Source organism: Dermacentor albipictus, chromosome 7, assembly GCF_038994185.2.
Source record: "Dermacentor albipictus isolate Rhodes 1998 colony chromosome 7, USDA_Dalb.pri_finalv2, whole genome shotgun sequence".
In the NCBI taxonomy this organism is placed as follows: domain Eukaryota; kingdom Metazoa; phylum Arthropoda; class Arachnida; order Ixodida; family Ixodidae; genus Dermacentor; species Dermacentor albipictus.
In genome coordinates, this window is record NC_091827.1 from 94,084,096 (window position 1) to 94,156,184 (window position 72,089).

General features: G+C 47.2%; 1 protein-coding gene, 1 non-coding gene and 1 pseudogene across 2 annotated transcripts; 1 reads left to right on the top strand and 2 right to left on the bottom strand.

Moving 5' to 3' along the window:
- Positions 1–2,664: 2,664 nt before the first annotated feature.
- On the bottom strand, positions 2,665–47,697 carry LOC139047542 (BTB/POZ domain-containing protein 6-like). Its single transcript, XM_070521368.1, has 4 exons — positions 47,432–47,697; positions 11,899–11,948; positions 4,386–4,609; positions 2,665–3,641 (listed from the first exon to the last, which is right to left on the bottom strand). Exons 1-4 carry the CDS (start codon positions 47,436–47,438, stop codon positions 3,050–3,052), a joined length of 873 nt encoding a protein of 290 aa, XP_070377469.1. The 5' UTR covers positions 47,439–47,697; the 3' UTR covers positions 2,665–3,049.
- A 19,021-nt stretch (positions 47,698–66,718) lies between these two features.
- TRNAS-CGA (transfer RNA serine (anticodon CGA)) lies at positions 66,719–66,791 on the top strand. The gene has a single exon. It is a non-coding gene; the product is annotated as a tRNA-Ser (tRNA).
- Positions 66,792–69,798: 3,007 nt separating this feature from the next.
- LOC135904698 (uncharacterized) lies at positions 69,799–70,515 on the bottom strand (annotated as a pseudogene).
- Between the last annotated feature and the right edge of the window lie 1,574 nt (positions 70,516–72,089).

Genomic DNA, 72,089 nt, shown 5'->3' on the forward strand with positions numbered 1-72,089 from the left:
TATTTATTGCGTAGGGTACGCAATAAATGTTTTTTTTTACAACCTTAACCACAATGTGGCAGCTAAGGTTCACCGAATACGAAACTTTACATCCTTGGCTTGCGTTCTGCGGCGCCAAAAGCCCGATTTTGAGTTGTGTGGCCGCGCAGAAAGAAGTGTAGCCCGAGTGCAAATTGAGTGACGATAGCGGTTGGCGTTGGGTATTTGTGGCCAAGAGGTTTCGTGAAAGCAAGCGCGCCGTTTGTCGATGTGCCGCACTATCATTCAGGTAACCGGACGTGGTGCACGTGCGAAATAGATTTAGGATGTCACATGCACGGCGTTCGCCCATTAATCGACGCAGATGTGCCAATAGCGCGCCAAATGGAGCGCTAAAATATACAACGAAACTGATGAGCTACACGCTGAGCAGACTGTACGACCTCATTCATTCAGCGCGGCTTGCCTTCCTGACTGCCCCATGAAATGAGCGCCAGTTCAAATCATCTTTAGCTGGTCCGCATGTACGCAAACGCGTAACAATTTTATAATAGAAAACATTCGTAAGACATTGTATAGCACAAGACGGTTTTGATTTTCTTGTGGCCTAGTTGCATTAGGCTACAAAACACACCTACACTCTAACGACGACAACGGTGAAACGGTTTACTTCGGCTTGGATTGCAGGGCTAAGCGCTGGCCAACATATGCTGTGTGTGTCTGTGTGGTTGCCACTGAACACGCACATCCTGCTACATCTGGCAACTTCATTTAAAATTAGTTTTTGGGCCAGGTTGGTGCAGCTCGATGGTTTGGCGCAAGATGGCGCAACACTTCCATATCTGTGTACCTGATTAAATCAGACTGGCTAGGCTACGACGATGGAACGGTTTAATTAGGCTTGGATTGCAGGGCTACGCGCTATATAGCCAACACCTGCTGTGTACTGTGATGGTACTATGTCATCGCGTTGCAAAGTGTATGCCAATAAATTATCATCATTAGCATCGTATCGTGCCACTTGCCTTGCGATGTGAGATGCGTGCCCTGTATCTGTACGTGCGCCCTTTCGATTCAGTTGTACATGATTACACCGGGTGGCACGCCATGTAGCAGTGGCATAGGTAGCGGTACACGGCAGAGAAGTCTTCAGCAAGAAAAAGAATATTATGGAGACGCATAAATAGTGCTGCAATGAAAAAACACGTATGGCATACCTGATCAATTCAAGCAGTCCAGGTGACCGTCAGCATTCCGTTTCAAGGAATGCTGTTAAGGAAATACTATTAAACCATCATTAACATCACATCGCGCCAATTGACACGCGGTGTGACATGGGCACCGCGTAGCGTCGATACGTGCAAACTTTGCATTGTTGCATTGCAGTTCCGTTATACTCCACCATATGTCCCAACATGTAGCAGTTGCATGCCGCACGCAGCTGGACCTGGTTAATGAAAGCAGGCTATGTGACTATTTCACACCGCCTCGTTTCGAAGGGGATGCCAGTAAATCGTCATTATCATCATCAACAACAGCTGCAGCGTCCCGTGCCACGGGATGTGACATGTGCTCCACGTAGCCTGGATACCTGTGTTTACTCTTAGGTGCACGGCATGGCGCCTCCTCACATGGCACGAACCGATGCTGAAGCGAAAAAGCTGAAAAAAGCGCGTACACGTTGGGCGTTCGCACTATGATGGTTCTTTAAGGCGTTATCACCTTATTTAGTCGGCGTAATATATAACTGTTCGAGTTGGAATGGTGTTTTGAAGCACGACAGAAGGCACGAAAACGTAGAAGAACGCCGTGCTGTGTGCTTACTTCATGTTTCACAAATACTACAACACAAGATATTAAATTAGTGACAGCTGTACACTCGATGTAGCCGAAGACGTTGATAAAGTAAGAGGACAGTGATACATCAGAAAGCATCGCATTGCAGCATGCCTCGTAATTCGGAGCGCACTTCAGCAGGAGTCTTTCTGGCGGCCTCCAATTAAGACAATATACAGGCAGCTCCACAATATAAGCGTCACGCGTTGGCCCAAAAAACAATTCCACCACCACTAATGTCAAGTTTTCAGGACACTTTCTCTCATACTCCGCCGGCAAAGCTGCGCACCTTATGTAGCATAAATGTTTCATGTCCAGCTCTTGTGTCTCCCACGAACTGTCACATATGTGCATCCTCCAGAAATTTTATGTTATGCACCTGTGCGACTTGCAACGTGGATTTTATAGTAAGAGAAGAGAGAGAGAAAAATAGAAAACCGGAAAGGCAGGGAGGCTAACCAGACGCACGTCCGGTTTGCTACCCTGCACTGGGGCAAGGGGAATGGGGACGAAGAGAGACAGAGCACAGTTTCGCGCACATTTGAGGCTCGCACCAAGTCTACACACAGTTGCCAATACCTGTCGACTTGAGGAATTTCAGCAACGCTCTCGTGGCTTTCTGTGCCATCGACGCGTACGGCCATGGTCCAAGGATCTTCATTTCCGAATAGTAAGAACAGCAATAGTAAGACATTGTAATAATAAGAAAACACTGCGTGTACGTGTTCCCGGCCTCTGCTTCCTGTAGACAGAAGTGTCCGGTATCCAAGCCTGCAAAACTTCTCGAGTAGTACTCGACGCCACCTCGGAAGCTACCGATTTACGCGCTGCAGCACTGTTGCAGAGGAAGCAATGTAACAGCAATTTTATTTGCACAGAAAGGTTTCATCTAGCACACTGGAACACGATTATAGGTGATATTTGGTAATATGTGTTCTTTAAATGCTATCGAACTTGAATATGTCGAAAACTATTGCACCCTGAAGCGCAACTATTAAACTTGGCCTCCTTGCTTGGGAAGGCGACTTTATCTCTTGCTAATAAGAGCACCAACAATTGCCGTTTTTATACTGGCAGACGACTCCCCACCTATGGGAAGGTGATGAGCTTGTAGCTAAGTGTAACGCGTAATTCTGTCTGTTTCCTCAAAATAACAAGTCCGAAGATGCGCTCGCTGCCCCCAGAAAATAGGTGGCTTCCAGAAGCAGTTCGCGTTTTGTCACTGAAGCTTCGGTCACAAATTGAAGCGATCGATGATGATGTCACAGAAGCCTGCGGGCAGCGGGCCCCATCCGCGACTCACGATGCCTCGCAGCAGGGCGACGATCTGAGCGTCGTCCAGGACGCCCCAGGAACCCGGGCCATTGAGAAACTGCTCCATCGTCATGGTCAAGAATCGTATCTTGGGAAAGAAGGAACGCACAAGCGTCTTAAGTTCTAGCGGTCTGTCCGTCTGCAGGCTCCGCAAACACTGCTCCTGGGCCCAGCCGAAAACGGCACAGGCAACGCTGTGTTCGGGAACCTTCCTGATTTTATCCACGATGTACCGGACGGTTTCCTCGAGAGCCACGTTGAATGCTTTGGAGGCGAGTACGGCCGGAGCTTTGTCTGAATTCAAAATCGCTGCCACGGCGCCATCCATGTCGGGATAGTTGTTCCGCATGTAGTAATCTATGAACGAGCACAGACGTTCGGCACTGAGGTTCTTCGTAATGTAGGCAGTGCATGCTTCCTCGAGCTGCTCCACAAGGTATTTCTTTGCGGCGAACCTGGTGCGTAAAGCGTCATCGATGCTCGCCATCTTCATCTTACCAGAGTAGAGAAACCTGAATGGTAAGAAAATAACCAGCGTGAGAGCGATCAACCCACTTGTAGTGTTAAAGCAAATGTCTCTTTGCAAACTATTCCGCGTTCGCTGTCGCAGATTTCTGCCTCGCCGAGCAGTGCTCGGAGGACGGTCCCCGTATAAGCCGCTTCAAAAAGAAAGAAATTAATGTAGAAGGAAAGAAACGAATAAATAGAATGGAAGAAAGAAAAATGAGTGGCATTCTGAGGTGGAAAGAAGGACAACGTTTTCAGATGTTTAGGGATCTCTTGGGTATGGGCGACAAGAGAGGTGTTGGGGTGGTGCGAAGCTGGGCGTCACGTCACGTGATGTGAGCCTGGCCTCGCAGTTCATTAGCCCAGAAAGCAGTTGGAGCGCTTTTTCACCACCTGAAGGCAATAAACTTGAGTGCCCGACTACAGACATCCTACACCTAACTTAGTGCATGTGAAAGTGCGGTATAGACTCATGTTTTCTCTCCCTCTTTCACTCCCCATTCCCCTCCTCACGTGTAGGGTAGCAAACTGGACTTAGCCTGGTTAACGTCCCTGCCTTTACGTCTTCCCTTTTGTCTCTTAAAGTCGCTGCTCTGACTGCTGATGTCGGGGTGCGCAGGCACGCAATTATGTTTTGTATTTTGCGCACTATAGGTAAAGAAATGCAATTGTCCATGCAACATATTTACTGCATGTGTGGTTCACAAGAGGGGAGAAACCTGCAACTGCTTTACTGCAAGAACGCTTACCTGAGCAAGAGCTCAAAACCGTCGGGGTGTATGTCGGTGATGGTTACTTGGCTTTTCTCTGCAATGTCTCCATAGAACATAGCGCGGAACACTTCGTTTCGCATGGCCAGGAACTGCTTGTGCACACGGAACCGCTTCACGATGACCTGATTCTGATCCCCGGATTTCACCACGAATTCGAAGTCAGCCAGCTCCCCGCTGTCCAGAAATGATTCGACGTTTACCTGGGTGCAAGAAGAAGTTGCGTAGAAAAGACACTTTAACGCTTATGTTCTTGTGATTTTCGGTTCGGCTTTTGATCACGCGCGCTGTTAGAGCTCCGTGGAAGTGTAAGCTAGCCGTCAAACCACTGCAGCCCTCATCGAGTCCACATTTCACACATCTCCCCTGTAAGCTAAGTAGGGGACGTATGAGCGAGGATCCTGCCACTAGCTAGGAGAGAGAACTCAATCTTGCGACGTATACGGTCCTGGCATGATGGCTCCTGCCCCACCACAGGTAAATGTCTAGCCTCTGTATTTTTGTAACAGAGAACGGTCTAAGAGAAATTCTGCAAGGCTGACAAAAAAAAAAGCTAATACACGCACAGGGCTGCACACTACTCGAAATACGCGCTGCTGCCTGTACGAAGGCTTTCGAGATACCAGTCCAGGGCGAGTGGAAGAACGAATATTTTGTTGCACCTTTGAGAAGTTCGGACACACTGCGAATACTTACATTTGCAAGTAAGCCACCGCAGCAGCGCTGGTCATTAAACTGAATACAATCCCGCAAAGCCGTGTGTGATAAATTATGAATAATGATATGCCGTCTCTCAGCTAACTAATGAGTAAGCTAACTAATGATGTACTCTTACGTATGCATTGAAAGATTGCAGAAAGTGGCGTCCACATCAGCATATCTGCCTGAATCACAAGGCGCCTTTACACAGTCATTTATTACCTACAGAATGAGGCTGTCATTGTCGCATAGCGTATTCACTCATGTAACCAGCATATCCAAAAGTGGATGTAGCTTACAGAGCTTCCACCACTGCCATAAATTGAGCTTCAACTTTTGTGGTTTGTGCGGCAAACAAATGAGTCTAACAGGCATAGCTTAAACTTCGCTACGTGAAAAAGAAGTACGATTGCAAGCAGCTACCTGTGAAATCGAGACATACGTGCGAGCCAGAGGGCTGCAACGCGCGTCAGAGAAATCGGAGATTATACCGAGTCTGGAAAGGCAAAGGGAATCGTAACGTCCCGACGGACCCTGCCCTTAAATTGGAAATCAGACTTGGCAAGGATGCAATACCTGAGAAGACCACAATCCGGGTACTAGGCATGTGGCTACAATCAAATCAACACTGCCGACATGGGCTTAAAACCTCATCAAGACTGCAACGCAACAAGGATAACGGGTAGCCACGAAAAGGACGGGAATGAAGGAATCAGACACCCTTCGCCTAATCAGAAGTCTGGTGGTTAGCCGCTTCATTTACAGCTTGCCGTATTACCAGCTAACGGAAACAGAGAGGGATGCGATCAATTCGCGCTTAAGGAAAGCCTACAAGATCGCCCTACAAATTCCGCAGTGCGCCCCAACTAAAAACGCATGTCTGTAGGGCTTCATAATACATTCGAAGAACTGGCAGAAGCTCAACAGATAACTCAAAGAAACAGACTCGCACAAACGACCGCGGGTAGGAAACTCCTTGGCGGACTCGGGTATCACGAGCTCCTTGAAAAACACAACCAAACGAAGCCTATCCTCACAATAATCAGAAACCGCATCAAAGTGGCGCCAATACCCAGAAATATGAACCCAACTCTACATGCAGGCAGAAGAGAAGCCAGAGCTGCATACATTGAAAAAACGCACGGCGACAAACCAAACTCCCGCTTCGTGGACGCGGCAAGATACCCAGGCAGGCAGAAAAGAACGGTAGCTGCTGTCACTGACTACAGGGGCAGAGAAATCATTAGCGCCTCCACTCACACCACTATCGTGAAAGCAGAAGAAATCGCAATAGCCCTTGCTATCAAAGCGACGGAACCAAACCAACAACAAATAACCATCCTATCAGACTCTCAAGCGGCATGCAGAAGCTACCTCAGGGGACGAGTATGCACCGCAGCCTATAGGATTATACAAGATATAAAACCCCGAGCTAGATTTCACCTTTTATGGGTACCCGGTCATGAGGAAATCAGGGGAAACGAAGAGGCTGACAGAGTAGCTCGTGCGCATGCTACGCACCACGGGTCTCACAGGACGCCTCTGACGACCCGATCCCGACTGACCAGAACTACTCTGGAATTTTAAACTATCACAGAGGAAATAGAATGAAGCTACCACTCCCAGATAAGAATCTCAGTAAGGAAGAACAGGTTATATGGAGAAAGCTGCAAACCTATACATATACCAACCTGCACATTCTCCATCAAATTCATCCCGAAAGACATACGGACATATGCCCATGGTGCGGAGCCACGCCATCCTTAGACCACATCTCATGGGCATGCACGGAATATCCACAAAAGACAAACACAGAAATTACGGAGCATACACAATAGGAGGCGGCGCTGTCCAGTTCAAAGGAAGAGGTCCAAAGGGCCATCATCCGACAAGCAAGACGGCGCGCGGAAGCCAGTGGGGCCCTTGTCTAGGGGCTCCACCCATTGAGCGTTTTATTCTTCAATAAAGTTGTTCTTCTTCTTCTTCGCAAATGGATAGGCTGCGTTTTATACCATTGCATTTATTGGAGGGCTTCCAACGGGCAGCTATTGCTTAAAACACTGGATATGAGCCTGCATGATAAGAAGCTGAGGTTCCTACAAGCATCGATCTTAAAGAGACCTAAATGTTCTACGAAGTCGCTAGAAGCTGCAGGAAATTCCAAATGAAATTTACGTGCCGAAGACACGAGTTTTAATCGCACTTTCTGTTTCTTCCGCTCCCCCATTCCACTGCCCTCGTGTAGAGTAACAAACTGGACAAAGTATGCGTAACCTCCCTGCCTTTCCTCATTTCCCTTTCTCTCAACGTAGGTACACAAGAACACCCCTCCTCGTACTTTCGAGGCATGAGCCCTGTGCCTGCGGAGAGCTTGAATCAGCCGTGAATGCAAGGCTAAGCCGGATGAACCGAAAAAAAAATATTGACAAATTGTGCAACACTTCAGATAGATACACTGGGTGACGCCTTCACGACGTTGCCGACAGCCTCAAGCCATCTGCCAGTATCGCTAAGCATGGTTTCGTGATTTGGAAGTTTGCGCATCAAGCTCTCTTCATGTTCCTTTTCTTTGTATTGTCCGTTTCCCGTCCTGCGCAATAAGCATCGGTCCTTAATAACGACAAGAAGAGGCAGTACTATTTGCCTTAGACGACCAGAAGGCATGTGAAAAGCGAACGCATGCCTCTGCTTAGCATCATGTGCACGAGAAAATTTGGTACTACAGGCATTGTCGCTTTGAATAGCGAGGTGATGTCTCCGACGTAGTGAAAGCCTATGGTTTTCTGGAAAGGGGAGACCACCCCAAAGACAACATTTGAAGCATCCCTGAATAAGGATGTTTATTCTGTCTCTCTCAAGCTGTCGGCAACTAACGACTATACTTATAGGCGTAGTCGCTACCACAACGCAAAACCTCTACAAGGTCAGCACTACAAAAAAAGAACGAGCCATTCCCTCAGGAACATACTTTGATGTTACAGTGGCCGACTGCACCTATAAGCTTTCGACAGAACGTGTCGGTGAGCTAATACAAAAAGACAACACTTTCAGCAGCGTTAAAATAAAGTAGCTTGATAGAACAGCTGCATGACCTGAAAATTGCAGATCGCGGCATGGTGTGCGTACAGTGTGAGAGTTTTCATCCTGTAAAATGTCTACCACAAGGTTACTGTGTGTGAATCCGAGAGCTGCCCAACTGGGTGTGTGGAATCTTGCTCAGCCTCGGCACACAGGCACTGTAGCGATGAAGGTCGATTCGAGAATTTTCCTTCACTGGCCTAATCTTCTCAACGACATGAAGGAGATTACTCAAAACTATTCACCACGTTGTGCCCCCACAAATGCGTCATGAAAGACAGCGCAGTCGTGGCAGACTACACCCAGAGGCTTCCCCGCAACCACTGAAGTCTACCTGTTCCAATTAGTTATCGACTCATTCGCCAAATGAATCGAATGGCGACAGAAGCAAGGTATTCTATATTGTCACGTGCTACAGAAGGTCCTTATAACAAGTACTACACGACCAAAGAGAAAGCACTTGCTGAGATGGTCTAATCAAAAACAACAACTCCTTTCCTTGCCTGAATGCTCGCTCGCACTCGCCGCGCCTGGTAACCTGGTGGCATTTTCCTTCATGAAAAAAAATAATAGGCGGGCATCGTCCTGATTCTTGTGCAAAAGGACGTAGGTGAGGAGAAAAGGGGCAACGAACAGAAAGTATGCACGGGGAGGGGGGGGGGGGCAGCGTTCAAGCGTTCAAGCGTTCGGTCAAATCGTTGGTCTGCGGATGATATGCAGTGGACTTGCGATAGCTTGTGTAGCTTAGCTTGAATACGTCGTAAAACAGTTGGGCCGTGAAAGCTCTGCCTCTGTCAGTGATCGCGCACGACCGGGCGCCATGCCGAAGAACGATCAGATCTACAAAAAACAGGGCAACGTCGGCAGCTGTAGCGCGTCGTAGAGTCCTTGTCTTGGCGTATCACGTTGAGTATGCGGCTGCTACGATCCACTTGTTCCCGGTGGATGACAATGGAAAGGGCCCGAGTAAGTCCATTCCTATTTGATGGAATGCTGTTCTTGGTGGCGCGATCGGTTGCAGCAGCCCCGCGCACTTCAGTGGCAGGGATTGTGGCAAGACCATACTACAGCGAGGCGCTCTTTCTCCGAGGTGGAGTGTAGTTTATCTCTGCGCGTGAAAGAGTGCGTCTGGCGTAAGCTATCACGCGCTGTGTACCCTCTTGGTGTTGGGCCAGGATGGCGCCAAGACCCACGTTGCTGGCGTCGGTATGGACTTCAGTATCAGCGTCCTCGTCAAAGTGAGCAAGAACTTGTGGTGTCTGCAAACGCTCCCGTAGCTCTGTGAAATTAAGAAGAACCCTTTTCATAAGCCTCCAGGTTTCTGCCCCATACGTGAGTACTGGTAAGACACGGCTGTTATACACTTTTCTCTTGAGAGATAATGGCAACCTGCTGTTCATGACATGAGAATGCCTGCCAAACGCGTCAATATGAACCTGCCGAACCAATACCTGCTACGTCAATATGAACTATTTATTTCGAAGTACTTTCACGTGTTCTTGGGCCGTCTTTGCGCAAATAGTTTTCCAAACTATCTTAGTTATGTCTTGTGCTTCTCTATAATACAACCTAATCATCTTTATGTGTTGTAAATTTAATGCAGCCAAATATAAGAAGTCTAATTTCACAACAATGCATGAAGACACAAGAACCTATTGCAGAAAATTCAAGGTAGCTGTCGCACTCTTCAACACCAATATCTACACTCTAGTTGACCGAGTCTTAAAATCAAGACTTCCGCATCAGCTTCCCCGTCGCCATGAAACATTTATCAACATCGTTTGAACCCCACATTCCCCAATAGCTACCTATGCCGCCTTATACTGACCACCAAAGCATACTGTCAACACTGGTGCTTTGAAAACATGGAATACGTTTTGTTGAAAATTCCAAGTTATAGCGACGAGAGAACTAGTTATTTCACTAGAACAAATCGTGCTTCCCAAGAAGAACTAGATCACGGAAGCATACCATACACTGTTTGGCTCCTTCAAACTAATCTCAGGCTTTAAATATATGCATTGTTTATATTCCTTCAAATTCCAGCCCGTTTACATCAACGACATCGCCTTTGTCTCACCTGCACATACTATAATCATATACTTACTAGCCTTTTGTTTATTGCTTTCGCGCCCTTATTTTCCTAGTGTCTTACAGTCACCGATACCCATCCCTATGCAGAGTAGCATGCATCCTCTACACATAGACCGGCTTAATTCTCTGCAATTAAATGAAAAACTTTCTCTAGCTCTCTTCAAGGTGGCTTCGCACCACGCTTCCTTAGATTTTATGGCTGGCTTGGCATGTCTCCGCTCTCGCTCCTTCGTACTCCACAAGTGTGGTTTACAAATCAAACGAAACTTGGCTTGTTAGCATACCTGCCCAACATGTGGTATAAAGGTTATATACAGAGATAAGGTGAATCAGAAAGGCTAACCAACGTTTCGATAGGAGCACCTATCTTCGTCAAAGGCGGCCTCGCCATCCTCGGCAGGTTAGTTTTAACGGTTTAGTGGAGTGACGTGACGTGCCGTCGTTGTTGGTAGCTGTAGAGGATAAAAGAAAACAAGTGCTGTTCTTTGACGCCACCAGTGGTGGTTTCTAAGACGAGGGAACAAGAGCGGTAGGGTCGGAAAGCGGCAGAAAAAAAGATAGAGAAAAACATAGGGGGTAGGGTTTTGGGGGGAGTGTTGGGGGAGCCTACGACACCTCTGAAAGCTCCTTAACCTCTCTCTTCCCCAACATCGCAACCCCCTATGTCCTTGTTTTTCTTCCGCGTTCCCACTCTCCCGCTCTTGCCACCTCGTCTTAGAAACCACACCTAGCGACGTCAAACGACAACGCTAATTTTATTTCGGTTTCTCTCTTTACAGCCAGCCGCCCTCGACAGCGACCGCACGTGACGACACTCCACTAAGCCGTTAAAACTAACCTGCCGACGATGACGAGGCCGCCTTTGACGAAGGTAGGTCCCCCTGTCGAAACGTTGGCCAGCGTTACTAAGGCATCTTGTCCCTGTTTATGATCTTTGTACAAAGAATGCTATTCCATCTGTCAGCCCCCATTTCGATTTTGGACTCTCCAACATGTCAACATTCTAATTCGTAAAGCTCTTACAGACACGAGTGTGGCTGTAGAGGGTGGAGCTATCACACGCAATTTTTCCATAGCTTTAGACTGAGCACTCGTCTTCATTGGGATTTACATGCTCAATTTATTAACCATAATTTGGTTTTACACGTCGCGAACAAGAAGCAGCAAATCTGGAACATCGCGAACTGACAACCAACAGGTTTTTTTTTAGGTCACAGTGGGGATGTTTTCAGCGAACTGATGATACCGATGTTGCGTGCTTCAAGAACTGTATAGAATAAACCCACTCGAAGCGATTGCCTCTCTCTGCGGTGGGTGGCGTATGGCCTTGCCACAAGATGGCCACGCAAGCACATGAGCATTTCTTTTTATAGAAGCGCTTTTTTCAACCTTGTGCCGCTCCAGCTCTAGACATCTTGAATGCTACTCACGAAAATGTTGTTTTTCGTAAAGCTTGGCGCAACACACGTAAAATCTAATAACCAGCAAAAATTTGTTAACTATACGAGAAATACCCGAGAGTTGGCAGGCATATTTCAGTATTCCTACGACATCTGCATGAAAACATCCGCAGCCACATAAATTCCAAGAGGCAGTACGCGGATACGCAAGAGTAACTCACAGGACACAGCTTGGGCACGTCTGCTGTTCTTGCTTCTTGTGGTACTCCGTCTGAAAAACCATAGAGTTTTGTACAATAATTACTAGATGGAACTCTGGCACTAGTGTCTACGGGAGCTGCAATTTGGGCGGTTCTGCCAGCATAGGAATTATGGGAAGTACATGGTTTTGCCTAAACTTCGTCCTTCTGGCTTCTAATGGCTCTGCGACTTTGTAGCTTCATCATTTGCAACAAAGTGCTCTGTAGCATACAATTAAACAAACGTTATTAAAATTGTTTGACGGCAATATTCAAACACAGAAGCTCTAGCAGAGCAGCCCAATATTGAAGCCATCACGCCACTGACGCTTTATTTTCTGTATTGCTTGTTTTGTACTACTACATCGAACAACAGATAGCAGCTGGGAAAACAAGATAAAATAGTACGTTTTTAACACCAAGTATCAGCCTTACTGGGCTGACTATTTTAGAATTCTTTGAGCACGTCTTGCTCTTGGCCTCCGCTGTAGGCATAGGGCCCTGTACATTGGAGCAGGGAGAACCATATCGCATACATCTTTCTGCAATTTTTTACGCTTCACTGAAAACAAGCATTGATTGGAAAAATCTAACGGATAAGAACCGTACACTTGAGATAACGTTTTCAAGAAAACCACAAACAGGACCGAACATTTTCTCTGTACAAACTACATAGTAGCCAGGTAACGCGCTCCTTAGCCTCACTTCGCACACCATATGCAAGAAAGGATCACTTAAATTACAGAAAAGGAACAACCGGTTAATGACCTGTCGTATAAAGAGCTGCGTCATTCCGAAACCTCCGTCTTTAGCTCGTCTGAACAAATTCGTGCCACTGCATCGTTCCCATTTCGAAGCCCACTCAAATACTGTGAAGACTCGGTGCAGATTCTCTATATTTACCCTTGAGCAATACAATACCTGCATTACATACTAGAGTTTTGCGACAAAAATTAGATTGCAAACTGTAGCTCTTGCAAACATTGACAGATGCGGGGGACATCTGTCAATCTGCGGGGGGCATCTGCGGGGGGCATCTGCGGGGGGCATCTGCCCCCCTTTCCACCTGTTCCTTTTTATCTGTGTTTCTCTTGTTTGATTTTGCCAATACTCATCGTTATTTTTGTAATATTTCAGCGGGACGCCTAGTTATTTACCGGATGGCGTCAGCCAGTCAACGTTGGCAAAAGTGACCAGGGCCGAAGGTTACTGTTCGTGCCAGAAACCAATTCACTTTCCCCAGTTTACCCGGCTTCCAGTTACCTTACGGAAACCGTTCTTTATTGCGATAGCTACAGCTACACTTTTTTGATCTGTACAAGAAGCTGCGACGTCATCGACATAAGCCAGAATTTTAACTTCCGATGCTTGTAATCTGAAGCTGTGAATGCTGCTGTTTTTATGATCACCAGGCACATTGTTTCTATATGCAGGGCAGTAGAGCAGTTAGATATATCGCACGAGGGAGGAGGGGGGGGGGGGGCTCACATTGCAGCTCGCCCTCCTCATAGAAATTATCGAGGGATAAATTACATGAATAAAAACTGCAATGTCATTGCCAAAGGTGCAGTAAACGAATTCTTGAACGCTACGCACTGTGAAGACTAGTAAAATATGTATTCTTTCATAAAAGGATATACTCGTATGTCTCAAAAATTGTGGCCGAAATATTTGCTGTCACTGCTTCTATGTTTTTGTCTATTTAATAAGTAAACGAAATATAACATGAACTTTAGAACTACGCCAGTTCGAAACCAGCAAAGGAGCGCATGCCGTTGATATGAAAAATGCAAAGGCCATGAAATTAGCAAGTTGAGGATAAATCTCATAATGAAACTTCGTCATTCAAGAACCTAGTTTACATTTTTGTACACATGCAACGGCCAGGAAAAAATCTCAATGACGCTGCCTTTTGTTCCGATGTATTGCGCAGGATAAGCTGTCACCGGTCGTGTATTGTGAATAATTGCACCGAAATTATAGTCGCAACAGAAACACATATAGAAAGCAGGAGTCCTGCAAAATATACGCGGTCGAGTCAAATGAAAGTGAGCCAACCCGAATATATGACAAACGGGGTACTTTGTTTAAAACAAGTCTCCATGAGCATTTAGACATTTGTCCCATTGACTAACGAGTCGCGTGATTCCCGCCTGATAAATGTTCTTGGGTTGCGGCTTCAAAAAGTGTGTAAATGACTCTTTCACGTTATTGTCCGTCACGAATATGGTTCCCATGAGCTGTTTCTTCAATTTCCCCAAAACGTGCAAGTCGCAAGGCGACAGATCTCGGCTGTATGGCGGATGTTGCAGCGTTTCGCACTTGAACTTTGCCAGTTTTATGTTAACCAGATGAAGGACGTGTGACGGGCATTGTGGTGGAGCAAGATGATCCCATTCGTCAATTTTCCGCGTTGTTTGTTCTTGAATGCGACACGCAGCCGATCCGGCGTTTCACAACATTGGAAACGGTTCATAGTCTCTCCAGGGTTAGCAAATTCGATCAGTCATGGCCCCTAACGATCGAAAAAAAGTCAAGCAAAATGTTCCCGGCGGAAATGACGGCCTTTACTTTCTTTGGGGGTAGTGAATTCGAATCGTTCCACTGTAAGCTTTGCCGTTGTGTTTCAGGCTCGTAGTAGAGGCCCCATGATTCATCCCCGGTCGAAATTACAGACTAGAAGTCGTCACCCTCATTGCGATACCGGATCAGGTGAGTCAAGGCAGCGCTGAACTTCTCAGTCTTTTGGAGGTGGTTCAGAATCTCGGGCATCCATCGCACACACAAAAGCCGATAACCAAGATGTTCATGAATTATGGTGTGAACCGAACTGTGACTGATGTTCGCATCCTCTGCCAGTTCATGGATGCTTATCCTCAGTTCTTCTCTAATCAGCTCATCAACCTTTGCAATTGTGTTCGGGGTGATTACACGGTGGCATTTGGCCCAGTCTGGGATCGTCTTTGCAACTTTCACGTACTTTGAACCATTTGCTCCAACGCTTGACAGCGGCCAATGAAATGCAATGTTCAACGTGCACAACAGCCATATGGAGACTAATTTCTTTTTGGGAAACACCTCCAGCAGTCAAAAACCACCCAACATCACGCTGTTCGACTTTTGGAGTGTGCATCACGTCACGCAACCATTTTGAACCCTGTGCATGGGAGCATTAAATAACATTTATCCTCACACCTGCGTGTCACTTTTGTAAATGAGAGATGCCTGTGTGCTACGAGCATGTGTCGCAGATAATGAACCGGACCATTATTGCGCGGGGTTGGTTCGCTCCCTTTCAGTTGACGCCCTCGTGTAATAGAAAAGCGAAGATACAATGGAATATACAAATGCGAATATGCAGCTTGATAAAGAGCAAAAAAGTGTCAATGGAAACAAAGTTCACTGCACGTATACACAAATACTCGCAACAAGATATTTAAATATACTGTACTGAAGGCACTCGGCAGTAGGCATGGTGCTAGTGAATGAGAAGAAGACGACGAGGAGTGCTTGTTACTCCGTTTCGATACAGTACCGACCTGTTAAAGCCTACCGCTGCAACCTAGAACTAGTGCTGCTAGGCGAACACCCCCGTTGCATTTGGTGGAGGTGCTGGGTTTCTCTTCAATATCCTGGAACTCCGCAGTCGGACGCTACCACCAGCTGTTGCAATGGATGAACCGGGGCCGTCCTAGGCTGCTGCTCTCATGCCCCCGGCCATCGTCTGCTCTGGCGTTATGCGCCAGCGCGACCCGGCTATATTTAGTGGCACAGACGACCACGACGTGGAAGACGTGCTCGCCGAATATGACCGTGTAAGCGCCTATAGTAAGTGTGACGACCGCGCCAAGCTCACAAATGTCATATTTTACTTAAATGACGTTTACGTCGAACATTTCGAGGCCTCATTCTGAACCTGCGAACGAAATTGAACTGTCCGCAGACGGCGTCACCGTACGCAGGACCGGAGCCACCGTTTCTATTATTAGACAGTTTTAGTTTAGCGTACGCAACTATAGCGTACGCTATACGCTATAAAATAGCGTACGCTAAGCGGCGCACGTCTTCCACAATTTTAATTGGCCGACGATATCTTCGAATCTCTGAGGCCATATTCCGTCGTTGCGGCTATTTCGCGCATGTAGCGATAGGTGGCGCTGACATCTCAAACGTTTCTTTCGTTAGGCTTCGGCTCATTCGAAACGAGAAGCGATCTCGAAGACACCATGAAGTTATCCATAATACTCTGTCGTCGAAGCGGCCTGAGACTAAGCGAAAGCCATTTACACAGTCATTTGCTACGAACGAAGTGCATTTTACAAAAGCAACGCCAACTTCAATTCGAAGCGGGCAGCCGGGATCGCCGCCATGTTTCCCGCAAACTCCGCAAACCCCGCAAAAACGCTAACGCTAACTCGTTTGCGTTGCGTACGCCCGCTATACCCGCTATTTCGTTTAGCGTTCAGCGCATGCGCAGTGACGACCCGCTATTTTTTAGCGTACACAATGGAATAGCGTACGCTATACTAAAACTGTCTATTAGTGCGCAGCTCTGCCGCAATTTGAACAAAGTGACCATTCCCATTACCTCTCTTTCTCTGCGTATGGAAACCTCCCATCGCACTCAGCCTTCAACGTCGTGCACAGCACGGGTTGTCATTCAAAGCGTTACGCATGTTATCGAATTTGTCGTCCTACGTCGTTCCTCGCACGACGTTATTCTTGGATGGAATTTCCTGTCTGTCAATCGAGCTTTTATCGACTGCGCTCGTTGCGAACTTACGTAATCAGTGCCGTGTTTTGACCCTGACAACCATTATTCTCCTAAAGTTTTTACCGCCTCTGACATCCATATCGCACCTTTCTCCGCCGCTCTGGTTCCTGTGTTATGTAGCTCTGCTGCGACCTTATCTGTTCTGTTTACGCCGTCGGCCACTTGCGCGCCGCAGGAACTTTCTGCTTCCGTTTGCTGTCGTCACGTTTTGCGAAGGTTCTGCTGCCCTTTACGTGTGCAATCCGTCCGCCTGCCCATCATCCCTACTGCGCGGCGAACGCCTGAGTACCGCTGAAGCTTTCGATAGCGTTCTCCCGGCCACCATGTTTGGTGATAAGGCATCACTTCCGATTTGTGCCGTAACTCCTCCCGCCGCGACCGATGCCCCTGTAGACGTCTTCGCTCGTTCCGTCGACGCACTCACACCTGCGCAGCACACCGAAATCATCAAGCTCCTCCAGCGTTTTCGTGCCTCATTTCGTGCCTAAGAATACCTGGCTCCGGACAGGCCGCCATTGGAATATGAACCCGACAACGTTTAACGCTAGAACGTTATCTAGTCAGGCGAGTCTAGCAGTGCTATTGAAGGAATTAGAGGGTAGTAAATGGGATATAATAGGGCTCAGTGAAGTTAGGAGGCCAAAAGAAGCATATACAGTGCTAAAAAGCGGCCACGTCCTGTGCTACCGGGGCTTAGCGGAGAGACGAGAACTAGGAGTTGGATTCCTGATTAATAAGAATATAGCTGGTAACATACAGGAATTCTATAGCATTAACGAGAGGGTGGCAGGCCTTGTGAAACTTAATAAGAGGCACAAAATGAAGGTTGTACAGGTCTACGCCCCTACATCCAGTCATGATGACCAAGAAGTCGAAAGCTTCTATGAAGACGCGGAATCGGCGATGGGTAGAGTGAAAACAAAATACACAGTACTGATGGGCGACTTCAATGCCAAGGTAGGCAAGAAGCAGGCTGGAGACAAAGCAGTGGGGGAATATGGCATAGGCACTAGGAATAGCAGGAGAGAGTTATTAGTAGAGTTTGCGGAACAGAATAATATGCGGATAATGAATACCTTCTTCCGCAAGCGGGATAGCCGAAAGTGGACGTGGAGGAGCCCGAACGGCGAAACTACAAATGAAATAGACTTCATACTCTGCGCTAACCCTGACATCATACAAGATGCGGACGTGCTCAGCAAGGTGCGCTGCAGTGATCATAGGATGGTAAGAAACCGAATTAGCCTAGACCTGGGGAGGGAACGGAAGAAACTGGTACATAAGAAGGCGATCAATGAGTTAGCGGTAAGAGGGAAAATGAGGAATTCCAGATCGAGCTAAAGAACATGTACTCGGCTTTAACTCAGGAAGAGGACCTTAGTGTTGAAGCAATGAACGACAATCTTGTGCGCATCATTAAGGAGTGTGCAATGGAAGTCGGTGGTAACTCCGTTAGACAGGCTACCAGTAAGCTATCGCAGGAGACGAAAGATCTGATCAAGAAACTCCAATATACGAAAGGCTCTAACCCTACAACTAGAATAGAACTGTCAGAAATTTCGAAGTTTATGAACAAGCGTAAGACAGCTGACATAAGGAAGCATAATATGGATAGAATTGAAGATGCTATCAGGAACGGAGGAAGCCTAAAAGCAGTGAAGAAGAAACTAGGAATTAGCAAGAATCAGATGTATGCGTTAAGAGACAAAGCCGGCAATATCATCACTAATATGGATGAAATAGTTCAAGTGGCTGATGAGTTCTATATAGATTTATGCAGGACCAGTGGCACCCACGACGATAATGGAAGAGAGAATAGTCTAGAGGAACTCGAAATCCTACAGGTAACGCCGGAAGAAGTAAAGAAAGCCTTGGGAGCTATGCAAAGGGGGAAGGCAGCTGGGGAGGATCAGGTAACAGCAGATTTGCTGAAGGATGGTGGGCAGATTGTTCTAGAGAAACTGACCACCCTGTATATGCAATGCCTCATGACCTCGAGCGTACCGGAATCTTGGAAGAACGCTAACACAATCCTAATCCATAAGAAAGGGGACGCTAAAGACTTGAAAAATTATAGACCGATCAGCTTACTGTCCGTTGCCTACAAACTATTTACTAAGGTAATCGCAAATAGAATCCGAAACACCTTAGATTTCTGTCAAGCAAAAGACCAGGCAGGATTCAGAAAAGGCTACTCAACAATAGACCATATTCACACTATCAATCAGGTGATAGAGAAATGCGCGGAATATAACCAACCCTTATATATAGATTTCATTGATTACGAGAAAATGTTTGATTTTGTCGAAACCTCAGCAGTGATGGAGGCATTACGGAATAAAGGGGTAGACTAGCAGTATGTAAAAATACTGAAAGACATCTATAGCGGCTCCAGAGCCACAGTAGTCCTCCATAGAGAAAGCAACAAAATCCCAATAAAGAAAGGCGTTAGGCGGGGAGATACGATCTCTCCAATGCTATTCACAGCGTGTTTACAGGAGGTATTCAGAGACCTGGATTGGGAAGAATTGGAGATAAAAGTTATTGGAGAATACCTTAGTAACTTGCGATTCGCTGATGATATTGCCTTGCGTAGTAACTCAGGGGACCAATTGCAATGCATGCTCACTGACCTGGAGAGGCAAAGCAGAAGGGTGGGTCTAAAAATAAACTGCGGAAAACTAATGTTTAACAGTCTCGGAAGAGAACAGCAGTTTACGATACGTAGCGAGGCACTGGAAGTAGTAAGGGAATCCATCTACTTAGGGCAGGTAGTGACGGCGGATCCGGATCATGAGACGGAAATAATCAGAAGAATAAGAATGGGCTGGGGTGCGTTTGGCAGGCATTGTCAGATCATGAACAGCAAGTTGCCATTATCCCTCAAGAGAAAAGTGTATAATAGCTGTGTCTTACCAGTACTCACCTACGGGGCAGAAACCTGGAGGCTTACGAAAAGCGTTCTACTTAAATTGAGGACGACGCAACGAGATATGGAAAGAAGAAGGGTGGGTGTAAAGTTAAGGGATAAGAAAAGAGCAGATTGGGTGAGGGAACAAACGCGAGTTAATGACATTTTAGTTGAAATCAAGAAAAAGAAATGGGCACGGGCAGGACATGTAATGAGGAGGAAAGATAACCGATGGTCATTAAGGGTTACGGACTGGATTCCAAGGGAAGGGAAGCGTAGCAGGGGGCGGCAGACAGTTAGGTTGGCGGATGAGATTAAGAAGTTTGCAGGGACGACATAGCCACAATTAGTACATGACCGGGGTAGTTGGTGAAGTATGGGAGAGGCCTTTGCCCTGCAGTAGCGGTAACCAGGCTTAAGATGATGATGATGAACCATCATTGGGCCGGGCGTCCGCAGTCGTTCACCGTATCGACACCGGCCAACTAACACCAATGCGCCAGCGTCCGTATCGTGTATCGGCCGCTGAACGCCGTGTCATCGATCAGCACGTTGACGACATGCTGGAGCGTCGCAGCATCCAGCCCTCTAACAGTCCCTGGGCATCTCCGGTTGTCGTTGCGAAAAAAAAAAAAAAGATGGCTCCATTCGGTTCTGCGTCGACTATCGCCGCCTTAACCGAATAACGCGCAAAGATGTCGATCCTCTGCCGCGCATCGGCGATGCCTTGGACAGTCTGCAGGGGCGGAATTCTTTTGCTCGCTGGATCTATGCTCCGGGTACTGGCAAGTGCCAATGGCAGAGGCCGATCGCCAAAAGACAGCCTTTGTAACCCCTGACGGGCTATATTTTTATTTATTTTTATTTATTTAGTACATACTGCAGACCCTTTTCAGGGTCCAAGCAGGACAGGCATATATTCTTAAAACTCAAAAAATACAGAACACAATGAAAAGAAATATACATAAAAAATAAGGAGACAAATATTGCAAACTATTAAGATGTCATAATATGGTTCCAATCGGATATTGTCCGCGGAAAAAAGGAATATTTAAAACAGTCAGTTTTCGCAAAATACGGTGTCAATGAGTGAATGTGATGATGTCGGGTATAACGTGTGGTTAGAGGGGATATGTACTGTGAAGGATCCAAAGCAAACTTATGGTTAAGTAAAGAATAAAGAAATTCAAGGCGATATTTTCCTCTTCGCGTTTCAAGTGTTTCAATATTGTTAGCCGCCATGAGGTCAGTGGGGGAGTCGGTGATTTTAAATTTGGAATAGATAAACCTAACAGCTTTTCTTTGAACCCTTTCTAATTTATCTATGTTAAGTTTAGTGAATGGGTCCCAAACAACCGAAGCATACTCGAGCTTTGGCCTGATGTAAGTGTTATACGTTAGAAGTTTTATGTGAGAAGGTGAATTTCTTAGTTTATGCCTCAGAAAACACAGCTTTTTAAATGCAGAGGAGCATATGTTATCTATATGTGAGTTCCAGGAAAGACGGCTTGTGATTGTTACACCTAGATATTTGTAGCTATTAACCTGCTTTAGTGTTGATGATCCGAGTGTATACACGTGGTTAATTGGGTTCTTTTTATGTGTTATTTGCATCGAAACTGTTTTTTCAGTGTTAAGAACCATGGAAAACTCGCTGCACCAATCAAGAACATTTCGAAGACACTGGTCAAGTTCGTTTTGATCGTTAGTACACGTAATTTGACGGAAAACGACACAATCATCAGCAAACAAGCGAATATGAGTTCCTGGAGTAACCACATTAACAATATCATTTATGTAAATCTGAAAAAGCAAAGGCCCCAAGACGCTTCCTTGGGGCACCCCAGAGGTGACTGGGAGACAACTGGAGCTGCACCCATCGACTGAAACAAATTGCACTCTATTCGTGAGGTAATCTTGAATCCACGATATTAAAATGTCTGGAAGATTAATGTTTTTTAGTTTTTGAATCAGTTTTTCGTGGTGAACTTTATCAAATGCTTTGCTGAAATCCATAAATATGGTGTCTATTTGACCATTCATATCCAGTGTTTTAGCAAAGGTGTGTACTATTGTAACTAATTGTGTTATTGTAGAATAGCCCTTTCTAAACCCATGCTGAAAGTCGCTTAATATGGAGTGTTCTTCAAGAAATTTGTTAATATGTTTAGCAATAATATGTTCGAGCATTTTACAGCACGCGGAAGTTAAAGAAATAGGACGGTAATTTTGTAGTAATGTGCAGTCACCTTTTTTAAAGATGGGAACAACTCGAGCAGTCTTCCATTCAACCGGAAGTTTTGATGACAGCAGAGATTTTTTAAACAACACAAAAAGAAACTTCGCAATTATTTCGGCATAGCGTCGCAAAAATACATTGGGTAAATTATCAGGACCAGAAGAAGTTTTAGGTTTCAGTTCTAAAAGCAAAGCAAATACACCAGGGAGGCTAACAAAGTCAACCTCCGATACAGAAAAATTTGATGCGCTTTGTACAGTTTGTACACCTTCTTCAGAGAATACGCTGTGAAAAAAATAATTAAAATGGCGTGCAATGTCAATCGGATCAGTCAAAGTATCTCCCTCCGCTGTTATTTTTGAGATATGTTTCTTGCTGTCACTCAGGAAGTTCCAAAATTTACTTGGGTCATTTTTAACAAAACTGGGTAATGTTGTGTTAAAGTAGAAGTCTTTTGACTCACGAACCGCACGTTCAAGATTATTTTTAAGCGTTTCAATCTGACTTAACTGGTGGTTTTTTTTCTTAGATCTTTTTAGTTTTCGCTTCAGTTGAATAATCTTCCGCGTCATCCAAGGTGTGCGTTTGTGAACTTTTTTGCGTTTATTCGGAACAAAGGCATTTAGACAATATTGACACATTTCGACGAATCGCTCCCACAGCTTGCAGACATCGTCATTATCATCGAAGCTCGATAAACAAGTTTCCATATGATCAATCACTGCGGCATCATCAGCCCTAGAATAATCCTTGAAACAACGTACGTGACTGGCTTTTTTGTTGTGGTAAGGGGACTTAACTAAATCTATCGATACGCTTACGAGGTGATGGTCTGAAATGCCTGTTTCGACCGATACAGTATGCATAGAATATTGACGGCTAGCAAAAACTAAGTCTAGTATAGAGGAAGATGAACCTTGTACACGAGTAGGTTGATTTACAATTTGAGCTAAATCATGAGTAAGCATGACATCAAACAGAACGTCTGCATTGCTCCCAGACTTAGCACCGCCTTGTAAGCGGTACCAGCACACATCTGGCAGATTGAAGTCACCTATTAACAGTATTTTCTTATTTTGGAAATGAGACAGGTGATGTTGTAGCTTAATAAGATAGTCGGGTGCGGCATCTGTTGGCCTGTAGCAACCATACAGGATGAAAGAATGACCCCAGCAAGAAATTTTTATGCAAAGGCATTCAAGGTCAGGAACATCATATACAAGGTCGCATTCTACAGAGTCTTTTAAGAGAATGGCTACGCCACCACCCCTTGAGGTCCTGTCCTTGCGAACAACTTTATAATGAGGAGGAAATACCAGGTCATCTGCTAAGTCCTCATGTAACCAAGTTTCCGTCAGGACTGATATGTGTGGGTCGAACTCCAGCAGTTTAAGTTCAAGCGAGTCTTTCTTGTTTGCAACGCTGCGTGCGTTAATGTTAACTATTCTCAAGCTTTGTATACTAGATTGGCCCGTGTTACTATGGCAAGACAAGCTATCTGTCTTAGTGAAGAAAGAAGCTGAGGTAAATGAACCACTCACTTTATCGGTGAGCGGTTTCGCAACTGCGTACAACTTCGCGTCACGGGCCGACTTGCGCCGATCCCGTCGTTTTTTTGAACCCTCACTTTATCATTTTTTTCGCAGTCCCAAACGTAAGGAATATTATTGATATATAACTTATCAAACACCAAGGAAACCCTTTCTTTTTTATCTCGGTTCGGCTTCGCGCTATCCCATAGTTTCTTTCTTAGTTCACGAACGTTCTTTGAAAAGTCTTCGGCAATTGAATAATCTTTTCCCTTTAGTTTCTTTCCGTTCTTGAGTATCACAGTTTTATGCCTACTGTCTAAAAGCTTTAGGATTACAGGACGTGTTTTGTCAATTGCCGGTTTACCTAACCTATGTATCCGCTCAATAGGGATAGGGTCGAGTCCTAAAATATCATGAAAAATATCTTTGTTTACGGTTTCTTCAAGCGATTCATTTGTTTCCTCTTCAGTTTCTGGGATGCCATATATGATCAGATTTGACCTCCTACTATAATTTTCAAGATGCTCAAGCCTTGCTTCAAGCCTTTCAACCGTTGTACTCATACAACTAACCTGTTCTTGGCAGGACGTTACTCGGCTCTCAAGCCTGGACAGGGCATCTAATTTGTTCTCTATGTTCAGTAATCTGTTCTCTTTCATATCTTTTATGTCGACTGCAATATCATTAAGTTGTTGTAAAATTCGGGTCATGTCAGGGCCTGGGTTCGATTCAATGTCTCCGGCTAACAATAATAATTTCCTCAGACACAATGTGAAAACCTGTAGCAAGCAACAAAGCCGAGGGCACGGCAGCACCAACAGGAATAGGTCATTAGAACGAAAACATTTTCCATACTTTTTGCTCACCTGCACAAGGAAGACAAACGGATTAGTGCTCCGCATTCTGTCGATGCTGCCATGCCCAGTGGTTGCAAAACGAGCATGAATCCCATTTATAGCTTGAGTGCACTGTGATGCCCCCTGCAGTCCAGGTTCCTGGCAATCAGAACGTGTTGCCGAAGAATGATGATACGGATGCCAAGATTCCAATGCTGGTGGGCGTATTTCTTGATCGATGTCTTGATGCGTTGAAAGATGGACATGCGCAGAGAGGTTCAGCACGCTGATGTCCGGACAGCCAACGTTGAAACACCCAAGAAGGCCACACAGCTGCACAAGGAAGACAAACGGATTAGTGCTCCGCATTCTGTCGATGCTGCCATGCCCAGTGGTTGCAAAACGAGCATGAATCCCATTTATAGCTTGAGTGCACTGTGATGCCCCCTGCAGTCCAGGTTCCTGGCAATCAGAACGTGTTGCCGAAGAATGATGATACGGATGCCAAGATTCCAATGCTGGTGGGCGTATTTCTTGATCGATGTCTTGATGCGTTGAAAGATGGACATGCGCAGAGAGGTTCAGCACGCTGATGTCCGGACAGCCAACGTTGAAACACCCAAGAAGGCCACACAGCTGCACAAGGAAGACAAACGGATTAGTGCTCCGCATTCTGTCGATGCTGCCATGAGTTCACCGTCATGCATTCGGCCTCTGCAACGCGCCTGCCACTTTCGAGCGAATGATGGATAGCATTCTTCGAGGGCTGAAGTGGAAAACGTGACTCTGTTATTTGGATGACATTGTGGTTTTTTGCAGCGACTTTGCGTCGCACCTTAGCCGCCTCGAGCAAGTCCTTGCGTGTCTCTCCACTGCAAGACTGCACCTAAATTTGAAGAAATGCCACTTCGGCACTCGCACGCTTACTATTGTCGGCCATGTAGTTTCCAAAGACGGTATCCTCCCGGACCCCACGAAACTTAGCGACGTAACCGAGTTCCCTAAACCAACCACCATGAAAGAGCTTCGCAGTTTCACCGGCTTGTGCTCATATTTCCGGCGCTTCATCCGTAACTCTGCCTCCATCATAGCCCCCTTGACGCAGCTTCTCACCGGCAGTTCTGACCTATGAGCCTGGTCCCCGGCGTGCGACGACGCATTCCAAGAACTGCGACGCATTCTCACCTCTCCTCCAGTACTGCGACACTTCGATCCCTCTGCACCAACTGAGATCCATACGGACGCTAGCAGTGTCGGGCTCGGCGCTGTTCTTGCACAACGCAAGGATGGCTTCGAAGAGTACGTCGCCGCGTATGCCAGCCGCACCCTTACCAAAGCCGAGGTGAACTACTCGGTTACTGAAAAGGAATGTCTGGCCATCATTTGGGCAATCGGAAAATTTCGTCCTTATGAGTACGGGTGTCCATTTGACATCGTGACCGACCATCATGCCATATGCTGGTTATCTTCATTAAAAGATCCAACTGGTCGGCTCGCCCGTTGGGCACTGCGCCTACAAGAGTACGACATCCGCGTTGTTTATCGCTCCGTCCGAAAACATTCAGACGCAGACGCTCTACCCCGGTCACTCGTGCCCTCCGGTCCTGTCCACTCGTCTATTTCCACATATGGAGCCTTCGCCCTCAACATTACCGACGTGCCATCAGAGCAGCGCAAGGACCCATGGATCTCTTCGTTTATTGACTTCCTGCCTTGCCAATCGCCGGCGCCAATTTCTCGGACGCTCCGTCGTCAAGCCGCGCACTTCATCATTCAGGATAACCTGCTGTACCGCCGCAACTACAATTCGAGCGGTCGCAAGTGGTTGCTTGTTATACCCCGACACCAGCGCCCTGACATCAGAGCAGCGCAAGGACTCATGGATCTCTTCGTTTATTGACTTCCTGCCTTGCCAATCGCCGGCGCCAATTTCTCGGACGCTCCGTCGTCAAGCCGCGCACTTCATCATTCAGGATAACCTGCTGTACCGCCGCAACTACAATTCGAGCGGTCGCAAGTGGTTGCTTGTTATACCCCGACACCTGCGCCCTGACATCAGAGCAGCGCAAGGACTCATGGATCTCTTCGTTTATTGACTTCCTGCCTTGCCAATCGCCGGCGCCAATTTCTCGGACGCTCCGTCGTCAAGCCGCGCACTTCATCATTCAGGATAACCTGCTGTACCGCCGCAACTACAATTCGAGCGGTCGCAAGTGGTTGCTTGTTATACCCCGACACCTGCGCCCTGACATCAGAGCAGCGCAAGGACTCATGGATCTCTTCGTTTATTGACTTCCTGCCTTGCCAATCGCCGGCGCCAATTTCTCGGACGCTCCGTCGTCAAGCCGCGCACTTCATCATTCAGGATAACCTGCTGTACCGCCGCAACTACAATTCGAGCGGTCGCAAGTGGTTGCTTGTTATACCCCGACACCTGCGCCCTTACATCAGAGCAGCGCAAGGACTCATGGATCTCTTCGTTTATTGACTTCCTGCCTTGCCAATCGCCGGCGCCAATTTCTCGGACGCTCCGTCGTCAAGCCGCGCACTTCATCATTCAGGATAACCTGCTGTACCGCCGCAACTCCAATTCGAGCGGTCGCAAGTGGTTGCTTGTTATATCCCGACACCCCGACACAAGTGGTTGCTTGTTATACCCCGACACCCCGACACAAGTGGTTGCTTGTTATACCCCGACACCTGCGTCCTGACATCTGCGCCACGTTCCACGACGATCCCCAATGGGGCCACGCTGGTGTCTTAAAGACATACTCTCACCTCCAGCTTCGGTACTACTGGCGCAGTATGTACCGCTTCGTTCACCAGTACGTCCGGTACTGTCTCATATGCCAACGACGCAAGACGCCACCTCAACATGCCACCGGCCCCTTGCAACCTTTACCATGCCCCGCGCGCGCGTTCGATCGCGTCGGCACTGACCTATACGGTCCGCTTCCCAACACTCCAAGCGGCAACCGCTGGGTTATGGTTGCTATCGACCACCTCACGCGGTACGCCGAAACTTCAGCCCTAGCATCTGCCACAGCAAAAGACGTCGCCAGTTTTATCCTTCAAAACCTGATTTTACACCATGGAGCACCTCGAGAATTACTGAGCGACCACGGTCGCGTTTTTCTCTCAGACGTCATTGCAGCATTGCTAAAGGAGTGTCGCATCATTCACCACACTACCACAGCATATCATCCTCAAGCTAATGGGATGACAGAGCGCTTCCACCGCACCCTTGGCGACATGTTGGACATGTATGTTTCCTCTGACCACTTGAATTGGGATCGCATTCTGCCTTTCGTCACCTACGCTTAGAATACCACCACGCAAAGCACCACTGGGTTCTCCCCTTTCTTTCTCCTTTACGGACACGAACCTTCATGCACTATGGACACGATTCTGCCTTACCGACCAGATGCTTCGGAGTGCACGACTGTTTCTAGAGCGGCTGCTTACGCCGAAGAGTGTCGCCAGCTCGCTCATTCGTTGACATCCCAGGACCAGTGGCGCCAAAAGCATCGCCACGATTCATCTACTGCGGCTACGTGCTTTGCTCCTGGCTCGCTGGTCTGGTTGTGGGTGCCCTCTACTCCTCCAGGCCTTTCCTCTAAGCTGCTCTCCAAGTACCACGGTCCTTATCGGGTACTGAAATAAACATCCGCGGTCACCTACCTCATGGAGCCAACGGAAGCGCCTGCCGACCAGCGTCGTCGCGGCCAGAAAATTGTCCACGTCTCCCGGCTCAAGCAGTGCCATGACCCCCCCGTGTTTTCGTGTCCTTAGGTCGCCAGGATGGCTACTCTTTCGGTGGGGAGTGATTGTACTGAAGGCACTGGGCAGTGGTCATGGTGTTAGTGAATGAGAAGAAGACGACGAGGAGCGCTTGTTTCCCCGTTTCGATACAGCACCGACCTGTTAAAGCCTACCGCTGCAACCTAGAACTAGTGCTGCTAAGCAAACACCCCCGTTGCAATACCTATAAGTCTCCAATAAATCTACATATCTAAGAAAAAGTGACTGTATATAATGCGTCAAACAAAGCAAATAAACGTGTTGCGCAAGCAAAGATTTGCAGATCACACAATCCGAAGGTCCGGCCCGTTGTTCCACTGCCCCCGATGTATCGCGGGCGACGGAAGGCGGCGCGTTTCTTCCGCGCTTTTCTCCCTTGTGCACACAAGTCTGAACCACCATCGTCGGCTCACCCCCAACCACATTTTAATTCGCACATACAGCATGCGGCGCGCGGTGACGATGTTATCGCCCTTGGACTTTATAGGTAACATGACCGGAACGGTAGGAATTCGCCTGGCGGGTCCATATAATTGATATCGCAATAATATAATAAATGTATCTGGCAACTGAAGAATGCCGTGACGTATTACTTTCCGCAAAAGAAGAAGTAAGAAAATCGAACTTTCACTATGCGACAATTCGCTGCGCCGCAACAATGTTTTTCTATCTTTTGTGGAGCGGGGGCACTGAAATGAAAAAAAAAAACGCTAAGCAAATCATGTTGGACCCAATCGAATGCCTACTTTGGGCCTCTGTGTGGCTACCAAACAAATGTCGAAGAAAACGTGAGACGCTTGGTTCACAGAGATTCATACGCATACTGCCAGGTATCATACGCCGGCGAGACAAGCCTTTCCAGACAGGTCCCCACAGTGATGGCGGCAAGCGAACATTGTTTCTTTTTCTCGTCTTCTAGCGAGAAAGTGTCCGAAACTCTGCCAGGCCAAAATACGCTCGGTCAGAGAACAACGATGGATGGATGGATGTTATAAGAGTCCCCTTTGGAATGGGGCGATGGGTTGTGCCACCAAGCTCTTGCTATTATACTGCCCAATGTCCTATCTAGGCTAAAAAAGAAAAAAAAATACGCACGATGAACTACCACAACCAAATTTTGTGACCCCCCCCCCCTATTGTGAACATTGCTTTCGTATGTCTCCGCTTTTTGTCGTTTCCCTACTTTTCTTTCACCAATCTTCCAATCGCCTCTTACTAATCTCTATTTTGGACATGTTTACTTTTCCCCTGCTCTCGCAGAACCCAAGGGCTTCAAGGAGGCCAGGGGTGCCTAAATCGACCGCTGGGCAGATGTCTTCACATTATAATAAAACCTGCTCCATCGTTTCTCTAGCTTGTTGTTGTTGTTGTTGTAGCCTGTGGCACGTGTGGCTCCTACCCACGATGGGGGATTGGCCAAGAAATGGATGGATTATTCCAAAATAATTTATAGCATAAATTTCCTATTATCTATGGGAATAGCATTGAATAGGGTTGAATAACCGGCTAAAATAAAATCAGGAAGGTGCTGTTGAATGAGAAATAATTAATTTAAAAGTAATAATAAAAAATAGAATTTAGCAGGGCATTCGTTTAGATTCTGTAAGGAATGTTTGGACAGCGAAGCATGCATCCCTGTGGCTGAAACCCAAAGTGGACGCCCCGAACGAAAGAATTGCAGGTTCTGTAAAGTCCAGGCCAATTCTTCTAAATGGCATCTCCAACAATCTTTTTCTTAACGCAGCAAAGCGGCGACAAGATAGAAGATAGTGCTGTATCGTCTCCTCCTCCTCACAAAAAGAACAAAGGGGAGAGGGAACCAAACCCGACCTGTGTAAATAGAAATTTAGGGAGGGAATGCGGCAGCGTAATTTGGTGAGGCAGACCTCAAGCATCTTTGTATAACAAGAATCGCTATGCCAGGGAAATGCCAGGTGTTTATACTCTGGAGAAGCTGTCAAATGTGGGTTTGATAAGGCTGATCTAATTGATCTCATCCGAAATCTTGCCGCCGTGATCTGTGCTGTCACTGGTAGAATAGGAAGAATAGGGCCGGCTAGTGATGCATGTGCCAGTGAATCGGCAGTTTCATTAAAAAACAAACCTTTATGACCAGGCACCCATATCAAATGAATACATAGCACATGGGCAGGAACTAGTAAGTGGAAGAGTTTTAGCATGGGTGACTCCTTAGTAGCGGTAAGGCAAGAGCAAACAGAAAGGGAGTCAGTAAGAATAGCAGCCGTTGTAATCATTGGGTCTAATTTACGTAAAGCTAGGATTACTGCTAACAACTCAGCCAGAAAAATAGGCACAAAATCAGGCAATCTTAAAGAAAAAGACCAGTCGAGCGCAGGACAAAATATTCCAATGCCAGCTTTTTCCTCGCACTGTGAGGCATCTGTTGCAATGATGATGTTTTTTTCTAGGGTGCTTAGGTGCTCTTGCAACATGGCGTTTAAGATGCCGTAAGGGAGTAGTTTCGCGTGGTTCGGGAAAATGTCGTCGAACCTGATCTCTGGGTAATTTGAATGCGTATTATTAGGAAGCACATCACGAATTTGTAAATTTAGTGGGTCAAGTAATGTTTGCACAAATATAATCTGTGGTCTATGAAACCTGGGCCAATGAACAGGAAAAAATAATTCTGGATCGGAGATGAAAATAATTTGAGGACGGTTTAATGGTGATTCGTATAGTCTTAAGAAGGTCTGAACAGTCAGAAGGTGAAATCGGCATAATATGGGTGGGATTCTTGCTTCCATGTATAATACGGCATTTGCAACGTATTTTGGAAGGCCTAAGCACAGACGTAGTGCCTCTCGTTCTAACAAAACTAGCGGCCGAAGCTTGTATGATGGAACACCTGAGAATAAAACACATCCAAATTCTAACACCGGACGAACGTACATTTTATATACCATCAAGAGTGATTTTCTGCGCATACCTGTTCTTCGATTGCTTAACTTGCGCAAAATGCCCATTGTACGAGCTCCTTTTGTCGCAATATATTCAATATGTGGCCGCCAGTTAAGATTTCCGTTGTAAATAACTCCAAGGTACTTTAGTGACTCTACTTGTGGAATATCTTCGAGATGGTAGTTCAGCGATATGTATACTGGGTCTTTAACTGGAAAAACAAGTATAGCACATTTATTAGCATTCAGGTTTAAGTGTAAGCTATCCAGCCAGTGTTCCAGCTCCCTTAGATACGACTGCAAAATTTCGTAAAGAGAGTATATGTCACTAGCCATACCAAAAAAGGCAATGTCGTCAGCATAAACGTAGGTACTGACTCCTGGGTGAACGGGGATTGTGCTCATTAAAATATTGAATAATACTGGTGAGAGTACCGATCCCTGAGGCACACCTCTTGTTTGCTTACGTTTTCTAGAAGAATAGCCGCTTCTAAAACAAAAGAATTCCCTGGCTTTTAAAAATTCATGCACCCATGCTACAATATAGCCTGGAAAACAATGGCTCTGTAACCGATCTGTTAAAATTGTGTGTTCAATGCTGTCATAGGCTTTACATATATCTAATGTAACTAAAGCCGCGTACTGCTTTTTCTGTCTGGCGATGTTAATTCGACTTTCAAGGTCTACATGCGCGTGCCATATCGAATAGCCAGATCGAAATCCAATTTGGCAAGGACTCAAAAATTGATTTCCGACAATAAACTCCAATATGTGTCGGAGAAGCACTCTTTCAATAAGCTTCACTATGTTTGATGTCAACGCAATTGGTCTGATGTTGTCGATGGTGTACCCTGCCCCTTGCTTTTTAAGTAACGGAATGATTTTGGCGATCTTCCATTCTTGTGGAATCCATGCATTGCTAACAGAGTAGTTTACCAAGTTCAGAAGCTCACGTGGCGCTTCTTGAAAGAAAATCTTTAACATTGCATTTGTTATTCCGTCCGGGCCAGGCGCTGTAGTTGGCAACTGCAACATAACTTGTGCTACTTCCGAATAGGAGATCTCTTTGTAGTCCGATAATACAGGAGTAAAAACAGAAGCTTGAAGGCGCGTTGCGAACCGGCTCTCCAATCCTTTAGCCAATAGCTCTAAGGACTCCTGCATTTCCTGCGAGGTATAGCCGATTGTATAGACGACCGCAGCAAGCACATGCTTCTTCTTCTTTCTTATATCTCGCTTTACAGGTGCGTGTTCTAAGCCATCCAGATCTTGCTTCGAAAAGTAATGAGTTTCCCTTTGAGTTAGCATAAATTGTTTCTTTCCCGATTTCGTTTTTTTATGTAGTTACTCATGGCGGGTTCCTTTTCCATTGCCACCACCCATGAGATTATTTCAGCCTCTCTGACTTTCCGCTTGACGTTCTTTGTTGCTGTGTAGCCCACCCTACAGCCCGAATACTTGCTGCTATGCTTCCTATCCCTTTTACTCCACTGTGAATCAATGTTTTTCCTGTACAGATGCCTCAACACTCTCCCAGCTCATTTGCCTTCCATATTCCTCAGCCGTTCTTCATAATCAATTTTACTGTGAGCTTCCCTCACTTCAAAACTAGTCCAGCCCATATCACCCTGCAGAACTTCATTTGTAGTCTTCCCGCGAGCGCCCAATGTGAGGCGACCCACTGACCCTTAGTTCCCATCGAGTCCTGATTTTACCCCTCATTTCAAGCGAACAACCGAATTTCCAAAAGTACGTTGTGGAACCATTACACCTTTCCACATACCTCAAAGGACCTCGTACCTGTTCTATCCCCTGTCAGGATTGGGGGCTCAATCCCATCGTCCGTGGTCCTTTGCCAAGAGTGGAGTACGGCATGAATTCGAAGGTAGCTGGCCCATGCCGTCGTCCAACTTATTTACGCTGAGATCGTTGATGAAGTGAAGAACTGTTTCTCATCGAGAACGAGGAAAAGGGTTTATTTACAGAAATTAAATCAGTCTAACATGACTGCTTGAGAAAAAGAGTAACAGTCCAACATGACTGCATGAGAGAAGTGACTCAGTCTAACATGACTGCTCAAGAGAAGTGTCCTCAGCATTCGCACAACCACAGTTTTTATACACTCGATCCGCCGGTCATACGACGCGGCGACTGTTCGTTTACTCATCACCAACTCGCCGCTGCTCTGCAGATCAGTTTACGTACACAAAGGCAACCGCGCTCTGATGCCCGACGACGGCGTTGGCGGGGTGCCGTTCCGGGAACTATCGGTGCCGATCGAGGGTCGCTCGTTGTTCCGTGCCACGCCAAAGCGTGAGAAGCACAAAAATACGTCGTTCCCGCGGCAGCTTGTCCATGCGTGTCAAATCAGCTCCGCGTTGGGGAACTCCGGAATCATTGTTCACGCACCGAACTAGTTCCGTCACAATGTCGAAGGGGCTGGAGGAAGGCGGCGGACTCCAGCGCAAAGGCCGCTTCTTCGAACGCCTCCCAGCTGCAGCGACGGAGAGGGAGAGGTGCGCGTCGTGTCGCCCTGTCGTAACTGTGTGGCAATCTTGTTTCGCAGCTCGCCATTCTTAACAGCGCCTCCATGGCCCGGAAAGTCTCGACTGTCTAGCGCTGACAACCGCTAGGCAGGAAGAGAACGGCTGCTGGTCAGGGGGGGATTGATGTCTTGGCTCGCAGCGACCACTTGTGCATTGATGTCACCGCCCCAAAACATCCAACAAGGACAGGCAACTGCAAAATGAACCCCACAACACGGCTCTGCGCCGAGATGACGTGCATTGGCTCTCACTTTAGACTCGCTAGGCTTCAAAAAAAAAACAACAACAACATAAGTGCAGAAACAAAAAAAATGCTACATTTCACTATGCCAATTTCTGAAGCAAATTCCTGCTGACACATTCAGCAATCATGGAGGGAATCCTGCCAAATGAGAGGCGATCTTCTTCGGTTAATAAAATTAACACGAGTAACCCTAAAATTTAGGCGGGACCCCCAAACGCAGAATTCAAATTAGCCTGCTCAAACCATCCGCATTGCTATGCAACTTTCCCTTCTTATATCTAACAGAGAAGTTGTACTCTTGGAGAGTGAGGCTCCATCGGAGCAAGCGGCCGTTTTTGTGTGACATTTGATTGAGCCACGTCAGAGGACAGTGGTCGGTCTCGAAGATGAACTTCGCTCCGTACAAGTAACACGACAACTTCTGGGCGGCCCAAACCAAACAAGCGCATTCCTTCTCTGAAGCGCTGTAGGCTTCCTCTCTTACATTTAGTTTACGGCTGGCGTAGAGGATAGGATGCTCCTCGTTATCGTCGCCGACCTGACTAAGTACCACGCCCATACCTCTGTCGCTTGCGTCGCATTGAACTATGAATTCCTTTGTGTAGTCTGGCGCGCGAAGCACAGGGCGAGAAACCAATAGCGTTTTCAAACTTTGGAAAGCGTTCTCTTTGTCCTTATCCCAGTGTACGTTACTTGGTGCTCCCTTTCGGAGGGCGTCTGTTAATGGACTTGCCAATTGCGAGTAATTCGGAATGTACCGTTGATAGTACCCCACAAGTCCCAAAAATGAACGAAGGTCCGTTTTCGTGCGCGGCTGAGAAAAATCTCCAATCGTCGCTATTTTCAGCTCAGCCGGCCGTCTCATGCCCTGACCGACAACATGGCCCAGATAAGTAACCTGCGAACAACCAAACCTACACTTTTCCGCTTTCATCGTTAAGCCAGCTTCCCTCAACCGTGAGAACACCTGTTTGAGGTGCGATACGTGTTGTTCCCAGCTGTCCGAAAAAATGGCCACATCATCAAGATAAGGTAAGGCGAACTCCTGCAAGTCTTTTAGGACAATATCCATTAACTTAGAGAAGCTAAACGGCGCGTTCTTCAGCCCGAAGCTGAGTGCGAGAGGGCGAAAAGTGCCTACAGGCGAGATGAATGCGGCATAGCGGCTGGCACTTTCTGAAAGAGGAACTTGCCAGTACCCCCGCACGAGATCTATAGTTGAAATGTATTTAGCAGCGCTAACTCTTTCAATTCGTTCCTCAATGTTGGGTATCGGGTACAGCTGATCCCTAGTGATCGCATTTAACTTCCTGTAGCCAACACACGGACGAGGGTCCTTGTTAGGGGTTTCTACGAGTATTAGCGGTGGCGTGTAGTCACTCTCAGCGGGCTCAACAACTCCCAACTCTAGCATGCGCTGTATCTCTGCCTCCATAATCTCTCTCTGTCTTGGAGACACCCTGTAAGGTTTTGATCTTACTGGTTCGGTAGAGGTCAGCTCAATTTCATGCGTTATCAGTTCGGTTCTACCCGGCCGATCGCTGAATCTGTCGAGATATTCCCCTAACACCCCTTTTAGCTCATCTAGCTGCTCGGGGTTTAGAGCGTGCGAGCTTACCGAGTGCTCTACTACTTCTTCTAGGCCGATTTCAGAGTTGGAGGTCGCCCTATATTCGTCAAACTTGGTACTAGTGCCATCCGGCTCTTTGACGGTATAGTTAACGACTCCGCTCCGCTCTACATACGGCTTCATCAAATTACAGTGATATATCCTCACTTCCTTCCTGCGACCGGGCATTCTCAAAGCATAGTTAGTATCTGAAAGTTTGTGCAACACTCTAACGGGCCCGTCCCAGTGAACTTCAAGCTTGTTCTTTCTTGAAGGTTTGAGGATCATTACCTGGTCTCCGGCGTTAAACGTACGAAGCCTCGCATTCCTGTCGTAATAGAATTTGGCGTTCTTTTGAGCTAGTGCCATGTTCTTTCCGACTAGTTCTTGGGTTGCGCTTAGCCGTTCCAGTAAATTTAGCACGTATTCAACCACGGTTGGACTCTCCCCTCTTTCCTCCCACATCTCTCTTAACATTCTCAGTGGAGAACGGAGTGTCCTCCCATACACTAGTTCTGCTGGTGAGAACCCTGTCGCTTCATGTGGAACCGTTCGCAAAGCAAACAAAGTTGCCGGCAGACAGTTCTCCCAGTCCTCCTTGTGCTCGTAACAGAGCGCACGCAAAACTCGCTTAAGCACCGAATGCCACCTCTCTACACTGTTTGACTGAGGGTGATAGACAGAACTGTGTATTAACTTTACCCCGCACTTTTGCAAGAATGTGGAAGTCAGTGCGCTCGTGAATACTGACCCTTGATCTGCCTGAATTTCGGCTGGAAACCCAACTCGTGCAAACACTGTCAAAAGCGCGTCTACTACTTCGGTGGAGCTGAGCTCTTTCAAAGGGATTGCTTCTGGAAACTTGGTAGCCGGACACAGCATGGTAAACAAGTACCTGTAGCCTGATTTTGTTTTTGGAAGAGGCCCTACCGTGTCTATTACAAGTCGTCTGAAAGGCTCTGTTATTAAGGGCACTACCTTCAGTGGAGCTTTCCAAGTCTCTCCTGGTTTACCAGAACGCTGGCAGGCGTCGCATGATCTTACAAAGTTTTCTACATCTTTGAAACAGCCAGGCCAGTAGTATTCCATAAGCAATCTTTCCTTTGATTTGTTTATGCCTAGGTGGCCGGACCACCCATTTCCATGACAAAGACTCAAAAGGTCCTCCCTATACTTAGTAGGTATGACTAACTGATCTAAAATCCTACCCTTTCGATCTCTGTAATGCCGATACAACAATCCTCCTCTCTCATGTATCGTTACGTTGCGCCTAGCAATGCCTTCTTTAGCTGTGTCACGTAATTTAGCTAAGCTCTCATCATTCTTTTGCTCAGCTGCCAGTGACTCTCTATCCACGCGTAAGAGTTGATCGAAGTTCTTTGAGGCCGGTGATAATAACGACCCTGTCTCGCTTGTGAGCGCGTCTGCTTTCTCTTCCTGCAGGCTAGAACTCTGACACTCTAGTGCTACGCTCTCATTGAGCTGGTCAGCTGGCAGGCTCTCCTCAACTGTTCTTTTGTCCCTCGGGCCTAGCTCGGATTCGGGTATTGAAGTTATCCCCTTTTCTGCTTCCGCTGGAGGAGCTTGAGCATTTTCAGCCGAAAGCGCCGCGATCTTACGAGCTTGGCCTCGGGTCAATGCCTGTACTATGCCCTCTCCCAGTTTGAGCCCTCTGTCACGCAGTAACTGATTCGAACGATTCGAAAAGATGTAGGGATACTGCCGTGACAAAAATTTGGAAACTGCAGCCTCAGTCTCTAGCTCCCCGAATGGTCCACTGATTTTGACTTTGGCCATGGGCAGACACACGCTGTGTTCTTCTACAACCTGTTTTATCCATGCTACTTCTCCGGTGAAGTCATCTACCATCACGTAAGACGGATGGACAATGTCCAGCGTGGCGGCACTGTCTCTTAGCACTCGGCATGGTTTTCCATTAACTTGCAGGTCGTGGAGATATGGACTTAAAAGTTCCATATTCTCATCTTTTTCCTCCACGTAGGAAGAAACTACGCTAGACTTCTCGCAGTTTACAGCTATATGTCCCAGTTTGTGGCATTTGTAACAGCGAATTGGTCTAATAGATTCGAATTTTCTTTTCTGTTCTTTTTGTGCGGTTTCTCCGTTAAGTTTCTCCTCGCTCTTTTCTGCGGGCTTTTCCGCCATGTCTACAGGCTCGGATCGTCTAGTTTGCGCACCCTTTTTGAACGGAAATGGTTTCCGCGGTCCATTTCGACCGTCCCAGTTTCCCTCCTCGGCGTTCAACTTTCTACGGGTTGCGTACTCTTCGGCTAATTCAGCCGCCCTTTCCACAGTGTTTACATTACCTCTGTCTTGCATCCACAGTTTCACAGCTTGGGGGATGGTTTTGTAAAACTGCTCTAGACACATGCATTCAATGATCATGTCTCTGCTGTCGTACGCTTCCGCGCTTTTAAGCCACTCGACTAGGTTGGCCTTTAAGCTATATGCAAACTCCGGATAGCCCTCGCTATCTTTCTTGCCTGTGCTCCTAAACCTTTGCCGAAAAGCTTCGGCTGAAAGGCGGTATTTCTTCAGGAGACTAGCCTTAACTTTTGCATAATCATATGCATCCTGCACACTCAGTCTGGCGATTACTTCCGCCGCCTCACACGGCAACATAGACAGCAACCGCTGTGGCCATGTACTCGGGCCGAAGTTCATCTTTTCGCAAGTCCTTTCAAAATTGCTTAGGAATAAGCCTATGTCGGTCCCGACCTCAAATGGCTTTAATAGCCTGTCCATGCGGTACGATTCTGCCTCACTTGATCGTCCCAGAGCGCCTTCACTTCCTTGAGACATCTCCAAACGTTTCCTTTCAAGTTCCAGTTGCATTTTTCTTAACTCGCGATCTTTATCGCGTTCCTCTCTCTCTTGTTCTTTTCTCTCTCGTTCTTCTCTCTTTTTCAGAAGTTCAAACCCCATTTCAATTTCTTCCTCACTGGCCTTTTCGGAAATTAGCTCCAATAATTCCGATTTGAGCATTTCCTTGCGTACATCTAGGCCCAGTTCCTCACCAACAATCAACAACTCGTCTCTCAGCAGTGTCTTTAACTCCATGACTGCTGCTTTACTGCCTTGATTCTGCTCTCTAAATCTAGCTAGGAAAACACAACCTAGCTAACACACAACAATCTAGCTTCCCTACTGTTCTAAACAGAACAACCACAAAATGAAGCCTAGAGAGTCAAAGCAAAAACCAAGCACTCACCGCAGATACAGCACCATGTCGCAAAGTCCATCTCACCGCTGTCAGCCAGTTGTCAGGATTGGGGGCTCAATCCCATCGTCCGTGGTCCTTTGCCAAGATTGGAGTACGGCATGAATTCGAAGGTAGCTGGCCCATGCCGTCGTCCAACTTATTTACTCTGAGATCGTTGATGAAGTGAAGAACTGTTTCTCATCGAGAACGAGGAAAAGGGTTTATTTACAGAAATTAAATCAGTCTAACATGACTGCTTGAGAAAAAGAGTAACAGTCCAACATGACTGCATGAGAGAAGTGACTCAGTCTAACATGACTGCTCAAGAGAAGTGTCCTCAGCATTCGCACAACCACAGTTTTTATACACTCGATCCGCCGGTCATACGACGCGGCGACTGTTCGTTTACTCATCACCAACTCGCCGCTGCTCTGCAGATCAGTTTACGTACACAAAGGCAACCGCGCTCTGATGCCCGACGACGGCGTTGGCGGGGTGCCGTTCCGGGAACTATCGGTGCCGATCGAGGGTCGCTCATTGTTCCGTGCCACGCCAAAGCGTGAGAAGCACAAAAATACGTCGTTCCCGCGGCAGCTTGTCCATGCGTGTCAAATCAGCTCCGCGTTGGGGAACTCCGGAATCATTGTTCACGCACCGAACTAGTTCCGTCACAATGTCGAAGGGGCTGGAGGAAGGCGGCAGACTCCAGCGCAAAGGCCGCTTCTTCGAACGCCTCCCAGCTGCAGCGACGGAGAGGGAGAGGTGCGCGTCGTGTCGCCCTGTCGTAACTGTGTGGCAATCTTGTTTCGCAGCTCGCCATTCTTAACACCCCGTAGCGCTCTGTGCTTCATTATGGCTGCATTTCTCTTCCCCTTTAGTGTTATTGCTTTCTTCCTGTGTTTCCATACATCTATCGCGTTCGTTTATTTATACATCAAGGAATTTATATTCTTTTACGCGAGGTATTTCCTGGCCCTATATTGCCATTGTCTGTTTACTGTTTTCACTGAATACCATAGCACTTGATTTTCTAATACTAAATTTCAAACCTAAATTCTCGCCTTCCTTTCCCCAGATATCAGCCACACCTTCCAAATAATTTTGCTTGTTAGCTAGCAACACAATATCGTCCGCATAAAATAAACCTGGAAGCTGCTGCTCCACTACTGTACCCGCCTGCTTGTATGAAAAATTAAACCCGATATTACTTCCTTCTAGCGCACTCTCCATCCTCACCATGTACATCATAAACAGCAGTAGGGATAAAGGGCACCGCTGCCTCAGTCTCTTGTTGATATCAGCTTTCTCCTCGCGCTTCATCCTTTCCCATTCAACGCAAACGATATTTTCTAGGTAAATCTCCCTGAAAAGCTATAGACAATCGTCACCTAAGCCTTCCCCTTCCAGAATATCCCACAAAATGCTGCGATTTACGTTGTCATACGCTCCTGTAATGTCTAAAAAGGCCACATATAGCGGTCTACTTTCACTCTTGAAATTTCAATACACTGAGTAAGAACAAATAATACCCCTGTTACACGGGCGACCTTAATCGCGGTTAACGTAACCGCGGTTATCGCTAAACGCGGTTACAAGGCAGGCGAAACTGCGGTTAGGCCGCTAACCGCGGCTGACCGCGAAGCGAGCTTGGCATCCTCGGTTGAGTGTAACCGACGCTTGGGAAACGGCCAAAATGGCTGACGGTACTTCTCCCGAGTTATGGTGGCTAGAGGGGGAGCTGTCGGAATCGGAGCGCCAGAGAGGCAGCATTGGGCAGCATTTTTTCAGGACGATGCGGCGGCGCTGCTGTCGGCTCCGAGATGCCACCCGTACGCTGGCTAAGGTCTGCTACGCTTATTTGGTTCCGGTGTGAAGTGCTTTCTCACTCCGCGGCTTCTTGGAGCGCAATACGCGCATCGGAAAATAATTTTAAAGGCTAGGCGACTTTATCACTGCAGCTGGCCTAACGTACTATGACTAAATTTTGGTGATTTTATCGCCGCGCTTTAGCTTCGCGCTCAGTGCAACACTTGTGAAACTCATAATTGCACCAAATAGAGAAAGCTTCCGCAGTAGGCGGTTGTTTACAGTTTGCCAGTGCCGCTTAAACATTTTAAGGGACTATTATGGGGTGCCGCATGCAGTTCTGTCTGGCATGACTTTATTAGTGAATTGAGCTACAGGCGCTTGTCCTAATCGTCTACTGGTTGGTGCGTGCCTCATCAGTTGGAATGGGCCGCTCGAGTGAACCATGATTATTTCAAGTTTATTTAATTTTGCAATGAAAGGTAGAACTGTAGGCACCAATGGTCAAAACTCAGCATAATGAGAGCGCTAAGGGAAATTTCGTTTCCAATAATAGAAACCTGCAAAGAACTAAGTTCGCGTATTTAGTAGCGCTCATATGATGCCAAATGTGCCTTAAAAAAAAGAATATTTATTGTTAATAAAATAATACACACGACTCTATATACATGGCTGTTAGCTCTCAAACAAACAATATGACACGAAATGGAGCGCAAATCCAATATATAATGCAGGCACGTACCCAGGGGGGGGGGGGGGCCGGGGGGGCCCGGGCCCCCGCCCCCGAAATCATGTGGCATCCCCCCCCTCCCCACCCACGCCACCACTCCTCACACATTCCTAAAGCGCCGCCAGATCAATGTTGAGACTTGGCAGCTGTTCATCGGTCAGCATTATGCTGCCTTTTTCACTCCTTTTAGATGGCGGTAGTTATCGGCATCTCTTGTAATGTGAAGTTTTCTCATGGATTTCGCACCCGCGCGATTAACTCGAGATGCGTTCAGTTGTCACCACCTATTCAACCATCACGCGCATAGCTGTTGCTTTTGTTAGTTCAACCTTCTTTGTTTAGGCTGATCCCGGGACCAGGAGAGGGATGCGACTGTTACTCAGCTGGCCTGTACTCTCATGGAACGAGTTGCGGCCGGAGAAAATGCCAATTGCGTTTAACTTTTGCATTTGCTTCATTATTTCCTTGAATTTACGGCTCGCCGCGACACTGGCAGATGCCCCGAACCATACACACGTGATATGGGTTAGATAAGGTGGGAAATAAAATAATGTGAAAGAGCGTCCATCATGAAACCCTGCAATAACCCTTAAACCCGTAAGCAAGATGACTGTCGCCCGTTACCTTGTCTGTTTTTTCCTAATTGTATCGCACTTTTCGTGCAAAATTGGCAACTGGAAACAAAAATCGCAAGGAGTTGAGAAATTAAGCGATCTACTAAGTGAGAGAGCCAAAGCAACAACCAAACTGCAAGCAAAAGCGAATAATAAAAAATTTAACCGTTGTTTATGAGAATGTTTATGGATCAACATCTTTTTATTTAAAAAGTAAGTAGAGAAAACGCCGCCGGAAGTGGAGAGCAATTACTTGTTTTGAATGACGCTTCTACAGTTATCGGTCGAACCGCCTCACGTAGCCACTTCTCTGCTGTGCTTATGTGGGTGTTTTTCTAACCTTTCGCGGTGAGCGCAGTACGTCTAGAATTGCCGAGTCCTGCGCTCTACGCGGTTGTATGGGACTGGCGGCCGCACAGCGTTACGCAATTCACGGAACTGTCAAAACTGATCCACAAGGCGAAAATAATTGATCTTCGAAACTATAACATGAGAAAGACTGAAGAAGCCGTAAAAAAATGAACGCAGCCTGAAATCAGTAAATAAGAAGCCTGGCATAGGACAAAACAAGATGTATTCCCTAAAGGATAAGAAGGATAATATCATAAGCAATCTCGAAGATATAGTAAAAGCAGCGAAAAAATTCTAAGCTGACAGGTATACAGCACCCAGGGGAGTCACGATACCTTACTTAGAAACAGTAATGAACAGGATAGAGAAACTCTCCTATAACTAGCGATGAGGTCAGAAGGGCCCTGCAAGACATTAAACGATGAAGAGCGGGAGGAGAAGGTGGAATAACAGTCAGTGGCGTAGCTAGGTCGTCTGGCACCCGGGGCCCTAGGTCTTCTGTCACCCCCCCGTCCCCCGGGGTGTAGCCGGCAGTAAGAGGGGTGTCTTCAGACGTATATGACATCCCCCCCCCCCCCCACTGGCCCCTTGCACCCAGGGCCCACGGCCCCCCTGGCCCCCCTGTTGCTACGCCACTGATAACAGTCGATTTAATCAAAGATGGAGGAGACATAATACTTGGAAAACTGGCGGCTCTTTATACGAAGTGTCTATCGACTGCAAGGGTCCCAGAAAACTGGAAGAATGCAGACATTATACTAATCCACAAAAAAGGAGACGTCAAAGAATTGAAAAATTATAGGACCATTAGCTTGCTCCCAGTATTATATAAAATATTTACCGAAATAATCTCCAATAGAATAAGGGCAACACTGGATTTTGTCAACCAAGGGAACAGGTTGGCTTCAGGAAGAGATACCTTAGAATGGATCACATCCATGTCATCAATAAGCTTATTGCGAAATCTGCAGAGTACAATAAGCCTCTCTATGTGGCTTATATAGATTACGAATATGCATTTGATTCAGTAGAGATACCAGTAGTCATAGAGGCACTACGTAATCAAGGACTACAGAACGCTTACGTAAAAAGCTTCAAAAATATTGCTACATGCGTGTGGTATTTGTTTGAACGAGGTACGTGGGCGCCATCACTCCAGAAAAGAGGGGGAAGAACGAACTGGGCTCGCGCTGTAAGTGTAACCGGTCAGCGCTGCAACCGTTGTTGTAAATATAATCTGTAAACAGTTTCTCGTCTTACTAACTCGTCCTTCGCGTAAGAATATCTACAGAGGTTCTACAGCTACCTTAATTCTACACAAGAAAAGCAGGGACATACCTATAGGTATGTCCGTGCTTTTATATATTTAGAGAAAGGGGTCGGACAGGGAGACACAATTTCTCCAAAGCTATTCACTGCGTGCTTAGAAGAATTCAAGCTATTAAACTGGGAAGGCTTAGGAGTAATGATCGACGGCAAATATCTCAGCCACCATCGGTTTGCCGATGACGTTGTTCTTTTCAACAACAATGCAGACGAGTTACAACAAATGATTGGAGGCCTTAACAGAGAGAGTGTAAGAGTGGGGTTGAATATTAGTATGCAGAAGATGAAGATAATGATAAATAGCCGGGCAAGGGAACAACAGATTAGAATCGCCAGTCGGCCACTAGAGACTGTGAAGGAGTACGTTTACCTAGGTCAATTAATCACAGGGAACCCTGATCATGAGAAGGAAATTCACAGAAGAATAAAAATAGGTTGGATCGCATACGGCAGACATTGCCAGCTCCTGACTGGAAGCTTACCATTATTATTGAAAGGTGTGCAAGTAAGGTGTGCAATCAGTGTATTTTGCCAGTGCTGACGTATGGGGCAGAGACTTGAGAACAAGTTAAGGACCGCGCAAAGAGCGATCGAACGAGGTATAGACGATATTCTAATTCACATCAAAAGGAAAAAATGTAGCTGGGCAGGTCATGTAATGCGCCGGAGAAGGAAAGCACAATCGAGGACGACAAAACACCAAGTCGAGCGATGAAATCAGGAAATTCGCAGGCGCAAGTTGGAATCGGTTGGCGCAGGACAGGGGTAAATGGAGATCGCAGGGAGAGGCCTTCGTCCTGCAGTGGACATAAAACAGGATGATGATGATGATGACGACGACGACGACGACGACGATGATGATGATGATGGAGGTGGTGGGCCCCCCCCCCCCCCCGAAAAAAAAATGCTGGGTACGTGCCTGATATAATGGAGGTATATACCCAGAAACGGTGAACAAGGTGCAGTGCATGCAAACCCTAATTTGTCGGGTGGGAAATTCTGTTCAGATATGCAGATATTTCTGGGCATACAATGTGATGTGAACAATTCCTGTTTTACATATACAAACGCTTTATGTTGGTCTTGCTGATATAAACGTTGCAGTTATGCAGTTATGTTGTGCGCCTCTACTTGAGGTACTTCATTTTTTCTCGCTTCCTTTGCTGCGATGCGTTCTCTCCTGCGACAAGGACGTGCAACCTCGTGATGACAAAAAACCGTATCACTTGGTTGGTGATTTCTACGCTATGCTGCGCACAGCCAACCATATCCAGCTTATTTATTGACAGGCAGGAAATAAGGCCCATGATGCTGTCAGCCTTCAACTTATTAAAGCTGAAACAATGCGTGAAGGCATCTTCCATCGCAGCAACCAAGTCTTTTAGTGCCTGAGATGGGTAAAGTAGGCCACCTCTATCCATGTGGTTGGTGAGGCACGACTCTTCCGGAAGCAAGCCATCTACAACGCCATCCATAACCCTGGTGATTCCATTGACCTACAAGAAGACGTAGACACTATCATTTCATGGTGTGAAAAAGGGTTCATGCCTCTTAACCTTAATAAGTGCCAATGTGTGTCCTTTTCACGTAAGCGCAGCATTACAAATTACGCGTACCACATAAGCTCAACTACAATACCACGAACAGACTGCTATAAGTATCTAAGTATCTAGGTGTTCACTTGACGTCATCATTATCATGGGTTACTCACATTGAAACAATATGCGCAAACGCCTCGCGCACACTTGGTTTCTTACGTCGCAATCTGAAATCTGCATCGCCCACTATAAAAAAAAACTTGCATATCAGACATACGTTCGGCCGAAACTGCAGTACGCATCATCTATCTGGCACCCCTCGCAAGCATATCTCACCTACGAATTAGAAGCCATTCAGAATCGTGCTGCACGCTTTATCATGTCAAACTACTCAAGTAAAACCAGCATAACTGAACTAAAACGCACACTCGACCTTCCCTGTCTCGAATCACGTCGTATCATCTCGCGTCTCTGCATGCTTCACTCTTTCTACTATCACCAAATAGCCAGACACCCTCGACTACAACCCCCGCTTAGAATCTCTCCCCGCCCCAACCACAGCTGTCCAATCGCGCACATTAAGTGCCGTACGTGTTCGATGAAGGATTCTTTCTTTTTTTCCAAATGCAAAGCGCTGTGGAACACTCTGCCCGACTCTACTGTCACTTCCGCCGACCACAAGACTTTCCGTGAGAAACTAACAATCCACTACACCTAGAATTGTTTGTCACAAATGCATTTGCTACTTGACCCCTTTTAAGTAATTAATTGATAGTGATTCGTTCTCACGCATAGTGTTTTTAATAGTATTTATGTAGTGTGTATTTTGTTGTATTTTATGGTTTCTTTACAGTGATTTTGATGATAGTACCGCTTGCTCGGTCCGCTCCTGAGCGTTGTTTCCTTTTCTATTCTTCTTCTATCTTTTCTTTCTCTTTTCCCTCCTTAGCGTGATGAAGAGTTCCTCACACTTTGTTTGCCCCCGCCTTATGTAATGCCTCCGGGCCTTTAAGGCTTCAATAAATGAAATGAAATGAAACTCAATATTCGCGGATTGATGAGGTTGTCAATCTACGAGAAGGCAGCGAAGGAAAGCTGGCCTTCTCAGAAGCCACTGCCAGCCCACATCACGAAAGATCCGGCGTCCGCTCCACTACATCAATACGCGGTGCACATGCAAGGCCGTCGCCTCGCAATAGTCGAGTTACAAATCCATGAATTCCACGCTAATCGTAGCGGCCGATCATTATAATAACTTCTAACCTGTGACCTCATTGCCATCCTAAATGTGTGTCCCTAAGCAAACGAGGTAAGGAAATTCGCATCAGATCTTCCCTCCTATACCAGGCAGCGCGCTTGCTCGACTAAAAGCTTTCAAGTGAGTGGAAGGCACAAACTGAGCGGTTAGAATGCGCATACCAGGGGATGTCATCTCAGAACTTGCGGATCCCTGTTTATTCTCGCGACTTCCTCCTCCCTTGCCGGGGCATAGGGAGGCCCTCGCCTTCCTCACACCGTACTGCAAAGCGCAGTAGAGGCCATCAAAGGGCACACCAAATGATGATGATGATGACCTCAAGCTACGGTGTGTCACAAGAAGGAAGACTGACGAAGAATCGAGTGGCGAAGGCAAAGCTCATTTAATGAACGTAAGCAATTTCTTCTTTTTATTTGTCTTTCCTTCTATTTGCCATGCACGCCCCAGCTAACCATTTATGTTATACACGTCCATGACACATGATGATCTGAACATTGCACACATCCCATAGCTGTCTATATTCGTCCAAACAATATTACAAATACATACCGTGGATAATCCCATCCAGATGTCTGTAACGCTGTAGGTACATCCTAGCAGGACATAAGTGACCTCTACGGGACGCTCACTTAGGGAATTCAGACCGCGGTCCATAGAACATCTAGCGGATCTTTCCAGTTCACGCTAGCAAGCCCACGTGCCCGTGACGTACGTGGGTGTGACCTCTAGCAGGTGTCGGTCTTCGACACAGAAATTAGGGCCCAATTGATACGTTCCAGATACATTTGTGGTTTACTGGGGCAGTGACAATGCTCCAAGACAATATTTATCGAAGAAACAACGTTTCACACTAGGCGCCACAGTGCGATGTATGCAGTGCGCGATGCCCAGCACCATACACTACGCTCAAAACATGCGGCCATAATCACTAACATTTTACCCGGCAATCAACTAGACAGAGCTGCTACCTATCGCACTTACGCCACCAGTGAAGAGCCGTTTCAGATAAAGTTACATTCATTCGTTCATTCGCACACTTCATCTTTTCGGCGCAGTTTTGTTCGCGGGAGGCACTCAAGGGGACGCAGATCGCACCTTGTGACAATGTCGCTGCGATAATCCCTTCGGAGGCATCTCAGCGTATATAAACAAAGGTGAGAAGTAAGCCCCATTCGCCACCCGTGATAACTCTACGCGCTTGTCGCTGTTTAACAGTATTAAAGCACACGCAGAGTGACGTTCAGCAGCACAATACTCACAGTTCATCGTCGACGACTGAGGAGCAACACCTGGAAATATTCACTAGAATTGGTGTCTGCGTGAAGAAACGCTCGCTATGTGCGACACGTGCTAACGATCACGGGTCATGGGCGGCGAAAGCAGAACTTCTCCGCGTCGAGAAAAACGCAGCATCAACGTTGAGCCTCGCGAAAATAATGAACGAAAGGGGCAATCAGGATGGGAGTGGAAGAGCAACGCCACCTAGAGGAAATTCTAGAAGAGAGGCTCGCGCTGCTTGAGGGCGAGAAATCCCTGGTCTGTATGAGACGTCCGCACGTCAAGTTTCATCCTAGACGCCAGCGCCCGTTTCTCCCCTTGCGGAACGATTTCGCCTCCCACGCGTGTACGTTTCCGTCACTTCCCTTCAAGGTCGCGCTTGCACTTAGCTCGGGCTGCGCGCGAAACGTCTCTTGTTTGCGATGGTGCCTTTTCGGAAGAGTGGAAATTGGTATCGTGTTGTAAGCTGTCATAACAGCAATGTAAGGGCTGATGTCTCCAGTGAAATTTTACCGATTCCCAAGGAAATGGTACGAAACATGCATACGCCAGGAATGAATTACTGCGGTGCGCCAACAAAGTAAACAACTGATAGTTCGTGAGTGTATTATTGTTTACAGGGAGTGTAGTGGATCCGATTCCGCCGCCGCCGCCGTGAGCGTCTCCACAACGAGCGGATGTTTATGTTCGCGGCGCCGGCCTCCCCGGCGTGGAAGTCACGTACAATAAAGATTCAGTTTCACCGCCGCTCGGCTGCTCGCCGGTCGCTCTCAAAGTTCGTTCTCTTCTCTCTGCGCGCGTCTGTCTATAGCGGACGCATTTCGCGCCCCTATAGGGAGTACACATGAATTTCATGATTAATTGGTATATAACATTTTTCTTTAAATAAACATTTTAATTTCTTAGACCAGCGCTTGTTCTCGTCTTTTTTCTCGCGTTTGATTTGTTGGTGCGCTGTCCAAGAACGAAAATGAATTCTGTTGCATGCTTTAGCAATGGCCGGCGTTCACGCGTGCCGATAAATTGATTACGTGCACAACGCACTAAACATGAACGCAGTTCATTCGAGCATCACCACTGCGCCAATCGATCGAGTTACTGGAAGATACACGCCCGCGTCTTGGTCGCGCCGGCGTTGCTAAAGCAGAAATGATTACTAATGCTTTGAGTTTTCGTCTCTTGACGACTGTTAAAAAATTATACAGCTATTTACGCTGCTGCCTCTATTCTATATTGTAGGGGACGTACTAGTAAAAGCTGTGTTCGCATGTCGTATTTGCGCTGTGCGGCGAAATATTCTGCGTATTTCCGCACAGCGCCGATGGAAGTACGTCTGTGGTCGCCACTCACCAACAGAGTCTACACGGATTTGTAGCAGATATTTCGTTGGAAACAGCAGCAGCAGCAGCAGCAAATGACTTTATTGTGGTCCTGAGGAGCTAAGCGGGGGCCTGCAGGTCCCTACCCAGCCGCTGGCTAGTCCCATGTCGGAACAGAGAGGCCATGCCTCTCCGCTCGTTCACGGGCCCTCTGGACAGCCAGGAGCTGGACGTCCTGTCTCGGGTCTGTGATCGCCTTCGTCCACTCTTCTTCTGTATTAAAATCCTGTAACACAGGGCACTGCCAGAGCATGTGGTTTAGTGAGCTAAATTCAGTGCCGCAATCTGGGCAGAGTGGATCGATGTCTGGGTGGAGCTTGTTCAAAAAGCCCCTAGAGGGGTAGGACCCCGTCTGGAGCATGCGAAGCGTGCTAGCTTGTGGCCTGTTGAGCTTATGATGGGGGAAAGGAAAACTCTGCCTATTCCCTCTGTAATGAGAGGTGATTTCCTGAAAGGTAACCAGTGGATCACTGTGGACGAGCTCTCCCGAACTCCCCCGAGACACCATCCCGTCGCGGCATACGAAACCTCGCGCACGGTCGTGGGCTATCTCATTGGGGTTCAGGTGACCCGGTAATACGTCTGGTCCCATGTGAGCTGGGAACCAGACTATGTGGTGAACAGTGTCAGAGGGGTGTTTGCCGTTTAGAATCCTGGCTGCTTCTTTGGCTATCAATCCCGATGCGAATGCTCTAACAGCTGCTCGGGAGTCCGTGTACACCGTAGTGCGTTTTGAGTCAAGTAATGCGAGAGCTATAGCAGCCTGTTCCGCCACATCGACCGAGAAGGTTTTCAGCGAGGCTGCCGAGAGGAGTTCTCCCCTGTCATTGACTACGGCTACGGAGAACTTGTTGGCACTGGCGTGTCGCGCCGCGTCAACAAAGGTCTCCGTTCCGGATATGTTCTTTAAGAAAGCTCTAGCCCTCGCTAACCTTCGACCTTTATTGTGTTGGGGGTGGACATTTCTTGGAAAAGGGTCTACAATAAAGGAGTTCCTTGTCTGAATATCAAGTTGCGTGATATTTTCCTGATTGAAGCTAGGACGGAGGCCGGCCGCATCCAGAAGTCTTCTGCCTGCTTTGGAGTTTGATAATCTAATAACTTGTGCTGATCTTTGTGCTTCTATTAATTCCGAAGTTGTGTTGTGTACTCCCAATGTCATGAGTTTCTCTGTGCTAGCCGTGATTGGCACGCCGATCACCTTTTTGATACTTTTGCGCATAAGCGTGTCTAATTTATCCATTTCTGTTTTCGTCCAATTGAGGGCTGCGACTATGTAAATGACATGGCTGATGAGGAAAGCATGGTGAGCCCTAAGGAGTATATCCTCGCCTATGCCACCTTTCTTGTTGGACACTCTCATGATTAATCTAATAATGTTTTCAGTTTTCGTGGTGAGTTGGGCTATAGTCTTAGCGTTGCATCCCTTTGAGTTTATTGAAAGCCCTAGTATTTTGATAGTCTACTCTCGGGATGGTGTGCCCATCTCTGGTACGAACGCTAATTGGCACCTGATCGAGTGGGGTGAGTCCCCTAGCACCTCGTCTAGCCTGTCTGTACAGCAGGAGTTCCGACTTTCCAGGCGAGAGTGCCAGTCCCGTACCTTTCAAGAAAGACTCTGTAACATCCAGAGCCTCCTGTAGAGCTTGTTCGACCGTAGCCTCCGATCCTCCAGGACACCAGATTGTAATATCGTCAGCATATAATGCATGACCTACGTAAGGAATTGCTGCAAGGCTTTCCGACAACTTGCGCATTGCTATATTAAACAGAAGGGGTGAGATAACTGCCCCTTGAGGAGTACCCCTGTTTCCGAGTGTGAAGTATTCCGAGACTGATTGCCTCAACTTTATGGCCGCCGTCCTGCTCTTGAGGAAGGATGCAACGAAGGAGAAGAATTTAACTCCTAAGTTCAAGGCCGATATCTCCTGAAGGATATAGTCATGTGCAATTGTATCGAATGCCTTGGATAGATCCAGTGCGAGGACGCCTTTTACATCTTTGCTTTGAGAGTCGATTATCTGTGTTTTGAGTAGGAGCATGACATCCTGCGTTGAAAGCAAGGGCCTGAAACCAACCATATTGTACGGGAATAGTTCGTTGCACTCAATATGTCTCGATATCCTGTTATGCACTGCATGTTCCGCTACTTTGCTAATGCAAGAAGTAAGGGAGATAGGACGGAGGTTCTCCAAGCTGGGTGATTTACCTGGCTTGGGGATTAAGACCACTGTGGCCTTCTTCCAACTCTCCGATACAACGCCTTCCTGCCATACCTGATTTATATCCTTCACTAAAGCTTGAATTGCTTTGTCGTCCAAATTTCTTAAGAGCCGGTTTGTAACTCCGTCGGGGCCTGGGGCAGACCTTCCGTTTAAATTGTGCAGCACTTCCCTGATCTCAGCTTCCGAGAAGGGGACGTCCAGCTCTGGGGCAGGCGCGCCCTCATACTGAGGGAGGGGAGAACCTGGGCTTTGGCCAATGGGAAGGTATTTGTTCGCTAGTTTCCGAAATATGGAGGCCTCTGAGATGCCTTCCATTTTTTCCTTATTAATTAATCGGTCTATGACTAGTCTCTGATTACATTTGGATTGTCCATCGTCTAAGAGATGTTTGAAGAGGGTCCATTTGCCTCCTTTGCGCATTTTTCCATCCGCTGCCGAGCAGGCGTCTCTCCATTGCTGTTTATTAAGTTCTGAGCAATGCTCCTCAATGAGTTTATTCAGCTCCGCGATCTTTTTCCGTAGCCTGCGATTGAGTCTTTGTGTCTTCCATCTCTCGAGGAGAGAGCGCTTGGCTTCCAGGAGATGCGCTAACCTTGCATCCATCCCTGGGGCGTCAAAATCCGTAACTATTTCCTTGGTGGCCTTCTCGACATCCATATGTATCTGTACAAGCAGTTCACTGAACGTGTCGTATACTGCCTCATCTTCACCTCTTATTTTCCTAAAGAGGTCCCAGTCTGTGTACTTATAGGTTTTGGGAGGAGCTGCTATTATTTCCATCCTGAGTTCTATTATGTAGTGGTCGCTCCCCAAGTTCTCCTGTAAGTTGGACCACGTGGCCACAGCATTTCTAGTGAAGCTGAGATCAGGGGTCGTGTCTCTGGCGACCGAGTTTCCCAGCCTCGTGGGGAAACGTGGGTCCGAGACCAGCGTCAGGTTTAGGTCTGTACTCGCTGCAACTAGGTTGGCTCCTTTCTTTGTTCGTGTTATATAACCCCAAGCCGGGTGGGGAGCGTTGAAATCTCCTGCGACTATTAACGGCTGCGATTTCGCAGCGGTTGCGACCCTATTTAGTAGTGAGCGGAGATTATGCTTATGAGCGGAAGGAGAGCTGTACAGGTTGAGAATGAAGATGTTTCGTCGAAATTTTCCGTGGGGGATGATTTCAATTAACTGTGCCTCGAGACCGGATTTCTTATCCGAGTTACAAATTTTGACTTCGTGATCCTGAAAAGAGGTGTCTTTCCTGACGAATGTGGCAATACCTCTGCCATTTTCTCCTTTTTGGCTAACCGAACGGTAGCCCGATAAATTTACCTTCTCACTAAGTGTTTCTTGCAAGAGCAGGACGTGCGGCATTATCGCTTGTGCTTTGATGAGCTGCAATAGAGCAGCCTTGCGCCTTAAGAAGCTGGCGCAATTCCACTGCCAGATAATTAGGTTTCCGGTTTGTCCCGCCATTTTGATTTCTATTGAGCTAGCAGAGCCTGCAGGGGACTCTAGTTATCAGGATCCTGCTGTACTTTCTTGGCTTTTGCAGTGGTGCCAGTGGAGATGCTTTTGATTTTGCTAGCGTCTATCATTTTCATTTTAGACTCGAGGATGCCAACTTTACGTGTTAGGTGGGAGATGTTACTGTCCATATGCCCGACAGTGCTAGATTGAATAGCTAAGGCCTCTCTCATCTGCGTGAGCGATTCCTCAATTACCTTCAAAGACGCGAGTATGTTTGGTTCTGGCTTAGGGTCCTGAGCGGGGGACTCGTCAGTTTGCATTGGCTCTCTTTCCGTGGTCGCAGGGGGGGAAATAGCTTTGCGCTTATTCGACCCTTCTGCTTGTACTGGGATGGGTAAGGCTACTTCGCGGGGTTCACGCGAGTTACGGAAGAGCTCGAACTCAGCCCTCAGCGTTCGTAGTGCCTCTTTTAGCTCTGCATTTTCCTTCTTAAGCATTAAAATCTCAGATTGCTCTCTTTTATGCTCCGGCGAGATGCCCTGTGTTACCTGTTTGCCGCTTGAGATGCTCATCCTGGCCTTGTCTGCCCAGGACATTGGTTCCTGGATTCGGACCCTGGAACCCGATCGTCCTCTCGAAAGGGAGCGTCTGCTGCTATTGTCGCGCCCTCTGGAGCGAGAGCGCGATCTGCTGGATCGCCCTCTGGATCGGGAGCGGGAGCGTCCTCTAGATGCCGATATGTTGCGATGGGGGGAGTAGAAGGGTTTCTCTCCCGCCATTGCTTCTCCGCCGCTAGCTGTGTCGAAGCCACGCGGTCCTGCCGCCCGCTGCGCGTGCTGTGCGCGCCTGCGGCGCCGCCGTCTTTGGCGCACGATGTATGGCACCTGGAAGCGCTGTTTGCACTTGCGGTCTGCCGTTTGGTGTGCCCCACCACAGATGGCGCACTTGGGATCACATTGATGATCCTCTGATGGTGTGAGCATGCCACATCCGCGGCATTTTTCCTGGTCTTCGCCCTTCGGGCAAGCGTCGGACCTGTGGCCCAGTTCTCCACACGCATAACAAACGTCTACTTGTCTTCGATACAAGGAACAAGGGTAGCGAACACCATCACATACGACGTTTAGGGGGACCTTGTGTCCGTCGAACAACACGATCACTGTTGTTGTCTTCTTGATTCTTCGAACCCCCAGTGCGCCGGGGTTTCTCCGGTTGACGATCATCTCCGTCAGTTCTGCGTCACTGATGTCCACGTTGATTCCGCGGATCACTCCTTTACATGTGTCGTCCGACGCAGCCACGTAGGCCGCCACTTCTATGACGACACTTGCCATACAAATCTGCTGAACCTTGGCGTAGGCGCGCGCGTTCGCCTCGAACGGCGTGGCAACCACGAGAATGTTCTGGAAGGGGTTCGTGCACAACGTGTCGTCGAACACCTGTTCCGCTGTTAGGGAAGCCACCTTGGCGAGCGCACGCTTGAAAATAATAAGGTCCGTCTTCTTAACATCCAGCCCCCCACGAGGCCTTATAATGGTCTTAAAGTGATTCCTAGGAAGGTTCGCGATTCTGGAAGCTTCCACTACTCGTCTCAATACCTTCTGCGGTGCGGCATTGCGGGCGCCGCCATTACCGCTTCCTTTCGCTGACGTGGGCGCGTTAGGATCACACCGCTCGGCAAGTTTCTTCTTCTTGCTCACGACCTCGATCCAGCCTGAGCACTCCGCTTCCTCCGGATTGATTTCCATGCCTTCTACAACCGAGGTATTGGGGTTGGAGGCCATTTTCTAGCTCGACGACGCGTTGGGCCTAGGCTCGACGCCTGCCCGACCGCCCCGTATGGTTTGGCTCGTTAGGCGTAGCTGCGCGCCAACGTGGCGTGCGGTGGAAAAGTCTCGGAAAAGTCCGAAAAATCCACCCACCGGTAAGATTTCCGTAGCCGCCTGTTCCGTGCAGTAAACTGCGTCGATTGATGCACAGTTCCTGTGGGTTGAGGCAAGAAATCTGGTCCAAAAGGTTTGTAGAAACGGGAGCCGACGCGCTCGCACATGTGCGTTCGAAAACGTCGTCTTCTTCATTGGAAACAGCAAAAATGACTTTAGCGAACACGTGTCGTATGCGCCGACGATTTTCCCGGTGGCACATACGCCGTCGTCTCCGATTAACTGCTCAGCGCCACCTACATGGCTAAGCAGACACTGCCCTTTTGCCACATTGCACCCACAAAAATAGTCGTCAACCGCACAGGTCTTCTTAAAGGCAGATCGAAGCGAGCACATCATGCACATGTCCTTCGAATGAAACGTGCATACACAGACACGGTACGAAACCTTGAGCAAACACGTGCGGTGCAGCAGGCGACCAAGTCAGTGTGAAGGAGAGGCGTGCGTCTAAATGTCGTACAAAAATCCCTCACGTGACCTGATCCTAGGTGACTAGGGACAGGATCGTTTAGGAACACTTGAGATGGTGCGATGGTGAAACCAGTTCATACCGTGGCGCCATGTGGGGTGTTGAATCTCCGGTCCACGCCGACCGCTGGTCGTATGATGTCTCCGTGTGGGTTCTGTATTTGTTGGCGAAAAGTCATGCAGTAGTAGTGGTGTGACATGTCAGCTTTTGGTGTCGGTGAACTCAGGTGGTGTGGGACCCGTATTTCTGAAGAATTCAGTGGTGCTGACGATCGAGCGTAGCGCCTCGGCAATGCAACTGTCGAACCGGAGCTGTTTAGCAGCGTCGCCGTGTTCGCCCTTTTTGCCAGCGTGATCACATCGCACAGGCACCTTTACTTGACGGGTGTCGTAGGCAGAGGTATTGTACGGGTTTCTCACCACGACTTACGTTACGTAAGCAATATTGGCGGCGTGGAGTGACGGAGTCGCCATCTATCGGAAGCGCCTCGCTGGCGCAGTATGAGGGATCACGCGGCGCGCTCCTCATAGGTTTTGCTGTCAGCGCTCACTGAAAACACCACGCGCGAGCTCTCCCGGACATTTCTGTGAGTACTTTCGAAACGAGAGAAGTTGTTTACTGTCTAAATAATAATCTTGGACAAACTGAAAGCACAGAATCGTTTACAGAGGCTATCTCTTTACCGAATACGTACAGTGAACGCCACTGCGCGCGGTCGCCGCGATGGAGTCTTTCGAACCCGCTTCTTGCGTGAAAGGTAGGTAAACGCTGAGAGCAAGCTATGTGAAATATGTTCTTACAGTGTTTGTATAACTAAATGGAGCGTAATAGAAAGAAGCCTCAATGCAGCGATCGCACAGATTCGCAGCGACCGACTGCGCGTCTGCATGCTTGTCCGCACACTGTTTCGCTTTCACCGCGCGCGCGTTCTCGCACCGTGCCATGAGCTTTAGGCCGCAGAATATGAGCATTTGACAGTACACAAGCAACCATTGTTGCGTGGGAGCTATCAGAGCTGTTCAAAAATAATTTCATTGTAGAGACTTCGACGCCTACGGGGAGGGGACTGTGATGTGCCGTCGCGACGATTCAATCTTTTTTTTTCTTCTAAATTCTTTGATCTTTCAATATTATTTCTCGAGTTGCGTCGCACTGTATGTTTATCGGTGTTCTCAGCGTGCAATTTACCGCTGCTCCTTTTTTTGTGATCCAGTGCATTATTTCATAGAACAAACATGACCATATGCCATGCTTTTTTTAAATGCGCTTCTTACCGCTGCCTTTCCACTCCACTGAACTTGCCTGTATCTATATCATTGAAAAGTTGATAGACCAAACCATCATGACGTTAGTCGTGCAGCAGACTCGGGCGAGCGTCTCAGTGCGCGTTTTCAGAACATCGCAGACCGGGCGTCGTAGCAGAAATCTTCCTCGCGTCTGTGCTTGCTGCATACCCGAGTTGTAGCCGATGACTGTTTGCCGGTTTTATGTTTCGCGAGCCAAGCTTCACGCAGCTTCTTGTCCGGCGGCTACGTGTGAATAAGGCTGACACCGGCCTCCGTTACGTGCGTCCGGCCCTGCGACACCGAGCAGTAGCCTACCATGTTGCGCGCCTTCAAAGGCAGCCACTTCCTATTGTAGTGCTTTCAAGCGTTGTAAAGGAGACACTCGAAGCGGGAAAATTTCGCCACTAAATTAGGACCGCAGCGTACGAGGGAATTCAAACGTTTTCAGCTCGCTTCCGCGCTCCCGAAGCAGCCGACGCGGCCGCTATGTCCACTGGATCCCTCCTAGCACGTCACGCCGACGGTGGCGTCAGCTTTTCCAGTGGTGGAGCTCGAGGCCAATAATGCTTAAGGTGGTTTTTGCTCACAACTGTTCACGCGTCCTTGAAATGGGGCAGCGCATGTTTTCAATCGTGTTCAGCGCTAGTGCGCCATCTGTGACTTCATGTGATTTAAAAAATTTTATCGTAGGCTTTACGACAATTATCGCGTAGTGCTGTGAACTTACGGAGCTTTGGTGACATCACATGGTCTGCCAGAATTCCACGAACTAAAATGTAGCGTAGATGTTACAGATTATTGGTACTAATGGCACAATAAACACAGTGAGGTGGAGGAGGAGGAGGAGACAAAGGGGAGAAAAGACAGGTAGGTTAGCCAGTGTAAGTACCGGCTGGCTACCCTGTGCTGGGGAAAGGGGTAAAGGGAATAAAAGGAGAAAGAAGAAGAAGAGGGAAAAACATGGAAACCAGAAAATTCACACAGGAACGCGAAACTACGCGCTACAACATTCAAAGGCGGTCGCACAATTCGCCTGTCCTGAAAAACTTGAGCAAAGCCCTTAAGGCCTTGAGTGCCGAAGCCTGTCTGGACCAGTGTCCTAGAGCTTTTTCCTCTGTAAAGAAGCGATTGTCCAGTGAGGTGGAGCTTAATACTGTACCCTATGATGTTCAGCTGCATCTCTGCCCATTTATCGCGCTCTTAGTTTTAGCAATGGAACGCAGGGTTCTGTGCAAAGTTGGGACTAATGAAGTGTATATATGTCTCCAATAACTTCACCGCAATACATTTGTGTAATGCGATGAAGCAAACAGTGTATTGCCGTGACAGGTTGTATAGCAGCGCTAGTTCCAGCTTTGATGTCCTCGTTACCCTCAAGATACTGCGCCGCCCGCTTTACTATAATCTCAGGTGGTCTCGAACTCTCTCTTTCCCGGTATTTTTATTTTCACAAATAAATGGTCCGACCGCAATACATATATGTAGTGAGCTGAAGCTTATTAAAGTTGCCAAATGTTTTGACAGCGTCAGACCTAACAGTTTTAGAATCACATGGCCAATACAACAGCCCACACCTTCAGGTTAACAATTTTATTAATACTGTCAAACTAATCTTACAGAACAGAAAAAGAATGTAAACACCTCCAGCGTTGATTAGCAAGTAATACTGGAAAGCACAAGTCTAGTGGCCAAGGGCGTGGTGAAGTGCTTTAAACACTCAACCCACCTTAAGTGCTTAAACATTTCTACCACATTGATGCAGGTTGATCAGACTTAATGCGATATTGGTTGCTTTGCAATGAAAATAATAGTATTGGGTAAGAGGACACAAGCGACTCGTGTGCTGCTTGGTTATCCAAACCATATGGGTGCCAGAAATACCGAAACAGAGTGCTTGTTTACGCATGGTGCTCGCGTAAACTAATCTAAAGCTCTCTGATGTCAGCAGTATAAAGAAAGGCTGTAAAAATAGGGCTTTCGACTTCACAACTACAACTTTGTTTCTTCTGTACTCGTACAACCTAAACACTACGCTGTCATGACAGCATCTGCCTAGCTCATTGCCACATTTTGCGACAAAAGCAGTGATGACTCAGTTAGAGTTGCCTGTCCTAATATTATTCCAAGAATTCTTTAAACAGCTTATTTTTTAAGCATGAAGCATTCCATGCGCAACCAGGAAATTAACCCAGCAATACGCTACTAGTGACTGAAAATCAGCAGTCTTCTGAAGTCAGCTTGATTTGCAGCTGCTAAAGCTGGCTATTATTGAATTAGGTCAAGGAAGGAATAGCTTCAATAAACATGTGTTTAGATTGTCTGCAAATGAAATTTTATTGTTAATAAAATGCATGTAAGTGTGCGCAACCTCACGAAAACAGGTAGCAAGGAATTGTGTTAAAGATATATAATCGGTAGCTCTCCTCCATGCACCCTCTTTTTAATGCACTGTAATGGTTATCACGATCAAACCTGCAGATCCAATACAGTCTATGATACAGTGTTGAAGTATAACTGTCATGCCCGAGTTGGTGAGGTTCCAGCTGTAGCAATCCATTCGAGCACAGCATTATTGCCTGTAGCTGTTATATCTCTGGGTCAAAGAAGAAGGCGATGTGTGATTCTTCTCAAGGGAAAAATGTTGCTGAGAGGATGAGAGAGGTTTTGTCGAAGATAGCAGCTCCGTGGAGTGCTGCTGCGAAGCATTCTTTGAGGGGCAACGGCTAGCGGTTAGGGACGGTGGCATCAAACGCTGGTAGGTCTCGTTCAAGCACCAGACACCTGGAGTCTTCTTGGGTACCATGTGCAATGCACATGGTCATGGGCTGGAAAATGGATGCACGATTGCTAGTCCCAACATGTGCTTGAACTTATGGCGGGCAATCTTGAGCTAATCTGCAAAGAGGCAATGTGATAAAACATGTGTAGAAGGTCCAGTAGTGACAGGTGTATGCACAGAGACATACGCATCTAAATGCGTTTTAGGTTTCGTACCCCGTGTGTCACGGTGGCGCATCCATTTCGGGGGATTACCCAAGAATGAGCACATATCCAGTTGCACATAGCCTGTGCCGAAGTTGTCTACTATGCCTTAAAGTAATCAGCAGCAGGTTGTCTATTTGTGTATATACCCAGTGACCCAAGTTGTCACAAATATATATGGCAAGCAAACGACAAATGCCGTGGCTTGGGGAAGTGGCAAAGGAAGTGTTGTTTAAAAAACTGGAAACAATGAAAGAGGGTGATGTGAAGGGGAGCTGACGGTGCAAGGTACTGTGCAACCAAGAACATATTCAAATAAATAAAAAATAACAGAGTTGTGACAACTTTTGCATACCTTAAAAACCCAGCTTACTCATAATTTTTATACAAACAGGGGGTTCTGTTGTGCCGAAAACATTTAAGGTAACAGTGATATCTAGCTATCCTGCCTTGTGTAAATTGACTCCATACTATGCCAGCAGATTTCTTAACAGTACCATGCTACCATGGCCTCGGCTGTCCTTGACCATGTTTCCCTCCCCTTGGCAGCGATCGTTAAATCCAGAGTGCCAATTATGTGCTCTTTCCATCTGATGACGAATTTACAGTGAATATCAGTCCGACTCCACATCCGTTACTCTCAACCAGTATATTGGCTACTCATTTGCTGTCTAATAAGTACTGTACAATTCTTGTCTCATAATGCTAAACTGGCGCAGGACAGGGGTAACTGTAGATCGTAGGGAGAGGCCTTGGTCCTGCAGTGGACATGAAATAGGCTGATGATGATGATGATGATGATGATGAATGCTAAAACTGCCGTAGTCTACTCCAGCATGCATTGCACAGTTCTGTTTGTTTTCAAGTTTCTTTTTTATCCCCCAAATTTCAGCTACAGCTTAGTATTGTTTTTTTGTAGCTGTGCCAAATTTTTTAAAATTACAAAAATATAAATCACGCTAACGTTATGTTTACCATTCGAGCGTACGGAATGACAGCCTCTAGATACAGAGCGATTTCCGCAAATACGCGCGTAATTATCGAAGTTACGGTAATTTCTTTTCTAATTGTCAATAACAGGTGGCAAGAGCAAGTGAGTACTTTGGGGCCCGTCCTCGATACTACCTATCCCAACGAACAAATTTCGAATAGCGAAGTTCATGTGGGAGCTACGCGAACAATTATTCCCCTTTGGCAAGGTCCTTGAAATCGAAACCAGGGGCCCTATAACGTAAAACTATTCCAAAATGTTTTTATTCCGATCTCCTTCCGTTCCGTTCCAAAAACTTTTATTTCCATCAGAGAAGGAGACCCCCTACTCCCTGTCCCTGGCGCGCAGGCCTAGGGACAGGGGTGGGAGTCTCCGCGACTAGATGCAGGCAAAGAGTTGTTGACTCTTCGCGGCCTCTGCCGCCAGATGGATGGCTCTCCTCTGCATGGCGGGGTCCGCGCTTTGCAGAAGGGTGTCCCAGGCTTCTCTACTATTTATTCCTTCCTTGACACCTGGGGAGTCTACGCATTGCCAGATTATATGGTCGAGGGTCCCCCTCTCCCAGCATCTCTTACATTTATCGTCTATATCGTCGTCTTTCAGTACGTGTGACGCCCATACTGGATTTATGTAGTTTCCTGCTTGCAGTCTGCGCCAGGCTCTCGCCTCTCTATTTCCGAGCTCCTTGTCCGGAGGGGGGACAGTTCTACGCTGAAGCTTATAGTTTTCAATTATTTCTGTGTAGGTCTGTAGTCTCTCGTCTAGTTCCTTGCAAGCGGGCGGCTCTGTTCCTGCCCGGAAGTAGAGATCTCGGGCTAGGAAGTGTGCCGCCTCGTTGCCTGGGACCGACGTGTGAGCTGGTGCCCATACGAGGCTGATTTTTCTGTTAATTTTCTTTCCTGTTAGTATTCGTATCGCTTCTGGTGCGATTCTGCCTTTTCCGTAATTGTGGATGGCTGTTTTGCTGTCGCTTATTATGTAGCTCGCCTTGGTCCCGACACAGGCAAGCGCGATTGCTACTTCTTCCGCTGCTTCCGGATTGCGGCTGCGTATTGTTGCTGCTGAGACTGCTTCACCTTGGCCATCAACCACTGAGGCTACTGCCGCACCCAGTTTGCCGCTGGCCGCATCCGTGTACGCCACTATCTCCCTATCTATTTCACTGAAGCGTCTGACCAGTGCTTCGGCTCTCTTTTCTCTCCTTTCTTTGTTGAAGGTGGGGTGCATGTTTTTGGGAAGTGGGTCTATCCTTAGCTGTTCTCTGATTTCTCTTGGGATGTCACGTTTCTTTTGCATGCCTCTGTCTGTCTGCAGCCCCACCATGTTCAGGATAGCTCTGCCTGTATATGTTTGGCTGAGTCTTTCCTGTTGGGCGGTTTTAACTGCTTCGGCTGTTTCTTGCCAAGTATTGTGAATTCCCATTGTTAGGAGTCTCTCAGTAGAGGTGCTTATGGGTAGTCCGAGTGCTCGTTTATAGCATCTTCTGATGATCGAGTCTAATTTGTCTCTTTCTGAAGCCCGGATGTTAAGGTATGGTGTGGCGTAGCTAAGTCTGCTGATGACGTACGCTTGTACTAGCTTAACTAGGCTTCTTTCTCTTAGCCCTCTCCCCTTGAGAGCTATTCTTCTGAATATCCCGGTGACTTGTGCTGCATAACCTTCCAGTTTCCTTATGGTTTCGTCGTTGTATCCATTGCTTTGGATGAAAAGTCCTAATATTCTTATCTTATCTACTTTGGGTACTGGTTTGCCCCCAACCGTGATGTTGAGATCGCTGTCTCTTTTCAGCCTTAATGATTTGGGATTGTACATTAAGAGTTCCGATTTTTCTGGTGAGCAAGTAAGTCCCCTAGTTGCTGCATACTCGATTACTGTGTCCGCGGCTGTTTGCAGTTTGTTTTCTATTTCCGCGTCGTTACCTTTGTGTATCCAAACATTTATATCGTCTGCGTACATGCTGAAGTTTAAATTTTCTATTTTCCTGAGTTTAGCCGGGAGGCCCCTCATAGCCAGATTGAAGAGGAGTGGGGAGAGTACAGATCCTTGCGGGGTACCTCTGTTTCCCAGTTCTATTTCTTCCGATTCCAAATCCTGGTATCTAATCTTTGCCGTCCTGTTTGTCAGGAAGTTCTTTATATAGTTGTAGGTTCTGCATCCTACACCTATTTCTTGCATTTCTGTCAGGATTGCCTCGTGTTTGACATTGTCAAAGGCTTTCTTGAGGTCTAGAGCTAGGATTGCTTTTATATCTCTTGATCTTGAGTTTATGATGTCGTGTTGAAGCCGCAGCATCACGTCCTGGGTACTTAAGCCCGGTCGGAATCCAACCATCTCATTCGGCCATAGTTCATTTCCCTCCATGAATCGGGTTAACCTTGTCTGGATTACATGCTCCATTAATTTCCCTACGCATGATGTGAGGGAGATCGGCCTGAGATTCTCTAGCTTAGGGGGCTTGCCCGGTTTGGGGATTAGTATGATGCTAGCCTCTTTCCATTGTTTCGGGAGTTCGCCTTTCTCCCATACCTGTAGAATGTATTTGGTTATAGCTGTGATCGACTCATCGTCTAGGTTCCGCAGCATCTTGTTTGTTATTCCATCTGGGCCTGGGGCCGATTTCGTTTTAAGTCTGATTATTTCCCCTCTCACTTCTGCCTCTGTTATGGGTGCATCTAGCTCCTCATTTAGGGGTCCCCCATACTCTGGTAGGCTGGTGCGAGTCACGCTTCCTATGTATGTTTGTTTGATCTCTTCCATGAAGCTCTCGTCTGTTCCGTCGTATTTATGTCGTGTTTTGGCTAGCCTTATGTTTGTCTGCGACTTTGATTGGGTTGGGTCTAGCAGGTGTCTTAGGATGTTCCATGTTTTTGCTAAACTCATACCTTTTTCCATGTCATCACATGTGCTACACCAGTTTTGCTCGCATAGCTGCAGTGCGTATTTTTCAATCTCTCGATTTAGTCTGGCTATTCTTCTTTTTAGATTCCGGTTCCATCTCTGTTTTTTGAGCCGGCTTTCTAGACTACCCTTTGCTTCCCACATGTGCAATAGCTTGTTGTCTGCTATAAGTGGAGCGTCTTGGCCTTCTAAAGTAACCGTTGCTTCGGTGACGTGTTTTTTAAGTGTGTCTGTCCATTCTCTTAGATCTGTGATGATTGTGGTTGGAGATTCCTCTCGCCGCTTTCTAAATCTATCCCATTCTGTAACTTTTGGCTGTTTTAGTCGTTTTTCCTTTACTCCCTTCATTAATGTGGTGGCAATTATGTAGTGATCGCTGCCTAAGTCTTGTCCTGTATTGTCCCACGTTACTGCTTTGGTGTTTTTGGAGAGTGTTAGGTCGGGTGTAGTATCTGCGGTGACGCTGTTTCCTTTTCTAGTTGGGTTTCCTGGGTCGGTGTGTAGTGAGAGGTTCAGTTCCTGTATGTCCTCCCACAGCTGCCTTCCCTTGCCATCCCTTCTGTTGTATCCCCATTCCTCATGCAACGCGTTTAGGTCTCCTACTATGAATAGAGGGTTCTTTCCTGCTGCTTTCAGGGCTTTGCGGAAGATGGCCCTAAACCTGACTTTTTTCTGTCTAGGACTTGAGTAGATGTTTAGTAGAAATAGGCTGGGCTCTTCTTTTCTACCCGTAAGCATCTCCACTAAGACTCCTTCTGTGTCCCTGGATTGAATCTCGTGTTCGATTGTTGCTACGTTTCTTTTCACTAGGGTTGTTACCCTCGATTTTTCCCCCTTATCACTGTGAAACGCCTGATATCCTGGGAGGGATGCTAATTTACCGGTTTCTTGCAGCGCTATTGCTAGCGGCTTTTCTTCTAGTGTATCGATGTAGTTTTGCAGTAGCGCTCGCTTGCGTTGGAACCCTCGGCAGTTCCATTGCCAAATGATAGACTTAATTCGTGCGTTTCTGGCCATATTGGATTTGGGTAAAGGAGTCCTCTAAGTTTTTCTGTCGCTCCGCAAGGGCAACCAGCTCGGTTCTTTGTGTTTGTAGTTCAGTTCTCTGTGCCTGTAGTTCTGCTGTTATACTTTCAAATCTTTGGTTTATATTTTTTTGTATCTGGCTGAGTGCAGTCATGACCTGTGCCATGAAGTCTCTTTGTTCTGTTTGTATCGTTTTCATTGCGTTCCTATTCGCCTCGCATTCCTTCTTTAGTTCTGCCCACATGTCTGTTTCGTTATCTCCTTTTCGTTTAAGTGGGGGTCTCCTGACTGTTTCTGATTCATCCATTTTCTCTCCTTCCATTTCACTTTGCTTGGGTGTTGGGGGAGTGGTTTGTTGGGCTACCTGCTTGGGTTGTGCGGGTTGTGTGCGGGGAGGGGGGGATGTTGCCTTCTCTTTTTCTTTTTGCGCTTTCATAAGGTTACTTATGAGCCCTTGTAGCTCCGCTACTTTTTTCTTTAACTGTTCTATTTCTCTGTCCTTATCATCTTTGGCCTGGGAGGACCCTTCTACAAAGCTTACTTGTTTGGGCTCTCTGCTTGGATCCCTGCTTCTGCTTCGTCCCTTGCCCCATGGGTCCTTTGGGTCCCTGGATCTCGATCTCCTGCGTCCCCTGGTCTCCTGGTAACCGGGGGTCAGCAAGTTTCCTTGGTTGTTTCCTTCCAGCTTGGGGAAGTCCTCCTTGGGGAGTTTCTCAGCTCCGTCCGCAGGGGGTTGCCGTTGTTGGGTCTTCAGCTCCTCCTGCTTGTCTTTCTTCTTCTCCCAGATTTTTTTCTTGATTTCGTACGGTGTTCTGTACAGCTCTTTGCATCTCTTGTCGCCGAGTGGGTGCTCTTTCCCGCAGAGCTGGCATTTGGCTTCGCATTGGTGGTCCTCCTGCGGGTTTTCTTCCCCACATCTTCGGCATTTTTTGTTGTCCGGGTTTGGGCACACGTCCGATCTGTGTCCCAATCGACCGCACGCATAGCATACCTCGTACTTTTTCTTGTACAGGACGCATCTCGTTGGCGTGGGCGACAGGTACACTTGCCTCGGAACTGTGCTTTCTTCGAAGAGGATAAGTACGGCCTTCGTTCCCTTGCCCAGCCTTCGCACTCCTAGGATTGGGGGGTTCTTCGCACTGAAGTACTCCATTCTTTCTTTGATTTCGTCTTCAGTCCAGAATAGAGGTACGTCGTATATGACGCCTTTTCCGCTGTTCTCTGGCGCCGCCACGTATGCGTTGACGTTCACCTTTTCTTTGCCTATCGTCAGTTCTCTGATCGCTGCATACTTATTTCTCGTCGTTTTGTCCTTTGTAGCAATGAGGATCGATTGTTGCTTCGTGTTGAACGTGATGATGTCGTTCACACCTCTGTCACTTGTCTCGGCCGCCGCGCTGATTGCGTCAGCCACGAAAGCTCCGCCGAGTTGGAGTAATTTCTCTAGTCCCCCTTGAGGTCTCATAATTATCTTCTCGTAGTCGGGCGGAATTCTGGTATGTTGCCTTTCCACCGACTTCTCTGCCTTTCTTCTTCCCTCGCGTCGCTGCGCAGCACGCTCCCGTATGCCTCGGTTCCCGGCGACGTGGCCGCCTTCTTCCAACTCCGCTGGTGCTACTTTTCCGCTCCTCTTCGCTTTAAACCACTGTCCCGGAATCTTCAACTCGTCGGGATCAATTTCCGTACCTTCTACAACCTCCATGTTGCACGAGGTCGTCTGGGCACAGCCGTTAGGCGTAGCCTCTATCTCTGCTCCCTAGCGCGTCTAGGCCTCGTTAGGCCTAGCGGCCGTCGCGGCACGGTGCGGCTTCGTGAGCTCAGCAAGCTGGAGAATTCGGTCCCACCTTGTTAATTCCGGTGAATCCGGAATTTACGTCACCGCCTACGTAAGCATCGGGCGGTCACCCGCACATTTGTATGAACAGACCAATCAAACGCTCTCCTCGTTCAAAGGAGGTCACTTTTGTTTGCTTCAAAAACGAATAACATTGCCTACGCTGAGCGGCTTGTCTTATACAATTGACTGACAAGAGGCGAGGAGCACGCTCAAGTGGAGAGAGGTTTGATGGGGCCGAGCCACTGCACTGAAAAATCGATAACGGGACAAAGAGGGTGGTGCCGGCCACGGCGATTGGTCCGCTGTCCCTTATTTAACTCGTGGTGACTGGTCGAAAATTGCGGCGGTTTGCAACGGAAGGTTAAAATCGACGACACTGACGCTCTTTTTCCAGCGAGTTTCCGTTTCAAGGAGCGTGCCAAGGGGAATTGTTCGCGTAGCTCCCACATGAACTCCGCTGTTCGAAATTTGTTCGTTGGAACAGGAACTGTCGAGGACGGCCCCCAAAATACTCATTTGCTGCAGCCACCTATAGTTAATAATTATAAAGTTAATTACTATGACGTTGCTTGTTATGCATATAATTGTGGAAATTTCTCTGTATTTAGAGGCTGCCAATCCGTACACTACAATGGTAAACATAAGGTTACCGTGATTTATATTTATATTTCGCGTGCGATGCTCTACCAATTGAGCTACCGGGTGGTGGCGCTGGCTAACCCTCCCAGGGTTCTACTAGGACACATAAATACCCAAGAAAGTGGATGGGAAAATGGCGCCGCGGTAGCTCAATTGGTAGAGCATCGCACGCGAAATGCGAAGGTTGTGGGTTCGTTTCCCACCTGCGGCAAGTTGTTTTTTCATCCACTTTAATTTTCCAATTTATCGTTTTTTTATTTCATTTATTAAGCACAAGTAATTGCCCCTAGGTTGTCCTTGGTGTCAGTGTTTGTTGGCTTCTCATGACATGACTAATAACAATCGGGCCCCTCGGATAACTTCCTTTCGTCTTGTTTACATATACGTGCGTGTGTATATATATATATATATATATATATATATATATATATATATATATATATATATATATATATATATATATATATATTGTGACGAAGAAGATCGGCAGGCTGATGAAAAGCCCCGTTGCCATCGCGTGGCTGGCGATGAATGGATGAAATACAGAGCAGATGGAAAAACCTAAAGGACACATTTCCGCGAAAACTGAAAGATGTCAAAGATGAGCAAAGGAGAGGCTCAGCTGCTACAAAGAAAACAAAATCCAACAACTGGCCATAGATGGAAAGGCTGCGCTTCATGTCGCATTTGTTTGAACCACGCCGGTAAGAGCAACTGAATGTATGAAGGTACGAGTGCACATTATTAAGCTTGTGGTGTTTCTGGCTCTCGCGGCGTTTTTCAGGCTCTCGCGATCATTGTGGTTGTGTGGAGGCCATTGCGTTGTATTGCCGGGGGGGCTCCGTGTCCCCCTCTTCCTTGCCTGGACGGGGTGGCAGCGGGTCATAAAACACTGTCGCTCTGCTGTCATCCCGCCCACGCGAAGGTCAACAGGCTTTCCCCATAGGCTAACATTTTAGTGGGATTCGGGCCCTGCTTGCGTGCACTCCGGGTAAGCGCGCGCAAGACGGGGCCCGGGGGAGACCACATCGGGGCGTCTGAAGGTGCGTACGTGTCCCCCTCTGTCCGCCGCCGGCCGATGGTTACTTCGGTTCGTCGGGGTCCCGGCCTCGGCGAGCGCGCGCGCACTCTTCCGTCGTCTCGATGTCCTGAGGCAGCGTGTGCCGATCGTGCCCCGTCTGTTCGTCTGTCGTTTCTTTCTATTTCCCTTTTCTCTGCTGTGGGGCGCGCGATGGCAGGCGCTGACCGAAGGATAGGCAACTTCTTACAGCTCGGATTCTTTGTTCTTTGTTCGTCGTTTCTTTGTTCTCTCTCTGTCGCGGTGCGCCGTTAGTGGCCACCGGCGACCATTCGGCCATATTTTGTGTAATTAGATTCAGATTCGGACGTGACGTTAAAACTGATGTTTGTATTGAGTCCAACCTTAATAAATGATCTTTGTGACTTCTCGATAGATTTGCCTAGGGTCTCCCTTGCTGCGCGCGCGGTCTCGTCTTCCCCTAAGCTGGGGGCTGGCGGGGCGCGTACGCGAGCAGCTGTGCGTCGGCACACAGAGCGGGCCGGAGTAGGCGCGGGCGCGCGGTGCCCTGCACGCGTGGCGGCTCGGAGTGCCCGAACCCGCGGTGGTCGTCCGGCGCGCGGAATCGGAGCGTGCGCGCCGTGAGCGTCGCGGGGAGACCACAAGCTGCACGTATATATTACACAGGAGCCACAGCAACATTTCCCCAGATGAACATAATTATACATATGACAGCACCGCAGCAGAGGAAACACCTGTTATCCTTGAAGATCATGGTGAAAACGAGGAGATTTTTGAGGAAATGTTTCCGTCGCCTGGCTGCTCCCCTAAAGCAACCTCATCCACAAGCAAAGAGTCATCCGTGGCCTTGCCTGAGGGGACAGAGAGACGGGCACGAAAGAAACAGAAAACAATGAAAGAAATCGAGGAAATAGATTTGAGAATTGATGCCATAAGGGGTGCCCTCGCAGCAAGCCAGGCAATGGACGACGTTACCCATTTTGTGTTGTCCCTTGTTCCGTCAATGAAAGAAACTCCTAAGCATATGCAGCAGCACCTGCGGTTAGAACTCCAAAATATTGTTGCATCATACAGCACGGGCAAGTATCCAAATCTTCTTGTTAAAGATGACGATTAGTACAGTTACACTCATCTGAAATGCATAAAAGGCAAGAGTGCAATAAAAGATTTGGTACAACAGATAAGTACAACATAGAAACTGTGAAATCGTTCAGTAACTGTTAAGTCTCCTTTCAATTCTTTCTTACTGTGTACCACATTGTTCTGACACTTTTTTTCTAGATTGGCACCTTTGCTGTTTTATAAATATTGCTCATTTTCTTTTGTGTAATTGATGTGGCTCTGTATTGGAATACATACATGTTTTTTTTGTTATGCTTGTCATTTGTCTGTAGTTAATTATACATACGTACATACTCGCACCCTTTTCCTTCACTTGTTTTTTCTTCTTTTTTGTTTACTTCCGCTCAAGTTGTTCTCTTATATTTGTTATGATTTTTGACCTGTATGTTAATGTCATGATATTGCTTTAATTTGCTGCCATATAGTAATTCCTCTGACCCCCCAACCTTTACCAGAGGTCCCAATACAGCCTTTGACTATGGGACCTCCTTTTGTATTTTACATCTTTCAAAACTTGTAACCACACTGAAGCAACAAAAAATGAAAAATACACTTTGTCAGTTTGCAGTTCAGTGACATCACAACAAAGGAAAGCAATTGAACCTTATAAAAAAGAAAGAAATGGTTTCCCTTTTGCCTGTTAGCTGAGCATATCACAAAGGGAAGCTGGGGGGGGGGGGGTGTAGGGAGTGGTGCGGTAAGTAGCAAATCCAGTGGTCAGGCCGTAACATGCAAAAATATACAATGTCATAAAAAATTATTGAACGAAAAAGTTCAACATGGAAGTCGAATAAAACATACAACTGGTGTGCACTGTTAAACATTTAATTCGACAGCAAAGTGGCACATAATATGAGACACTATTCCTTCAAACAGGAGGAGTACACCAAGTACCAAATTCACCTTTCGTGCTCGCATTTCAATAGCGAACCACATAAATGCATGTTCTTATTTACACTAATTATTTCTGAGAAGTGTTACTGTGTCATACAACAAACAAGAATCGGCTAGCATACAGCACACCCAGCAAAGTCCTGGTGGGTACTTCTTTTGTCTCTCACGTCCGCAGACCAGCAGATGCCCGTTGCCAAGGCACAGAACCCTCCCTTCTCACAAAGTATGAGCAGAAAGGTTCTCTTGTTTCCGCTGATGTTCTTGTATAATTGTGCCCAGTTGGAGGTCGCAGACTGAACATGGCTGAGGTGCCAATGTCCTGGGTGGTGTGCCACTGGCCACTGGTTATGTTGCCATATGCATCTTCAGTGTCGACATAGTTCACCGTCATGTAGATCACGTCATCACGCAAGAAGTTGTGTAGGACGCAACATGCCATGACAACGTATTCTGCATTTTGCGGACGCAGATTGATGGCACGCCGAAAAATCCGGAATCGGGAGACCATCACTCCAAAAGCATTTTCAACACACCTCCTGAAAATTTAAGTAAAAAATATGGAACATAAGCAAGGGTAAATTTTGTGCTTTTGGATACCTGGCTCTGCTTAGGCGGTAATTGAAGATGTACTTGTTTTCATCCTGGCATCTCCCAGAATAAGGCCGCAGAAAATCCGGATGAAGTTGAAACGCTTCATCTCCGACGAAAACGTGAGGAGCAACGATGTTTGTGCCAGGCAGCTGCTTCGGAGGTTGGAGGCCGAGCAAGCCCTCTTCCAGCGATTTTCCAAAGCGAGAAGCAATGTGCCACCATCGCTTTGACGTCCATACGTCCCAACATCAACGCATATGAATTTCAGATTGCGGTCAACAGCGGCCATGAGGACGATGGAGTATGTGCCCTGTGATAAAATAAGACTATAAGCGCATGTTATGAAAGTATGACCTACTACGTTAATAACCTTGTAGTTGTAATACAAGCTGCCTGAATTAGGAGGAGCTTGTATCTGAACGTGCTTGCCGTCCACAGCACCCACACAGTGAGGGAAATTCCACTTTTCCTGGAATCCTTCGGCTACCTCGTGCCAGGCTTCAGTTGTCAGCACCTTAGTGAAGAAAAAAATTGCTCTTAGCGTGTGAAAAAACATTTGTTCGATGGAAGCAGTGCTGGTAATAAACAGCCTCCATGTGTAGTGGCTAAATGCGTGCCTTTAGGTATAAAGGTTGCAGTGTTCTCCACAGCAGCCTGCATACGTGATGGACAATGGTCGCCACCGTTGAGATGCCAACCCTGAAGCTAATAGCAACATCTTGCATGCACATGCCAGATGCGAGGTACCTGAAGAACAAGGTGTTAAGATTGATAACAAAGAACTCGGTTTAAAGGGTAAAATTAAAAGAAGCTTATGTTCTGTTTAACACTACAAAGGAAAACATCGCAGTGTGATGTTTGCTCTGCAACACAACGTCTGCTCTGCCTAGTCTTCTTTATTTTTTTATTTAATTCATTGCATACACACAATACACAATACCGTTTGGACCCACAGCCTTGGCGGCTAGTCCAATAACAAAATAGACGTAAGAAGAACAGCGTACTTATTGTACGAGACAACTAAAACACACGTTATGTAAGCATTTTTACATGAAAATATAGAATAAACAAAAGACTGTCAAGACATCAGGGGATACAAATAGAAAAACCCTATAAGCATTCATGAAATAAGTTTTTAAAGCATTGCACAATATTTTGGCTGGTCTTTACACGGAGTGGGAGTGCGTGACATATTAGAGCACAGTTGAACTCCACGAGTCTCCGTCCATATAAATTGTGACATGGTGATAAGCTAATGCAGTTGTTACTAACTGCCCTGGTGTTTCATGCCGGAAAATTAAATATTGTGATAAGTAGCTGATTATTATAACGTATTATTGCATTCACTACCTGAACAACATTTACTTTATACGCCTAACTGAACGGCAGAACACGAAGCAATTGAAGCAGATGTTTACTTGGATGAGCATCTTTAGGAAAGGAAACTATTCGTAGTGCCTGTTTTTTAAGGCTGACGACAGGTTCTACATCGGTTTTGTACGTGACTGTATGGTACCTAAATAAAGTATCCTTAAACTTGTGGGTCAAAACATTGACAGGCTTTGAACAATACATGGCAACCATACGCCAATTTGGAACATACCTTACAATTTGATATTTCCAATGCATATCTGGTTCAAAGGGCCTGTCCCTCTCTGTCACACACACATGGAGACGCACACGTGCACGATCCGTCCCCTGTCATCGTCGAAGCTACACCACAGCTCCAAGATGTAAACACAACAGGAGCGACGCCCTGCCCTTCCCAATCCCCGAGGGCAAAGGTTGCCTCCGTCGAGGTGATGCCGTCTCCGATCTCCACCCGTCCAGGCAAGGATCCATTTCGCATTTCTAGGCATCGCC

Bases quoted from the DNA above. Each gene is read 5' to 3' on its own strand.
- LOC139047542 (XM_070521368.1), bottom strand. The intron at 4,610-11,898 runs GTGAGTTACTCT...TCTTGCACCCAG, and splicing joins ACGTGCCCAAGCTGTGTCCT to GTAAACGTCGAATCATTTCT. The intron at 3,642-4,385 runs GTAAGCGTTCTT...CTTACCATTCAG, and splicing joins GGTTTTGAGCTCTTGCTCAG to GTTTCTCTACTCTGGTAAGA.